Here is a 72,089-nt window from a genome sequence, read left to right as displayed (position 1 = left end):
CGAGCTACCGGTTCTATCCTTCCCATCTCCTTATTTGCAGTTGGTCCCTGTGAAGTCATTGCCTGTTTGCACAGTGGCGGAGCCAGCCAGTTGAAGGAGCCGGGGCAAAGTCTTTACATAGCGATGTTGCCCAGCATTTTCCCAAGTAATTAGTAATGCTAATCATTGTTTCTTTGTATTGTTTAGTGAAGAATGGCTGGAGCAGCCCGGGTAGCTGCCCTAGGTCACCGGGAGCTAGCTCCGCCGCTGTGTTTGCATTATCCTTTTGTCTTCACTGAGTAACTGCTTGTTTTGATTGGCTTCATACTATCTTCCGTCCTGATCCATACTGCCTAGCTGCTATTAGTCTTTGTGCTTTCACTTCATTGAATACTTGACTATGGCTTGCCTAGTGTAGTCTACTTTCCACTGCATGGTAATAGGTTTATTTCTATCGTTTGTCTTAGAAACTCCCATGTTTTGAAGACTTTCTTAAAAATCGCCTATTCACCCCCCCTCTAGTTGATCACTAGCACTTTCAACTTGGAACATAGCTTATGCTTCACATTTTATTAGAAAATGACAATACATTAAGTACAACCCAAATGTTTTTCGCTTTGCTACAACTTTTTTGTTGCATGTTTCACATGTTTTGTGTAAAAATGTAAACCAAGAAAACTTTTACATTTGTTTTTTCCATTAGTTTTAGTTATGTTTTTAGCACATGTATACACTTTGCTTTAACAAGGTTCCCACGACAATGCGCATTGTATGCTCTCTAGTCGCAAATGGGTTAATTTGCCTTCCCACGCATCATTTATCCACAGACGGGAGGCGGTTGGGCCCCATTTATCCACCCAGACAACAACTCTCCCCATTCCCCCCTCCCCAGTTCCCTGGCCCGTTATTTTTGCCATTTTTACCGAGTTTGTCCAAACTAGAATGATATAGACTGAACATAGAAATAAATAGTTCAAATTAAATGTCCATAATTCTAACGTAAATATTATTCGGAGTACATAGTTCAAACGACATCACAGGTCTAATGGTTTTTGTGATGAATAGACATATGCTTCAGAGGGTCATTGAGTAGTTGTACGTGCGCTTGTCGATCTCAAAGTTTTTGGTGCATCAATAGAAGATCGACAACATGTTGTGGCTCTTGTTCGAGGTAAACATGTACTCCAACCTTCTCAAAATATGCAGTATTGCGAACCCCATTGCCCTCATCCTCCACAATCACGTTGTGCTTGATCACACATGCAATCATCACCTCCCACAATGTCTCAGGGTCCCATATATTTACAGTTCCATGAACAATACTCCAACGAGTTTGGAGCACTCCAAATTCCTCCTGGACATCCTTCCTAGCACCTTCTCACATTTGGACAAAGAGAGATCTTTTTTTGCGAGAAAACTTATGATCTATTCATCATCAATCAAAATAGTACAACAAACACAAGAAGTAAAAAAATACATCTAGGTCCACAGACCACCTAGCGACGACTACAAGCGCTGGAGCGAGCCAAAGGCACGCCGCCGTCATCGTCCCTCCCTCATCGGAGCCGGGAAAACCTTGTTGTAACAGACAGTCGGGAACTCGTCGTGCTAAGGCCCCATAGGACCAGCGCATCAGAACAACAACCATCATCAATGAAGGAAAAAGTATCAGAAGGATCCAACCCGCAGACACATGGACACAGTCACACAGACGAACGAAGATCGGATCCAATTGGACCCACCAACGACAAACGCCAACCGAATCCCACAAGATTCGTCGGGGACGAACCCCCACACGCCCTCCAACGATACTAGAAGCATCATTGGAATGGGGCTAGGCGGGGAGAACCTTATTCTGTCTTCAAGAAACCGCCTCCACATCGTCTTCCTGAGCTTGACACTGATACGTCCATTTTGTATCATGCTTTTATATCGATATTTATTGCATTATGGGTTGTTATTACACATTATGTCACAATACTTATACCTATTCTCTCTTATTTTACAAGTTTACATGAAGAGGGAGAATGCCGGCAGCTGGAATTCTGGGCTGGAAAGGAGCAAATATTAGAGACCTATTCTGCACAACTCCAAAAGTCCTGAAACTCCATGGAAGTCAGTTTTAGAATATATAAAAAAATATTGGGCGAAGGAAGCACCAGAGGGGGGCCACCCACCATCCACGAGGGTGGGGGCGCGCCCTACCCCCCTAGGCGCGCCTCCCTGCCTCGTGGGCCCCCTGGCAGGCCTCCGGTGCCCATCTTTGGCTATATGAAGTCTTTTGCCCTAGAAAAAATCATAAGCAAGCTCTCGGGATGAAACTCCGCCGCCACGAGGCGGAACCTTGGCGGAACCAATCTAAGGCTCCGACAGAGTTGTTCTGCCGGGGAAACATCCCTCCGGGAGGGGGAAATCATCACCAGCGTCATCACCATCGATCCTCTCATCGGGAGGGGGTCAATCTCCATCAACATCTTCACCAGAACCATCTCATCTCAAACCCTAGTTCATCTCTTGTACCCAATATTTGTCTCCAAACCTCAGATTGGTACCTGTGGGTTGCTAGTAGTGTTGATTACTCCTTGTAGTTGATGCTAGTTGGTTTATTTGGTGGAAGATCATATGTTCAGATCCTTTATGCATATTAATACCTCTCTGATTATGAACATGAATATGATTTGTGAGTAGTTACGTTTGTTCCTGAGGACATGGGAGAAGTCTTGCTATAAGTAGTTGTTGGGGAACGTAGTAATTTCAAAAAAATTCCTACGCACACGCAAGATCATGGTGATGCACAGCAACGAGAGGGGAGAGTGTTGTCTACGTACCCTCATAGACCAAAAGCGGAAGCGTTAGCACAACGCGGTTGATGTAGTCGTACGTCTTCACGATCCGACCGATCAAGTACCGAACGCACGGCACCTCCGAGTTCTACACACGTTCAACTCGATGACGTCCCTCGAACTCCGATCCAGCCGAGTGTTGAGGGAGAGTTTCGTCGGCACGACGGCGTGGTACGATGATGATGTTCTACCGACGCAGGGCTTTGCCTAAGCACCGCTACGATATGATCGAGGTGGATTATGGTGGAGGGGGGCACCGCACATGGCTAAGAGATCAAGAGATCAATTGTTGTGTCTTTGGGGTGCCCCTCCCCCGTATATAAAGGAGTGGAGGAGGGGGAGGGCCGGACCTCTCTATGGCGTGCCCTAGGGGAGTCCTACTCCCATCGGGAGTAGGATTCCCCCTTTCCTAGTAGAACTAGGAGCCCTTCCAAGTATTAGGAGTAGGAGGGAGGGAAAGGGAAGGGAAAAGGAGAAGGAAGGAAGGGGGTGCCCCCCCTCCCTAGTCCAATTCGGACCAGCCCATGGGGAGGGGTGCGGCCACCCTTTGAGGCCTTTCTCTCCTTTCCCGTATGGCCCATTAAGGCCCAATAGGAATTCCCGTAACTCCCTGGTACTCCTAAAAATACCCAAATCACTCGGAACCTTTCCAATGTCCGAATATAGTCGTCCAATATATCGATCTTTACGTCTCGACCATTTTGAGACTCCTTGTCATGTCCCCGATCTCATCCGGGACTCCGAACTCCTTCGGTACATCAAAACACATAAACTCATAATATAACCATCATCGAACTTTAAGCATGCGGACCCTACGGGTTCGAGAACTATGTAGACATGACCGAGACACGTCTCCGGTCAATAACCAATAGCGGAACCTAGATGCTCATATGGGCTCCTACATATTCTACGAAGATCTTTATTGGTCAAACCGCATAACAATATACGTTGTTCCCTTTGTCATCGGTATGTTACTTGCCCGAGATTCAATCGTCGGTATCTCAATACCTAGTTCAATCTCGTTACCGGCAAGTCTCTTTACTCGTTCCGTAATACATCATCCTGCAACTAACTCATTAGTTGCAATGCTTGCAAGGCTTAAGTGATGTGCATTACCGAGAGGGCCCAGAGATACCTCTCCGACAATCGGAGTGACAAATCCTAATCTCGAAATACGCCAACCCAACCAGTACCTTCGGAGACACCTGTAGAGCACCTTTATAATCACCCAGTTACGCTGTGACGTTTGGTAGCACACAAAGTGTTCCTCCGGTAAACGGGAGTTGCATAATCTCATAGTCATAGGAACATGTATAAGTCATGAAGAAAGCAATAGCAACAAACTAAACGATCAAGTGCTATGCTAACGGAATGGGTCAAGTCAATCACATCATTCTCCTAATGATGTGATCCCGTTAATCAAATGACAACTCATGTCTATGGTTAGGAAACATAACCATCTTTGATCAACGAGCTAGTCAAGTAGAGGCATACTAGTGACACTCTATTTGTCTATGTATTCACACATGTATTATGTTTCCGGTTAATACAATTCCAGCATGAATAATAAACATTTATCATGATATATAAGGAAATAAATAATAACTTTATTATTGCCTCTAGGGCATATTTCCTTCAGTCTCCCACTTGCACTAGAGTCAATAATCTAGTTCACATCGCCATGTGATTTAATACCAATAGTTCACATCACCATGTGATTAACACCCATAGTTCACATCGACATGTGACCAACACCCAAAGGGTTTACTAGAGTCAATAATCTAGTTCACATCGCTATGCAATTAACACCCAAAGAGTACTAAGGTGTGATCACGTTTTGCTTGTGAGAGAAGTTTAGTCAACGGGTCTGCCACATTCAGATTCGTAAGTATTTTGCAAATTTCTATGTCAACAATGCTCTGCACAGAGCTACTCTAACTAATTGCTCCCACTTTCAATATGTATCCAGATTGAGACTTAGAGTCATCTGGATCAGTGTCAAAACTTGTATCGACGTAACCCTTTACGACAAACCTTTTGTCACCTCCATAATCGAGAAACATATCCTTATTCCACTAAGGATAATTTTGACCAATGTCCAGTGATCTACTCCTAGATCACTATTGTACTCCCTTGCCAAAAACAGTGTAGGGTATACAATAGAGCTGGTACACAGCATGGCATATTTTATAGAACCTATAGCCAAGGCATAGGGAATGACTTTCATTCTCTTTCTATCTTCTGTCGTGGTCGGGCTTTGAGTCTTACTTAGTTTCACACCTTGTAACACAGGCAAGAACTCTTTCTTTGACTATTCCATTTTGAACTACTTCAAAATCTTGTCAAGGTATGTACTCATTGAAAAACTTATCAAGCGTCTTGATCTATCTCTATAGATCTTGATGCTCAATATGTAAGCAGCTTCACCGAGGTCTTTCTTTGAAAAACTCCTTTCAAACATTCCTTTATGCTTTGCAGAATAATTCTACATTATCTCCGATCAACAATATGTCATTCACATATACTTATCAGAAATGTTATAGTGCTCCCACTCACTTTCTTGTAAATACAGGCTTCACCGCAAGTCTGTATAAAACTATATGCTTTGATCAACTTATCAAAGCGTATATTCCAACTCCGAGATGCTTGCACCAGTCCATAGATGGATCGCTGGAGCTTGCATATTTTGTTAGCACCTTTAGGATTGACAAAACCTTCTGGTTGCATCATATACAACTTTTCTTTAATAAATCCTATTAAGGAATGCAGTTTTGTTTATCCATTTGCCAGATTTCATAAAATGCGGCAATAGCTAACATGATTCGGACAGACTTAAGCATAGATACGAGTGAGAAACTCTCATCGTAGGCAACACCTTGAACTTGTCGAAAACCTTTTTGCGACAATTCTAGCTTTGTAGATAGTAACACTACTATCAGCGTCCATCTTCCTCTTGAAGATCCATTTAATCTCAATGGCTTGCCGATCAATGGGCAAGTCAATCAAAGTCCATACTTTGTTCTCATACATGAATCTCATCTCAGATTTCATGGCCTCAAGCCATTTCGCGGAATCTGGGCTCACCATCGCTTCTTCATAGTTCGTAGGTTCATCATGATCTAGTAGCATGACTTCCAGAACAGGATTACCGTACCACTCTGGTGCGGATCTCACTCTGGTTTACCTACAAGGTTCGGTAGTAACTTGATCTGAAGTTACATGATCATCATCATTACCTTCCTCACTAATTGGTGTAGTAGTCACAGGAACATATCTCTATGATGAACTACTTTCCAATAAGGGAGCAGGTATAGTTACCTCATCAAGTTCTACTTTCCTCCCACTCACTTCTTTCAAGAGAAACTCCTTCTCCAGAAAGGATCCATTCTCAGAAACAAATGTCTTGCCTTCGGATCTGTGATAGAAGGTGTACCCAACAGTTACTTTTGGGTATCCTACGAAGACGCACTTCTCCGACTTGGGTTTGAGCTTATCAAGATGAAACTTTTTCACATAAGCATCGCAACTCCAAACTTTAAGAAACGACAACTTTGGTTTCTTGCCAAACCATAGTTCATACTGTGTCGTCTCAACGGATTTAGATGGTGCCCTATTTAACGTGAATGCAACTGTCTCTAATGCATAACCCCAAAACGATAGTGGTAAATCGGTAAGAGACATCATAGATCGCACCATATCTAATAAAGTATGGTTACGACGTTCGGATACACCATTACACTATGGTGTTCCAGGTGGCGTGAGTAGTGAAACTATTTCACATTGTTTTAACTGAAGGCCAAACTCGTAACTCAAATATTCTCCTCCACGATCAGATCGTAGAAACTTTATTTTCTTATTACGATGATCTTCCACTTCACTCTGAAATTATATGAACTTTTCAAATATTTCAGACTTTTGTTTCATCAAGTAGATATACTCATATCTGCTCAAATCATCTGTGAAGATCAGAAAATAATGATACCTGTCGTGAGCTTCAATATTCATCGGACCACATACATCAGTATGTATGATTTCCAACAAATCTGTTGCTCGCTCCATTGTTCCAGAGAACGGAGTCTTAGTCATCTTGCCCATGAGGCATGGTTCGCAAGCATCAACTGATTCATAATCAAGTGATTCCAAAAGCCCATCAGCATGGATTTTCTTCATGCGCTTTACACCAATATGACCTAAACGGCAGTGCCACAAATAAGTTGCACTATCATCATTAACTTTGCATCTTTTTGGCTTGAATATTATGAATATGTGTATCACTACGATCGAGATCCAACAAACCATTTTTGTTGGTGTGTATGAACATCGAAGGTTCTATTCATGTAAACAGAACAACAATTGTTCTCTAACTTAAATGAATAACCGTATTGCAATAAACATGATCAAATTATATTTATGCTCAACGTAAACACCAAATAACACTTATTTAGGTTCAACACTAATCCCGAAAGTATAGGGAGTGTGCGATGATGATCATATCAATCTTGAAACCAATTCCAACACACATCGTCACTTCACCCTTAACTAGTCTCTGTTCAGTCTGTAACTCCTGTTTCGAGTTGCTAATTTTAGCAACCGAACAAGTATCAAATACTCAGGGGCTACTATAAACACTAGTAAGGCACACATCAATAACTTGTATATCAAATATACCCTTTGTTCACTTTGCCATCTTTCTTATCCACCAAATATTCAGGGAATTTCCGCTTCCAGTGATCATTTCCTTTGCAGTAGAAGCACTCAGTTTCAGGCTTTGGTCCAGCTTTGGGCTTCTTCACGGGAGTGACAACTTGCTTGTCATTCTACTTGAAGTTCCCTTTCTTTCCCTTTGCCCTTTTCTTGAAACTAGTGTTCTTGTCAATCATCAACACTTGATGCTCTTTCTTTATTTCTACCTTCATCGATTTCAGCATCACGAAGAGCTCGGGAATCATTTTCGTCATCCCTTGCATACTATAGTTCATCACGAAGTTCTAGTAACTTGGTGATGGTGACTAGAGAACTCTGTCAATCACTATCTTATCTGTAAGATTAACTCCCACTTGATTCAAGCGATTGTAGTACCCAGACAATCTGAGCATATGCTCACTGCTTGAGCTATTCTCCTCCATCTTTTAGCTATAGAACTTGTTGGAAACTTCATATCTCACAACTCGGGTATTTGCTTGAAATATTTAACTTCAAGTCTTCAACTCCTAGAACATCTCATATGGTCCATGACGTTCAAAACGTCTTTGAAGTCCCGATTCTAAGCCGTTAAGCATGGTGCACTAAACTATCAAGTGGTCATCATATTGAGCTAGCCAAACGTTCATAACGTTTGCATCTGCTCCTGCAATAGGTCTGTCACCTAGCGGTGCATCAAGGACATAATTCTTCTGTGCAGCAATGAGGTGAATCCTCAGATCATGGATCTAATCCGCATCATTGCTACTATTTTCCAACATAGTTTTCTCTAGGAATATATAAAAAATTAAAACAGTGGAGCTAAACGCGAGCTTTTGATCTACAACATAGATATGCAAATACTACCAGGACTAAGTTCATGATAAATTAAAGTTCAATTAATCATATTACTTAAGAACTCCCACTTAGATAGACATCCCTCTAATCATCTAAGTGATCACATGATCCAAATCAACTAAACCATAAACGATCATCACGTGAAATGGAGTAGCTTTCAATGGTGAACATCACTATGTTGATCATATCTACTATATGATTCACGCTCGACCTTTCGGTCTCAGTGTTCCGAGGCCATATCTGCATATGCTAGGCTCGTCAAGTTTAACCTGAGTATTCTGCGTGTGCAAAACTGGCTTGCACCCGTTGTAGATGGATGTAGAGCTTATCACACCCGATCATCACGTGGTGTCTGGGCACGACGAACTTTGGCAACAGTGCATACTCAGGGAGAACACTTTTATCTTGAAATTTAGTGAGAGGTCATCTTATAATGCTACCGTCAATCAAAGCAAGATAAGATGCATAAAAGATAAACACCACATGCAATCAATATAAGTGATATGATATGGCCATCATCATCTTGTGCTTATGATCTCCATCTCCGAAGCACCGTCATGATCACCATCGTCACCGGCGCGACACCTTGATCACCATCGTAGCATCGTTGTCGTCTCGCCAATCTTATGCTTCCACGACTATCGCTACCGCTTAGTGATAAAGGAAAGCATTACAGCACAATTGCATTGCATACAATAAAGCGACAACCATATGGCTCCTGCCAGTTGCCGATAACTTGGTTACAAAACATGATCATCTCATACAATAAAATTTATATCTCATCACGTCTTGACCATATCACATCACAACATGCCCTGCAAAACCAAGTTAGACGTCCTCTACTTAGTTGTTGCAAGTTTTACGTGGCTGCTACGGGCTTAGCAAGAACCGTTCTTACCTACGCATCAAAACCACAACGATAGTTTGTCAAGTTGGTGTTGTTTTAACCTTCGCAAGGACCGGGCGTAGCCACACTCGGTTCAACTAAAGTTGGAGAAACTGACACCCGCCAGCCACCTGTGTGCAAAGCACGTCGGTAGAACCAGTCTCGCGTAAGTGTACGCGTAATTTTGGTCCGGGCCGCTTCATCCAACAATACCGCCGAACCAAAGTATGACATGCTGGTAAGCAGTATGACTTATATCGCGCACAACTCACCTGTGTTCTACTCGTGCATATGACATCTACGCATAAAACCTGGCTCGGATGCCACTGTTGGGGAACGTAGTAATTTCAAAAAAAATCCTACGCACATGCAAGATCATGGTGATGCACAGCAACGAGAGGGGAGAGTGTTGTCTACGTACCCTCGTAGACCGAAAGCGGAAGCATTAGCACAACGCGGTTAATGTAGTCGTACGTCTTCACGATCCGACCGATCAAGTACCGAACGCACGACACCTCCGAGTTCTGCACACGTTCAACTCGATGACGTCCCTCGAACTCCGATCCAGCCGAGTGTTGAGGGAGAGTTTCGTCAGCACGACGGCGTGGTGACGATGATGATGTTCTACCGATGCAGGGCTTCGCCTAAGCACCGCTACGATATGATCGAGGTGGATTATGGTGGAGGGGGGCACCGCACACGGCTAAGAGATCAAGAGATCAATTGTTGTGTCTTTGGGGTGCCCCTTCCCCCGTATATAAAGGAGTGGAGGAGGGGGAGGGCCGGCCCTCTCTATGGCGCGCCCTAGGGGATTCCTACTCCCATCGGGAGTAGGATTCCCCCTTTCCTAGTAGAACTAGGAGCTCTTCCAAGTATTAGGAGTAGGAGGGAAGGAAAGGGAAGGGAAAAGGAGAAGGAAGGAAGGGGGCGCCCCCTCCCTAGTCCAATTTGGACCAGCCCATGGGGAGGGGTGCGGCCACCCTTTGAGGCCTTTCTCTCCTTTCCCGTATGGCCCATTAAGGCCCAATACGAATTCCCGTAACTCCCCGGTACTTTTGAAAATACCCGAATCACTCGGAACCTTTCCGATGTCCGAATATAGTCATCCAATATATCGATCTTTATGTCTCGACCATTTAGAGACTCCTCGTCATGTCCCCGATCTCATCCGGGACTCCAAACTCCTTCGGTACAACAAAACACATAAACTCATAATATAACCGTCATCGAACTTTAAGCGTGCGGACCCTACGGGTTCGAGAACTATGTAGACATGACCGAGACACGTCTCCAGTCAATAACCAATAGCGGAACCTGGATGCTCATATTGGCCCCTACATATTCTACGAAGATCTTTATCGGTCAAACCGCATAACAACATACGTTGTTCCCTTTGTCATCGGTATGTTACTTGCCCAAGATTCGATCGTCGGTATCTCAATACCTAGTTCAATCTCGTTACCGGCAAGTCTCTTTACTCGTTCCATAATACATCATCCTGCAACTAACTCATTAGTTGCAATGCTTGCAAGGCTTAAGTGATGTGCATTACCGAGAGGGCCCAGAGATACCTCTCCGACAATCGGAGTGACAAATCCTAATATCGAAATACGCCAACCCAACAAGTACCTTCGGAGACACCTATAGAGCACCTTTCTAATCACCCAGTTACGTTGTGACGTTTGGTAGCACACAAAGTGTTCCTCCGGTAAACGGGAGTTGCATAATCTCATAGTCATAGGAACATGTATAAGTCATGAAGAAAGCAATAGCAACAAACTAAACGATCAAGTGCTATGCTAACGGAAGGGGTTAAGTCAATCACATCATTCTCCTAATGATGTGATCCCGTTAATCAAATGACAACTCATGTCTATGGTTAGGAAACATAACCATCTTTGATCAACGAGCTAGTCAAGTAGAGGCATACTAGTGACACTCTGTTTGTCTATGTATTCACACATGTATTATGTTCCGGTAAATACAATTCTAGCATGAATAATAAACATTTATCATGATATATAAGGAAATAAATAATAACTTTATTATTGCCTATAGGGCATATTTCCTTCAGTAGTCATGTGAATTTGGTATTCATTCGATATTTGGATGAGATGTATGTTGTCTCTCCTCTAGTGGTGTCATGTGAACGTCGACTACATGACACTTCACCATTGTTTGGGCCTAGGGGAAGGCATTGAGAAGTAATAAGTAGATGATGGGTTGCTAGAGTGACAGAAGCTTAAACCCTAGTTTATGTGTTGCTTCATAAGGGGCTGATTTGGATCCATATGTTTCATGCTATGGTTAGGTTTACCTTAATACTTCTTTTTTAGTTGCGGATGCTTGCAAGAGGGGTTAATCATAAGTGGGATGCTTGTCCAAGGAAGGGCAGTACCCGAGCACCGGTCCACCCACATATCAAATTATCAAAGTACCGAATGCGAATCATATGAGCGTGATGAAAACTAGCTTGACCATAATTCCCACGTGTCCTCGGGAGCGTTTTACTTTATATAAGAGTTTGTCCATGCTTGTCCTTTGCTACAAAAAGGATTGGGCCATCTTGCTGCACCTTATTTACTTTTATTACTTGTTACCCGTTACAAATCACCTTATCACAAAACTATCTGTTACCGCTAATTTCAGTGCTTGCAGAGAATACCTTACTGAAAACTGCTTATCATTTCCTTCTGCTCCTCGTTGGGTTCGACACTCTTACTTATCGAAAGGACTATGATAGATCCCCTATACTTGTGCGTCATCAAGACTCTTTTCTGGCACCGTTGCCGGGGAGTGAAGCGCCTTTGGTAGGTGGAATTTGGTAAGGAAAAATTTATATAGTGTGCTAAAATTTACTGTCACTTGTTACTATGGAAAGTAATCGTTTGAGGGCTTGTTCTGGGTATCTTCACCCTGACCAGTAGAGCAAAGAGTTGCTCCTCAACCTACTGAACCTACTAAAAATGTTTGCTTTGAAATTCCTTCGGGTATGATAGAGAAACTGGTAGCTAATCCTTTTACAGGAGATGGAACATTGCATCCCGATTTGCACTTAATCTATGTGGATGAAGTTTGTGGATTATTTAAGCTTGCAGGTATCCCCGAGGATGTTATCAAGAAGAAGGTCTTCCCTTTATCTTTGAAGGGAAAGGCATTGACATGGTTTAGGTTATGTGATGATATTGGATCATTGAACTACAACCGATTGAAATTGGTATTTCATCAGAAGTTTCTATGCATCTGGTTCATCGTGATCGTAATTATATATATAATTTTTGGCCTCGCGAAGGAGAAAGCTTCGCTCAAGCTTGGGGGAGGCTTAAGTCAATGTTATATTCATGCCCCAATCATGAGCTCTCAAGAGAAATTATTATTCAAAATTTTTATGCTCGGCTTTCTCTCAATAATCGCTCCATGCTCGATACTTCTTGTACTGGATCTTTTATGATGAAGACTATTGAATTCAAATGGGATTTATTGAAAAGAATTAAACGCAACTATGAAGATTGGGAACTCGAGGAAGGTAAGGAGTCAGGTATAACACCTAAGTTTGATTGTGTTAAATCTTTTATGGATACCGATGCTTTTCGTGAATTTAGCACTAAATATGGACTTGACTCTGAGATAGTAGCTTATTTTTGTGAATCCTTTGCTACTCATGTTGATCTCCCTAAGGAGAAGTGGATTAAATATCATCCTCCTATTGAAATAAAAGTAGTTGAACCTATTAAAGTTGAAAAAAAGACTATCACTTATAATGTCGATCCTATTGTTCCTACCGCTTATATTGAGAAACAACCTTTCCCTACTAGAATAAAGGATCATGCTAAAGCTTCAACTGTGGTTCGTAAGAGTAATGCTAGAACACCTACACCTCCTGAGCAAATTAAAGTTGAACCTAGTATTGCTATGGTTAAAGATCTCTTGACTGATAATATTGATGGGCATGTTATGTACTTTTGTGATGAAGCTGCTAGAATTGGTAGACCCGATACTAAAAATAAATATAGACCTATTGTAGGCATGCCTGTTATTTCTGTTAAAATAGGAGATCATTGCTATCATGGCTTATGTGATATGGTGCTAGTGCAAGTGCAATACCTCATTCCTTATACAAAGAAATTATGCATGATACTGCATCTGTTGAGATAGATGTAACATCCCAAATTTTCAATTTGGAATGTTATACATTAGGTCATCATGCATATCATATTTTATTTTGCTTTTGGTTTTGATCCTAGAAAATCCTAAGCAACTCAAGGACCCACGGAGAGAGTTGGGGATTTCGTTATTTACATATTTGAGTTTTCTCAAATTGTGTAAACAGGATCATTTGATTTTATTTATTTTATCATCAATTATTTCTATTACAAAAATATGAGAGCGGAAATAAAATGACTTTCCCAAAATATAGAAATATTGAGGATTTAATAAAAAATCAAATAAGTTTTATTTCGGAGTTTTTCGGTATTTTTATTTGAATTTAGGAAAAATGCGCGTTTTTCAAAGTTGTAGTTTGGGCCCAGATAAATGTTCACCTTATCGGGCTTGATTTTAGAAACCCGGCAAAATTTATTTCATGATTTTTGGAGTCCGTTTAGTATTTCTTTTTATTTTTCTTTCGAGCGGAATTTAAAAAAAACGCGAACCGACTACGGGCCGTATTCGGCCTGGACACCGCCGGCCGGGGGGCCTTTATATAGCGCCCGAAGGAGAGAGCCAGCCCACCGAACCGAACCCTAACCCTAGCCCCAGGCCGCCGCCGCCGCCCGCTGCCAGAGTGCGCGCCTTTCGAGGTTCGCCGCCGCCTCGTTTTCCGTGTAGTTTTTTTTAAATTCTGTTCGTCGTTTTTCTTTTTCATCGGATTTTTCCGCGGTTATTTTCTGATCGCGATTTCTGATCCGATTTTCGTTTTAGTATAACTTTTCGCTCGTTTATCGGAATCAGGCGATTCAAGCGCCTGGAGTTTCGTCTCGAAACCCTCTTTCCGAATAATCAACTTAAACAAGTTTTTTCTACTGTAAAATTTTCCCTAGATCCAGATTACTAGAACGAAGTTGTTTTCTTTCGCCGTTTGATTTCTTTTGCTTCGTTCGATTTGATTCTTTTTGCCAACCAGGGTTCTTAAGTTGAACTTTCTGGTTAGATCTTCTATTTGAGTTTTACCTGTGCATTAGATGAGTACTTATTGTATGCTTGTTGTTTGTCTGTGATAGAATACCCGGAGTGCGCCGCTTGTTACTTCGAATCTCTAGGTTTCGCGGATCATCAGTAAGGCAAGTAACACTTTGATCATACCTTTTCTACAACCCAGTTTTATTGCATTAGATCAATCCTCACACATTGCATGGTTAGGATCTAATTAAACTGTGGGATGGGAAGTAGATGAGGTAGTACCTATTACCCGTTTCTTATCAAACCTTTGGGAGTTACTTCTACGTTTGCTTATTATGCCATGCTATGCTAGTAGACGTGGATTGGGTGAGTGATATCCATGATAGATGTGAGATTGATAATTAAGGGTTTATCTAAGGTGGCAACCTAACACACATCTGGGTGGATTGAGGCACCTGGGGTTACCAAGACTTGCCTGTTTTTCTTGGACCGCCACCCAGGCCCAAAGGGATCATGAGATTATTCATACTAGAAACTTCCGTGTGCAGCCACAAGCCATTATGGGCTCTGGCATAGTTGACTAAGTTGTGCGAACTCTGACAGTGGTAGACTAGCAGATGTAGGGGAAAGTAGGTGTACCGGTCTACCCGTCGTAAGGTGCTAGCGCTTCTGAAAGACTGTGTCTCGGTCATCCGTCTTCTCAAACACCCTGCAGTGCGAGAAACCAAACGGAGGCGATCGAGTCTTGTGGGGAAAAGTGCGCAAACCTCTGCAGAGTGTAACAAACTAATCATGGTTAGCCGTGTCCCCGGTTATGGACATCTTGAGTATCTAGTACCTGGATTATCATGTGAATCTCAACATGTTACTCTAAAATTAATATTGATGGGTTTTAATGATGTCACTTAATTGGGATTGAGAATGCTGTCAACCATTCTCAATGTTTAACAACCACCATGATAGTAATTAATTTATTCCTTTGAAGTAGGGAAAAATTGGCTTTACGCAAAAACAGTAACCATAGAGCTTTCCACCAGCCAAATATGCATATAGTATAGCTGTTGCATTCCTTTATTCTCTATGTGTTACCTTGCCAGCATATTCCATGTGCTGACCCGTTTTCGGGCTGCAACGTTAATGTTGCAGACTTTTCAGACGACGATTAAGGAGTTTTAGGTCGTGGTTCTATACTCAGTGATGCCGTTGGAGTTGATGGACTCACTTATCTTCCAAGCCTTCCGCTGTTATCGTCACTAGATGGCCTTAAGCCATGTTTATTGTAATAAGTTCTCTCTTGAGACACTCGATGTAATAAGTGTGTGATTGCTACTCTGCTATAAATCCTCCGAGTACTGTGTGGTGTCAGCATTACTGATCCAGGGATGACACCGGAGCACAGAGATCAGACTGTTTGAGGTCTGGTCGCTACAATAGAAGAGATAGATGTTACAATTAAGCTTGCCAATAGAGATACTATTTCACCTGTTGGGATTGTTAGAGATGTTGAAGTCTTGTGTGGGAAAGTTAAATATCCTGCTTATTTTCTTGTTCTTTGTTCCCCACAAGATGACTTTTGTTCCATTATATTTGGTAGACCCTTCTTGAATACTGTTAATGCTAAGATAGACTGCAAAAAGGATATTGTTTCTGTTGGTTTAGGGGATATGTCTCATGATTTTAATTTTGCTAAATTTTGTAGACAACCCCGTGATAAAGAATTGCCTAGTAAAGATGAAATTATTGGTCTTGCTTCTATTGCCGTGCATCCTAATGATCCTTTAGAACAATATTTGCTAGGCCATGAAAATGATATTTTTATGAATGAAAGAAGGGAAATAGATGACGTATTCTTTAATCAGGGACCTATTTTGAAACACAATTTTCTCGTTGAAATCTTAGGGGGTCCTCCTCCACCCAAGGGTGATCCCATGTTTGAGCTTAAACCATTAGCTGATACTCTTAAATATGCTTATCTTGATGAAAAATAAGATATATCATGTTATTATTAGTGCTAACCTTTCAGAGCAAGAAGAAGAGAGATTATTGAAAACTCTGAAGAAGCACCGTGCAGCTATTGGATATACTCTTGATGATCTTAAGGGCATTAGTCCCACTCTATGCCAGCACAAAATAAAATTGGAGAAAGACGCTAAACCGGTTGTTGATCACCAACGACGGTTAAATCCTAAGATGAAAGAAGTGGTAAGAAAAGAAACACTAAAGCTTCTGGAGGCAGGTATAATTTATCCCGTTGCTGATAGTCAGTGGGTAAGTCATGTCCATTATGTCCCTAAGAAGGGAGGCATTACTGTTGCTCCTAATGATAAAGATGAATTGACCCCACAAAGAATTGTTACAGGCTATAGAATGGTAATTGACTTCCACAAATTAAATAAAGCTACTAAAAAGGATCATTACCCTTTACCTTTTATTGATCAAATGCTAGAAAGATTATCTAAACATACACACTTTTGCTTTCTAGATGGTTATTCTGGTTTCCCTCAAATACCCGTGTCAAAAGAGGATCAGGAAAAGACCACTTTTACTTGTCCTTTCGGTACTTTTGCTTATAGATGTATGGCTTTTGGTTTATGTAATGCACCTGCTACCTTTCAAAGATGTATGACTGCTATATTATCTGATTTTTGTGAAAAGATTGTTGAGGTTTTCATGGATGATTTCTCCGTTTTATGGAACTTCTTTTGATGATTGCTTAAGCAACCTTGATCGAGTTTTGCAGAGATGTGAAGAAACTAATCTTGTCTTGAATTGGGAGAAGTGCCACTTTATGGTTAATGAAGGCATTGTCTTGGGGCATAAAATTTCTGAAAGAGGTATTGAAGTTGATAAAGCTAAAGTTGATGCTATTGAAAAGATGCCGTGTCCAAAGGACATTAAAGGTATAAGAAGTTTCCTTGGTCATGCGGGTTTTTATAGGAGGTTCATTAAAGACTTCTCAAAAATTTCCAGGCCTCTGACTAATCTCTTACAAAAAGATATTCCTTTTGTCTTTGATGATGATTGTGTAGAGGCATTTGAAATACTTAAGAAAGCTTTGATTTCTGCACCTATTGTTCAGCCTCCTGATTGGGATTTACCCTTTGAAATTATGTGTGATGCTAGTGATTATGCTGTAGGTGCTGTTCTAGGACAAAGAGTTGATAAGAAATTAAATGTTATCTAATATGCTAGTAAAACTCTAGACAGTGCCCAGAGAAATTATGCTACTACTGAAAAGGAATTTTTAGCAGTTGTATTTGCTTGTGATAAGTTCAGACCTTATGTTGTTGATTCTAAAGTAACTGTTCACACTGATCATGCTGCTATTAAATATCTTATGGAAAAAAAGATGCTAAACCTAGACTTATTAGACGGGTTCTCCTACTACAAGAATTCGATTTGCATATTATTGATAGAAAGGGAGCTGAGAACCTCGTTGCAGACAACTTGTCTAGGTTAGAAAATATTCTTGATGACCCACTACCTATTGATGATAGCTTTCCTGATGAACAATTAGCTGTCATAAATGCTTCTCGTACTGCTCCATGGTATGTTGATTATGCAAATTACATTGTTGCTAAATTTATACCATGTTTCACATACCGGCAAAAGAAAAAAGTTTTTCTATGATTTAAGACATTACTTCTGGGATGACCCACACCTTTATAAAGAAGGAGTAGATGGGGTTATTAGACGTTGTGTACTTGAGCATGAATAGGAACATATCCTACGCAAGTGTCACTCCGAGGCTTATGGAGGACACCATGCTGGAGATAGAACTGCGCATAAGGTATTGCAATCCGGTTTTTATTGGCTTGCTCTCTTCAAAGATGCCCGTAAGTTTGTCTTATCTTATGATGAATGTCAAAGAATTGGTAATATTAGTAGACGTAAAGAAATGCCTATGAATTATTCACTTGTTATTGAACCATTTGATGTTTGGGGCTTTGATTATATGGGACTGTTTCCTTCCTCTAATGGGTATACACATATTTTAGTTGCTGTTGATTACGTTACTAAGTGGGTAGAAGCTATTCCAGCTAGTAGTGCTGATCATAACACCTCTATTAAGATGCTTAAAGAAGTTATTTTTCCAAGGTTTGGAGTCCCTAGATACTTAATGACTGATGATGGTTCACATTTTATTCATGGTGCTTTTCGTAAAATGCTTGCTAAGTATGATGTTAATCATAGAATTGCATCTCCATATCATCCACAGTCTAGTGGTCAAGTAGAACTGAGTAATAGAGAGCTTAAATTAATTTTGCAAAAGACTGTTAATAGATCTAGAAAGAATTGGTCCAAGAAACTTGATGATGCATTATGGGCCTATAGAACTGCATATAAAAATCCTATGGGTATGTCTCCGTATAAGATGGTTTATGGAAAAGCATGTCACTTACCTCTCAAACTAGAACATAAGGCATATTGGGCCATTAAAGATCTCAATTATGATTTCAAACTTGCCAGTGAGAAGAGACTATTTGACATTAGCTCACTTGATGAATGGAGAACCCATGCCTATGAGAATGCCAAACCGTTTAAAGAAAAAGTTAAAAGATGGCATGACAAAAGGATACAAAAACGTGAGTTTAATGTAGGTGATTATGTATTGTTATACAACTCTCGTTTAAGATTTTTTGCAGGAAAACTCCTCTCTAAATGGGAAGGTCCTTATGTTATCGAGGAGGTCTATCGTTCCGGTGCTATAAAAATCAACAACTTCGAAGGCACAAATCCAAGGGTGGTGAACGGTCAAAGAATCAAACATTATATCTCAGGTAATCCTATAAATGTTGAAACTAATGCTATTGAAACCGTAACCCCGGAGGAGTATATAAGGGACACTTTCTAGAACATTTCAGACTCCTAAAAGGAATAGGTATGTGGTACGGTAAGTAAACCGACTCCAAAATAGTTCTAATAGCAATTTTTCTTCGTTTTGAAATATTTAAGAAAATAGAAAAAATAAGAAGCAGTCCGGGAAGGACACAAGGCATCCACGAGGGTGGAGGGCGCGCCCCTTGCCTTGTGGGCACCTCGTGTGCCCTCCGGACTCTGTTTTCTTACATGATACTTCTTTTGGTCGGTAAAAATTCATTATATAATCTCCCGAAGGTTTTGACCACCGTACCACGCAAATATCCTCTGTTTTTGTTTCGAGTTGTTCTGCTGCAGAGTTAGATCAAGATGTCTTCTCAACAGTCAGTCGGGGAGAGCCGGGTGTCTCATCCGACACCGGGACCAGGAGCAAACAGTGATGCTGACCACTTTGGGCCATCAACAGAGGAAGAGATGGAGGCCGACTTGAAAAGGATAGATGCCATGGAAGAGGATCAAGAAGTTACTTCTCGTTTCCGAGCCAGATTCACGATCGGGGAACTACAGAGCTCAGCTATTCCAAACTCGGTCATCCCTTCCAATGTTAGATTTCTTTCTTATGAAAATATGAAAAAGAGTGTTACTTGTTCTCCCGCAGCTATGCAACATCCATGGGTGAAAGGAGCTTTAGCTGTCACGGGCAAGCTCCGTAAGGAAATAATGGACCTCAAGCAACAAGTTAATAAGCTCGAGGAAGAGAATCACATCCTAGGGGGCATCATCGCCAAGAACATCACATCACCACCTCATAATAAAGAGACATAAGTACATGGGTATGGGCACTCCCCTTGTCAACGGCCGAGCTTGGGGGAGTGCCCCGGTATCGTATCACTATCACACTTTTATCTTTACCATTTTTCTTAGTTCGATCCTTTTGATAATATCTTGATCTAGTAGAATAAAGTTTCAGTATGATTTAGTTTTGAGTTTTGCTTTATGATCCTTCTATGTAATCGAGTCTGTGAGCTATATATAATAAATATTAGTGTTGAGTCAAGGGCTTTGCCATCTTGCCATGATCTGGAGGGAATAAAAATAAAATAAAAGAGAAAGAATAAAAAGAAATAAAGAGATCATATGGATCTTATGGAGAGTAATGACTTCACATATAAAGAGTATGATGAATAGAAGTTGTTGAGAGTTGACAAACATAGTTTTGGTCATCATTGCAATTAATAGGGAGTAATAAAGAAAGAGAGGTTTTCACATATAAATATACTATCTTGGACATCTTTTATGATTGTGAGCACTCATTAAAATATGACATGCTAAAAAGTTGATGTTGGACAAGGAAGACAACGTAATGGGTTATGCTTTCTTACATCCGAAATAAATTATATTGTCATGGATCATCCAACATGGTGAGCTTGCCTTTCCCCCTCATGCTAGCCAAATTCTTTGCACCAAGTAGAGATACTACTTTTGCTTCCAAATATCCTTAAACTCAGTTTTGCCATGAGAGTCCACCATATCTACCTATGGATTGAGTAAGATCCTTCAAGTAAGTTGTCATGTTGCAGGCAATAAAAATTTCTCTCTAAATATGTATGTTTTATTAGTGTGGAGAAAATAAGCTTTATACGATCTTGTGATGTGGAAGCAATAAAAGCAACGGACTGCATAATAAAGGTCCATATCACAAGTGGCAATATAAAGTGACGTTCTTTCGCATTAAGATTTTGTGCATCCAACCATAAAAGCACATGACAACCTCTGCTTCCCTCTGCGAAGGGTCTATCTTTTACTTTTGGCTTATACCCTATACAAGAGTCATGGTGATCTTCACCTTTCCTTTTTACATTTTATCCTTTGGCAAGCACATTGTGTTGGAAAGATCCAGATATATATATCCAATTGGATGTAAGTTATCATGAACTATTATTGTTGACATTACCCTTGAGATAAAAGATTGGGAGGCAAAACTATAAGCCCCTATCTTTCTCTGTGTCCGATTAAAACTTCATACCCATAAATATTGCGTGAGTGTTAGCAATTGTGAAAGACTAAATGATAGTTGAGTATGTGGACTTGCTGAAAAGCTCTTATATTGACTCTTTCTGATGTTATGATAAATTGCAATTGCTTCAATGACTGAGATTATAGTTTGTTAGTTTTCAATGAAGTTTCTGATTCATACTTGAAATTGTGAATGAATTGTTACTTTAGCATAAGAAATCATATGACAATATATATGTTGCTGTTCTAAGAATGATCATGATGCCCTCATGTCTGTATTTTATTTTATCGACACCTCTATCTCTAAACATGTGGACATATTTTTCGTTATCGGCTTTCGCTTGAGGACAAGCGAGGTCTAAGCTTGGGGGAGTTGATACGTGCATTTTGCATCATGATTTTATATCGATATTTATTGCATTATGGGTTGTTATTACACATTATGTCACAATACTTATGCCTATTCTCTCTTATTTTACAAGGTTTACATGAAGAGGGAGAGTGCCGGCAGCTGGAATTCTGGGCTGGAAAGGAGCAAATATTAGAGACCTATTTTGCACAACTCCAAAATTCCTAAAACTCCATGGAAGTCAGTTTCAGAATATATAAAAAATATTGGGCGAAGGAAGCACCAGAGGGGGCCACCCACCATCCACAAGGGTGGGGGCGCGCCCTACCCCCCTAGGCGCGCCCCTGCCTCGTGGGCCCCCCCTGGCAGGCCTCCGGTGCCCATCTTTGGCTATGTGAAGTCTTTTGCCCTGGAAAAAAAATCATAAGCAAGCTCTCAGGACGAAACTCGGCCGCCACGAGGCAGAACCTTGGCGGAACCAATCTAGGGCTCCAGCAGAGCTGTTCTACCGGGGAAACATCCCTCCGGGAGGGGGAAATCATCACCATCGATCCTCTCATCGGGAGGGGGTCAATCTCCATCAACATCTTCACCAGAACCATCTCATCTCAAACCCTAGTTCATCTCTTGTACCCAATCTTTGTCTCCAAACCTCAGATTGGTACCTGTGGGTTGCTAGTAGTGTTGATTACTCCTTGTAGTTGATGCTAGTTGGTTTATTTGGTGGAAGATCATATGTTCAGATCCTTTATGCATATTAATACCTCTCTGATTATGAACATGAATATGATTTGTGAGTAGTTACGTTTGTTCCTGAGGACATGGGAGAAGTCTTGCTATAAGTAGTCATGTGAATTTGGTATTCGTTCGATATTTTGATGAGATGTATGTTGTCTCTCCTCTAGTGGTGTCATGTGAACATCGACTACATGACACTTCACCATTGTTTGGGCCTAGGGGAAGGCATTGGGAAGTAATAAGTAGATGATGGGTTGCTAGAGTGACAGAAGCTTAAACCCTAGTTTATGCGTTGCTTTGTAAGGGGCTGATTTGGATCCATATGTTTCATGCTATGGTTAGGTTTACCTTAATACTTCTTTTGTAGTTGCGGATGCTTGCAAGAGGGGTTAATCATAAGTGGGATGCTTGTCCAAGGAAGGGCAGTACCCAAGCACCGGTCCACCCACATATCAAATTATCAAAGTACCGAACGCGAATCATATGAGCGTGATGAAAACTAGCTTGACGATAATTCCCACGTGTCCTCGGGAGTGTTTTCCTTTTATATAAGAGTTTGTCCAGGCTTGTCCTTTGCTACAAAAAGGATTGGGCCATCTTGCTGCACCTTATTTACTTTTATTACTTGTTACCCGTTAATCACCTTATCACAAAACTATCTGTTACCGCTAATTTCAGTGCTTGCAGAGAATACCTTACTGAAAACTTTTTATCATTTCCTTCTGCTCCTCGTTGGGTTCAACACTCTTACTTATCAAAAGGACTACGATAGATCCCCTATACTTGTGGGTCATCAGACACAAACCCTAACAAAACTAAAAGAAACACCTAAAAACTGAGCCCTCTCGCCGGCAAGGGCCGGGATCCACAGCGCCCCATGGTCCTAAGACCATAGGAGAAGAGGCGGACCGACGACGGCACCGGTTAGAGGTAGAGGAAACCTAGGTGACAACCCATGGGTAGCACATATGAAGAGCCCATGCAACGCGTGTCTCAGAGAGATCTTTTGTTACCTTGGGGGCTTGAAGGTAGTCTTCACAATCGCTGCCTACTAAGGATAGAGACCATCCACAAGGTAGTACCCCATGGTGTAGTCATGCCTATTGACGGTCAGTTGCATGCTGGAGCATGCCCCATCAAAGTCTAGTATACGATGGAGATCGTTGAAGCATGTTGATATCGTTGTGAGACCCTAGCATGCCAAAGAAAGAGTGTCAAATCCATAAGTCCTTTTGATGTCACTGCTTCCAAGTATATTGGCAGGCCCTTTGGCGTGAACTTGGTATTGCCCGGCCAAACCCATGGAGCAGATTTTCCATCAACAATGCATGCAATTGACTATATCGAGCATACCGGGAAAGCCACTTGCTACTCCAATTGCCAAAAGCTTTTATGTATCCTTGGGATTTGGTTCTCTCAAGTACTCCAGTCCAAACACCTTCACTGCAGCAATGTCAAATCTTACTATTACGTTAATCCATCGTGTCCCTACGAATGTGAAAAAAAAACTCAAAAACAGTTCAAACATTTTCCTGAAGACATGGTGGTCGGACTAGGATGTACCGGGGTGGCGTCCGGGGTGGTCACCGTATCCAAGTGGAGGGGGAGGACGAGGGATGGTGCCGAAGCTCTGGGTGGGGGCTGGACAAGGGATGACGCGGGAGGTCTGGGTGAGGGTAGGAAGGGAAGGGCACAACACGGATGCGAAACATAACATGAGAGGAAAAGAACATGTTGGGATGCGGGATGGGGCGATTTTGGAGTATTTGGGATGGGTTGTGAGTGTCGTGTCTGAGAGATGTTTGTATGGCCCCAAATCCGCCCCACTTATGGTTGGGTTTGGGAACTATCGAATAACCCGGACCATTAGGTTGGATATGTGGGCGTCTGTCGAACGGGAGTTTTCTGTCCGTACACTGTCTAGGCTGTCCGCCCGAACATACCGGGAGGAGGGAGGATGTTGTGGGCCTCGACTATGAAATGCTCCTAGATATGGCGGAGAGGTGATAATCTAAGGTGTTTTCTAGAGTTACTTTCACTCCACTATTTTCTCGCCCCCCACCCCCTCCTCTCAACTTTGCCTCGTTGTTCATATATGTTTAACACTTGTATGCCATAAAAAGATAAAAACACATCTTACCTTTTAAAGCAACCTCATAACTTTTTGTCATGATTTCCTAACATCATACCCCCTCTGTCCAGTACTAACTGTGGCTCAAACGAATGTATTTAGCTGTATTTTAGTGCTAGACACATTCATTTGAGCGACAATTAATATCGAACGGAAAGAGTACACAATAATTCCCATCAACAAACGAACTGAGCATAGCTTGGTTAGGTTTCTTGTGGTGGAACCAGCTCATTAGGATTCAAGTCATAGACTTGGCTCTGGTGTTTGTATTTCCCTGGATTTATTTCAGACTCACTGGCGATGTTTGTTATGTGGGAGCAGACATTTTCATGGACTACGAGGCGCCAGTGATGACTTCGTCAATCTCAAGATGTGATGTCGAGCTAGTATCTTGGAGGTGCGGTATAGGATGTGCGTGCGTGCGTTCACAAGGGTGAGCGTACGTGGGAATCTGCACTTGTACTGTGAAATCTCATCGACAAGAAAATTAAAATCCGGGTACCTGTTTGTAATATCAAAAGAGTTCAAGCGCATGAACCGAAAGATTATGTGCAAGTACCAAACAGAGAGCAAAAAGACAGCAGATGAGCCGTGGCACGGGGAGAAGAGTTCCGAGTTCCTCCCCTACCGGCCGCCCTCTTATCATTCCTCCCCCGGCGAGAGGGAATCTTGGGAATCTCCTTCAGCAACCCACCTCACCTCGACTCTTTGAATCCACCGCGGTCCTGCCGCTTCTATAGAACTAGTTTATTCCCTTTCGTGCGCTACAAAAATCTTCTCTTTTTTTATACAGAAAAATAAGTGGCGATGATGGTGACAGGCTTGTGTTGGGGGTTCATGCGCACTCCCGCAGCTACTTAGGTATCGGGTCGCGAGGGTCGAGCGCCAGCGCTCCATTCCCCCCGGATTGGATTCTGGTTTCTTCGTCCAAGAATTACCCGAGGTATGAGGAGACATGACCCACCCGAGAGTTTCTGTTTTGAGCTTGCTTTCCTGAAGAACTGCTGTGCTGCATGAAATTATTCCCTTTTCCCTTCATTTTTCGATGAACTGCACTGTTTGACATCAAGTAGGACTAATTCTTGTACTACTAAGGAGCAGATATATATGATACTGAAATCTCACTTATTTTTGGAAGGGAAATCTTTTTTCTTTGAGGGTTTGGAAGGGAAATCTCACTTCATGTATATCAGTCGTTGCCATATGTGTGCTTTATTGTGCAAAATTGTTCCCTTCTGGGTAGAAGAAAGTGTAAATTCTACACAAAGGAGGATTCAGTGGGATTTCTGTTAGCAATTTATTTCATTAGATGTTGCTAAAAGTAAATGTCTCTGCAGGAATCGAAATTCTTTGTGTTTTGGTTCAGAAAGATTTGATCTTGGGAGGAGAAAGGTCAGGCATGGATGAGAATGGGACACCAGATTACAGCGGTGGGGGCTCGGACATGGACCTGCTCATGCTCTCAGGGTTTGACGACCTTGACAGTTTCCCAGAGCTCGGCGCCGGTCCTTCATTTAGTGACGGTATCTTGTCGTCTTTCAGTGTTTCACCTGCGCAGCAGGTGACACATATCTCACCTTCACCACCTTCTGTGGATGCTGAGGAGCAAGGTGATGTTTCCATTACTGATGGTAGTGATTGCTCTGTCAGTTTAGCCTCTAACGAGGTCATGAATGTGAGCGCTCCCACTGTCCCAAAGACAGTTTATGGCGGCGTCACCCTGACGGAGAAGATGCTCAGGGCATTGGCCATGCTTAAAGAAGCATCAACTGCTGGGCCAGTCCTTGTGCAAGTTTGGATCCCTGTAAGAAATGGAGATCACCAAGTGCTGACCACCTCTGACCAGCCTTTCTTGCTTGATGAGAGGCTCACAGGGTACAGGGAAGTCTCTAGGCAGTTCACATTCTCAGCCACAGAAGGACCTGGTCTGTTTCCTGGATTGCCTGGGCGTGTTTTCATATCCGGTATGCCAGAGTGGACATCGAACGTGATGTACTACAACACTTCAGAGTTCTTGAGGGTAGATTATGCGATTCGCAATGAAGTCCGGGGATCCCTTGCCATGCCGGTTTTCAACTCAAGTGGCGGCTCTTGCTGTGCTGTGTTGGAAGTAGTCATGACACAGGAAAAGGATAACTTTTGCTCAGAGATGGACAACCTTTCTAATGCTCTGCAGGTTGATGATTATTTCTTCCGCTGTTCCTAAAATTCTTCTTCAGAATTGGAATTACTACGCACTACAGTTCTGGAGAAATGCATGATAGTAAAAAAACTGCATGTTGCAAGATTACCTTTTCTTTTTATCTAACTGCTTGCTTCCAGTATAATAACTTCTTTTATTAAAGTATGCTGTTCAATTAAGCTGATACAGATTATCCAGTTGCAAATTTGGTTACTGCTGAAATCATTGCTTCGTCATTGTTTTCTTTGCAGTTCATTACAGATTCATATGTTATACTAAACAGGCACAATATCATGAACTGAAGCAGATAGTATCAAGTTTGTGTAATCAAGAGAGGTGATGTGCTTTTAGTGCACCTGATAAAAAAAATTATGTGCTTAGTGGAACCCCATTATTGGTGTACACCTTGCACTCTTCACTTGCAAACTAGATTACTTAAAAAGTTATTAAAAAATGTTATGTAGTGAAAGAGGTAATCTGCTTAGTGGCACTACTTTCAAACTAGAGAACTGGACAAATATACTTTCTTCAATCTTCTTCTTAGAACTCACAGTAGTGGTAGTGGAAGTGCACTGTAGTACTGTATATGCTCCATAAAAAGCACTTCCTTTAATTATTCATATGGAAGTTTTAGCATAAGATATTTTACGGGTTTTAGCTTTCTTACACATATGTTGATTCTTACCAAAGTATTCCCTCCATTCCATAATGTACTGTATATTGACTCTTTGGAAATCAAACTTTACAAACTTTGACCAAGTTTGTAGAGATAAATATCTACATCTAGAATACCAACTACATAATCATGAGACATATTTTCATATTATATATAGCTGGTATTTTTTACATATAAATAGCTTTCTCTATAAACCTATCCAGTAGTTTGAAACTATCTACAGTTCAAACATGTAAATGAGTCGATGAAATTAGTAGAATTATTATACATGAACCGTATTTCCAAAATGGGTGCTAATTTCTGTTCCAATCCAAGCCTGTACACATATGATCTGTAAGCCCAAAGCATTTCTCATAATATTAATTGTGACATTTGTAATCTTGCAGTCTGTTCAGCTCAGCACTGTGCAAGCAAGGACACATCCTCAGGTACCATTATGCATTACTGTTGCGTCCATTGCACAGAAAAGACGTGTCAACATAATTGTTGAAATAACTCAATACTCTACGTTGCAGAGCCTTACTAGGAATCAGCATTCAGTATTGACGGAAATATTGGATGTTCTCAAAGCTGTTTGCCATACACACATGCTACCTTTGGCACTTGCATGGATTCCAGTTTGTCCCAACAGCAATTTGAATGTGTCAGCAGAGTATGGTGACCAGGCTATAAAATTTGGTCTGAGGAACAAAGATGTCCTTTGCGTACAAGAATCTGCCTGTTACATCAATGACATGAGAATGCATGATTTTCTCCGTGCCTGTGCAGAACACCCCCTTGAGAAAGGACAAGGTGTTGCTGGAAATGCAATTTTATCAAATCACCCCTTCTTCTCATCTGATGTGAGAGAATATGATATGCACGATTATCCGCTGGTACATCATGCCCGTAAGTTCGGTCTTCATGCTGCTGTTGCTATCAGATTGCGTAGCACATACACTGGCAATGATGACTATGTGTTAGAGTTTTTCCTTCCACTGACGTGCAAAGTTTGTGAAGAACAACAGCTCTTACTTGATGACATCTCAATGACCATGCAAAGAGTATGCAGTAGTCTGAGAACAGTTTCAGATGCTGAACTGAAGGAAAACACCATAATAATGCGATCAGCTATAAGATGCTCGTCATCTGATGTTTCTATTAATTCATGTGACCAAATTGATGTATCCAGTGAAGTCAAAAAATATGCTAAGGTTCTTTTTCCATTCTCAATTTTTATCTCCCTCCTTTCTCTCCTCCCTCTCTCTCTTCTGATTGGTCCAGGCTTTCTGTGCTCCAGTCCTTAATATTTTTCTAAAGGCCCAATTTCTTTACAATTGTAAGTTGGAACTCTGCAAGGAAATTTTGGTCAACAAACTACTGGATAGGTTTCCTGCATAACATTTTTTTGTGGCTCATTTCTTGTATTGTGCTGCAATATAGTTGTAGATGTCTTTTCCTGCCGCATCATCTTGTCAGCTCTTTATCTTCTTCTAATATTTCATAAAAGGTGTTCTTAGGTTTTGCAGAGCTTAACTAAAATGCGTCCTAAAAATAGAACATGTATACGATTACTCCATGTCGATTTTGAATCTTATCAAGTCTTTGTAGCTGAGAAGTTCAATATCTTTCCAGTTTATAATGCAGAGCTAGAGATCTGAATGCCGTTATATATTTTCCAGAAACTAATTTGGTGGTCATGTTAAATGAATATTTTTGAAACAGAGACTATATCCTAAACCAATTAGAATTCAAACACATGTGCTATAAGAAATCCTTGAGGAATCCTACTAGAAATGGGAGTCCTCCGTGGCAGGTGGGAACCAATGACGGGGCCGGCCATGGAACACAACCCAAGCAATCAAGTGGATACAAGACTAAAGCGAGAGGATAGGATTGTTCTGAAAAAAAGTAAGAAAGGTGGATGGATAAGAGACTAGGTTTCTTCAGCACTAGATTCTTGTATAGGATAAAGATCCAAGGGTCCTAAAGGGGTGATATGGCTGTGAGAGAGCGACAACCTTTGTACTTTGTGAGGTTGTGTTTAAATAATTCATGGTCAGCCTTGCCAAATCTCTTCTCTTTTGTCGTGATTGTTCGTTTTCATTATAATAGTACTCTCTATGGGGTTCATCTACATCTGTTTTGATAGTGTATACGTTCGTAAAATACCTGACAAACTCTTATCGGATCAAAGTCTCATTGAATCAGGAGGCTGTTGAGTGTAAGGGTATCTCAGTATAAATATGCCCTACAAATTAAAAACTAATGACTAATCTATTTCATTTGTTTTGCAGTTTGAACCTGGCAGCACATCTGAAAATTTTCAAAACTGCAGCTCAACAGGGAAGAATGTTAGCTTGACTGTCCTTCAGGAATCTACATCTGATAGGCTGAAAATACGCAGCTCAACGGAGAAGAATGTTAGCTTGAAAGTCCTTCAGCAATACTTTGCTGGCAGTTTAAAAGATGCTGCAAAGAGCATTGGTGGTAAGTTCTTCATGCTGTCACGGTCACTTGCTGGTATATATTTATACAAATCAATGGTTGTTATTCAGTTAGGTGATGAATCTGAACAAAGCACACCGTCATTTGAAAAATCCAAGTAACCATATGATGCTGTAGGTAAAGGAACTTACAGGAATCTTTTGTTCCTTTGCAGTTTGCCCTACAACGCTGAAAAGGATATGCCGGCAGCATGGAATATCAAGGTGGCCATCTCGTAAGATAAAGAAGGTAAATCGGTCACTACAGAAGATTCAGAATGTCATAAGTACTGTACACGGAGTGGAGGGAGAGATAAAATATGATCCTGCCACTGGATGTATTGTTTCATCTGTTTCCCATACCGAAGAGTCTTCAATGATGATGAATGTAGAACATCAAAGTTCTGATTCCCTGCCCATTGAATGCCATAAGTTCCAACCTGATTATGATGCATACCAAAGAGAACATCTAGGCCAAGCTGTACTCCACAAAGCACAGAATGACAAACGGAGCGAAACTCATATTAACCTGAATCCTGGAGGGTCATGCCGAAATTCAAATTTTGGCAGAACATCAAAAGGGCCACGGTGTCAGGATGCGTCAAACAGTTCGTATCTTACAAAAGAAATGATCTCTGCTGACGGTACGGATATGTGGGTTGAGGGAGCTGAGCAAAAGAACGTAGTGTGGAATTCTATTTCTATGCCACAGCAATGCAAAATTGAGATAGAAACAGACAAGTCTAATACAATTGTTGAGCAAAGCCTGGCATCTTCTTCCAGCATGACAGATTGCTCCAGTGGCGGTACATCCAGTGATGGGACTTTGAAGAAATGTTTTAAGAGTCGGTCAGTTGACGGAAGCAATGCGAGCATAGTTGTGAAGGCCGCTTACAAGGATGATACTGTAAGGTTGAAGTTACTACCATCCATGAAATACGAGAATCTGCTTGAAGAAATTGCGAAGAGGCTGAAGCTATCAGTTGGTGCATTTCAGCTCAAGTACAAGGATGATGAGGATGAATGGGTGATTTTAGCAAGCGATGCTGATCTCCAGGAATGCCTTGATGTATTAGACACCACCGGGTCACGCATCGTGAAAATTCAAGTACGAGATGTTCCATGCGCTACTAGAGCTGCTTCAGGTAGTAGCTCAATATCTCTGGTCGATAGGTCAGGGTGATGCCTCATGGTGCAAAACACTGGTGTTTTACTCATGACACATGGCTTTAGCAAGGCGCCGATCTGTAACATGTACTCGTGACATAGTATGGTAAACATGTTCATGTAAACCATTGCCAGGGGGTTCAACAGTGTTCATATTTTTTTGGAAGGGAGGAAAATGAATTTCTTTCATCCACCTATTCAAGATTTTGTCTATCTGGGACAATAGTCTACTCTGGGTCTTAGGTTTTGGCCGTGGTAGTTTTAGTTTGTCTCCTTCTTTTCTACCTTTGTACATATTTTGCGATGTACCATTAGTCTACCAGTGAACTGTGGTAGTACACCTGCAAACTTCAAAAAGGAAGGGAAAAGGGATCCTAAGTGTAGGGACACCTTTTATTTCTGAAATCATTAGGCCATCACGCTCTAATTATAAATTGATAGTATGTTTTATGTGGCAATTTCATGAGTGTTGCTGATTTTGAGTTATGGTGATCAGTATTTGACTTTATACAATTCTGGTCAGGATTTTTTTAGTTCTTATGTATTTACCTACATAAAAATGAAGTCTGGTTACAAAACATTGGTGTCACGCCAGAGCACAGTTATCGCATTAAACTTTCAAGGGTTTCGAGAATGAAAACTTTCAAGGGTTTCAAAGTAAGACAACAGATTTAGCTATCAAATTTCATGAGAACACTTCACAGCCATAAGGCAGAGCCGGGACATGCAGATAACGATAGCACCAAACTGACTTCTTACAGTTCATTTGTATAGTTATGGTTCTATCGGCAACATCCTTTACATCATCAACCAAATAAGTATGAACCGGAACAAATAGAATGCACACAGTGACGGCAAAGAACCAATCACTTGCTGTAATGACAAACACAACGGTGGCAACAAGGGCTGGCACCTTGTTCAAGTCAAAACTTTGAAATTCTAACTAAAATTTCCAAGTTCCCGGTCACTGCAACCGGAATAAATCCTCGATTGAGGGGCCAATGGACATGGCTTCGTCCACCATTTGCTTCACACTGGGCCTAGCAATGCTAAATAGTGCCAGGCCATTATTTGTAATCTTGCCACAACCATGTATATGCAGGACCTCAAGGCGCACACATCCATCCTTGAGAGCATGCAATCCTTGGTCACATATGTTTCGGCAACGGTTCACATGAAGAATTCTTAGCTTGTTGCAGTTCAATCCAATCGCCGACCAACCAGGTAAGCGGACGCCATGACAGACAGCAAGGCTCCACTCCTCGATCAACGGACACCCACTAGCTATTGCCACCACAGAATCATCAGTAAGATAGCGGCACATCCTCAGATTCAGAACTCGGAGTTTCTTCATACTGCCAACTCCACCTAGGCAATCCAGCCCAGCTGAACTCCTTAGATTATACAAATTTATGTACTGGAGTCCACCACCACTCGATATGTCTAGCATTCCCTCTGAAGAAAGCATGCAGGACTCGGCTTCTAGGTAAGAAAGTGTACTTGGGCAACCTCTAAATCCAACACCAGATACACCTCTGCAATATGATATGATGAGTGCACAAATGTTCCGGCAATTCCTAAAGATTGAACTAATCCCTCGATCTGAAATGGCTGTGCAGTAACCAAGGTTAAGACTCTTCAAAGAATGACAGCCCTGGGAAAGACTTTCCAAACCAAGATCTGTGATATTTAAGCAGCGGTAAAGTTCCACTATAACCAAATTAGGACATCCGATTGACACTTGTGCTAGACCATCATCTGTTATACCAGAACAGGAGTACAATGAGAAGGACTGCAAAGATGTTCCAGAAACTCCCACTTCGTACAGAGCTGAATCAGATAGCTCATTAAGCCCCGCAAGGGATATCAACTGAAGATATGGAGAACGAGCCAACATCTCTGGAAGGCACTGGGCATGCTCCTTGTATGCTTTAGCATTAAACGAGAAATGAAATATTAGCGATTTTCGAGCAATGTTTCGAACCTTGAACCAATTCTTACAAGTTAACCCAAAAGCATTCCTGTCCGATTCACTTTCAAGCTTGTTAAATATAGAAAGCAGGCAATCATCAGAAAGGCAACTGATACAGCCTTCTATGCTGTCATCCATCATCTCCTTTTCCATATTCTGACTACACTTGACCAATTATTGAGTACCGTCTGAAAGTCGGAGAGCCTGGATCTTTATTAAATAGTTTTGGGATGTACCAGAGGAAGAACTTGCTGGATCAAAGCTACACAATACAGGTGGCTCACCGTATCCATAGCCAATAGATGATCCACATTTTCGGCACAGAAGCTTAGTTTTCGGCCGGTAGCTACGCCAGGTAAGGAAAGGAAAACAAGATATCTCGTCAACCTGAGTAAAACGGCTGAGATCAATAGAAGTGAATGAAATCAGACCCTTCTTCAGAGATTTTTGGTACGAGGATCCTACGTCAGATGTGCTTCTGTTAGAAGATGAAAGATTTAGAGCATATCCACAGGATCCACAGCTGCCAATAGACATGTAATTATTGTCAAAAAATCATGCAGAAAAAAAAAAGGAAAAACCATACAGTACCAAAAATGTTTTGTACAGAAGGGGCATAGTAGCCCAAAAAAACTGGTGAAACAATCAAGCTGGTACTCCCTCCATCCGAAAAAGCTTGTCCCTCCTTGGTGCTAGATACATCCATTTGAGGGACAAGCTTTTTCGGACGGAGGAAGTACTTAGGTGTTATTAGCGATAAGAGTCATGTAACATTATGTCACCAGAAAGGTAAAATATACTCCCTCTGTTCACTTTTATAAGGCGTTGTAGACATTTCAGACAACGTGCAAAACAGCTCAATTTCAGTTGTCTGAAACGACTTATAAAAGTGAACGGAGGGAGTAGTACTTGGGTACAAAAAATGGCGAAACAATCAAGCTGATACTTAGCTGTTAGTAATAAGAATTATGTACATTATGTCAACAAAAAAGATCCATATATGTCAATACTTATCAATAACAGGTTCTGTTTATCCAATGTGTATCAACCCTAAATCCTTCCCAAGATTCCTTTATAATTTATTTTTATTGCATCATTGATAAAGAACAATCACAGAAATGCAATTACTGTGCAGCGATAGTCAAGAGAGTGTTCACTGCTGTAAATATACAAGTACTTAGTATCAAACATCACGATTCTGCTATTGAAGAAAACAAAAACAAGTCAAACCAAAGAAAAAGCCTGAATTGAGAAAATAAAAATAAAATAAGAATATTCTTTACAAGAAAAAGGAATCTTTGGTGATGCCTCGTACGATCCACTTTTACAACATGGCAAATCCCCAGTTACTAATTGTAATGCCTAGTGGTGCGAGGTTAAATGCTAGATGGTTGCAAGATTGTGGATGGTGCAGGTGCTTAAAGGACAAACTCCGTGGCAACACAAACGTTTCAAGTTTCATACGTTCACGTCAGCATGTCCACGTGTAACACGGTGTATTAACGTTATCATGCAAGGAGAATCCCCAAGAAAGCACGCGCCAAATAGATGGATCTCTACTTATACGTTGCAATTAATTAATTGCGCGCCAAAACCTCCAGCACCATGAATATTCCTGATATCATAAAGTCGACTACCACCAAGCTACAAAATAAGACATTCTATTCTTATTCGCAAAAAATAATAATCAGAATTGTTGTACATGGAGGTCATGGATGGGGGTAGCCCAATTCGCAGAACCGGCATGCAAACCAAGAATTCTGTTTACATCAGACAACAAAAGGCATCAATTATCCCGAGTAGAGATATCCCGAGTGAAGTACTGTAGGAGTAAATTCTACACCAAATAATTATGCAGTAGGCAACAGATTCTTTATCCTAGGTTCTTGATTCGTAAACTAAGACACCAAAATATACTCATCCGAAAAGCTAAGAACCTAGCAGAGCCACCTACGTAGAACAGCTCAGTACCCGAGAGCCTGACCCATACCCAATCCGCCCGAGACTCCAAGAACTCGCCCCTAATTCCCGCCCGAACAACCCAAGACGCCTAACCGGACAAATTGGGACGAGTAGATGGTATGAGGGCAATCACCTGTACACGACGTCGGGCAGGGACATCCTGGGGCGGCAAGATCGGATTGTGGCGCGGGGGTTCTCATGGATTGGGGCGTCAGATGGAAGGGATGACGGCCATTGTTTCGGTCGCGGAGGGGAGGGGACGGGAGCGGCGGAGGTGGGGGAAAGGAAACGGTGCGGATGATGATTTGGCAATTTTGGCAGCTGCGCACGAACTGTCCGTCGAACCGACGTGTGTACGACTCGGCCGGCTGTTGACTATTTGCTTTGCGATTCCGTCCGAGATAAAACTGACGCGTATTTCGTGTAAAGAAAAAAAAATGACGCGTTTTTGAATTGGGAGGATAACACTATTGTATGTTGCCATAGCATTTAAGCCGGACTTGGCAAATCCAGCACTCTAAACGTTCAAGAAGTCCGATGCGTTCGTGGACAGTGACCGATCACCCCTTAAGTTTTCGGGAGCCGGCTCCTCTGACTTGCAGGAGCAAAGATAGGAAATCTAAAGTGGTTCAATGTGTAAAATAACTGAGGTAAGTCAGGGAGTATAGTAGGCACTATATGTTGTACTCCCTCTGTAAACTAATATAAAAGCGTTTAGATCACTATTTTAGTAATCTAAACATTTTTATATTAGTTTACGGAGGAAATACATGATTACTGTAATGAATAACTATGGATAATCATGTGTTTGAATCACTGTTCATGCGTACGTGGTGAAGCAATGTCATGAAATATTGTTTCCTCTGACTTCCTTTGGAATGTTAGAGGATCTTGTTCCAAGTTTTCAATGCCACAATCAGGTACCTCATTTAGCAAACCCAAATCCACACAACCACATGCATTGTAATTAACTCTACAATCATGCATGGCTACTACATTAAGACATGCCATCGTACTACCAAAAATTGGCATGTTCAGACTAAGTATCCGAGGGGCAAGCCTTTCCTTGCCTGTTTGCATGCATATGGATCCCGGTTTTGGAAGTCCATTCAGTGGATTAAGCAGAAAATCCAGCCTAGGTTATCCTTCTCTATCGGCAATTATGAGGGCCCTATTTTTTTTTCAAACTGGGCTTTCCCCTTCCATTACAATTTGTTGAGAGTATGCCAATGTCATATCATATTTTTATAGAAGGGAGCAAATATGATACAAGAATCATTCGATCAATGCAAACATCAATCATCGGAACACCCAGACCAACCAAGACACAATACACCTAACTTTCAATAACGAAAATAAAAATTTCTTCGTACTAGAGAATAAGTAACGCGGGGGTAGGGAAAGAGAAGAAGCGAGCTCGGGGCAACACCAGGAAACACACTGCCCGTGCCTGCCATCACGACACATGCCATGGGGGCAAAAACCTGATGTCACCCAAACTACCAAAACCTAGAGAAAACACAATAGTTATGATTTATCTTTTACAGGGGACCATAGATGAACCAAACCAACTACACAGTTCTCGAACCAAAAGCCAAACCAAACTAAGACGAAACACCAGGCAAAAAGGAGACGTTGGACTGCTTCTCGATGACCTGCAAATCCGAGGCTTAGGGCTCCTTTGATTCAAAGGATTTGCATAGGAATTTTGGAGGATTGGAATCCTTAGGATTTTTCCTATGTTGGTTGTTTGATTCATAGGATTGAATCCTATGCGGATTTTTCCTAAGGCCTCCTTTGGTTTTGAGAAATTTTGTAGAAATTTCATAGGATAAAAATTCCTTTAGATCCTTTTGTTTGTATATGGAGGAATTCTTCCTATCCTCATAGTTCATAGGAAACTGAACATTAGCCTAGATTCAATGGAAAAGATCATGTAATGTGAATCAAAGGACATCTCTTTTCCTATTCATACTCATAACATTTGAGATACATGTCATCTCAATTCCTATGGATTTTCTATTCTTATGATTTTCCTAACCCTATGAACCAAAGAAGGCCTAAGGATTTCTTTGTACTACTTCCCACAAGATTTCTAGCATCCACTCAAACTTCTTTGTAAGGATCCTTTATTTTTCCTATGATGTCATCAAACAACCCAAAATCCTGTAGGATTGAGATGACCATGACATTCTAATCCTATGCTTTTCCTATTCCCGTGTTTTAGAATCCCATGAATCAAAGAGGTCTTTAAGTCTTTTTTTTAATTGAAGGCAGGAGCGCTTCCCATTCTATTAGCAGGAGCTGCCCATTCTATTAGCATGAGGAAAACATGTTCCTTTTAGTACAGATACATACCTGAAGGCCATACAAACAGTTGTAGCAAAATGCTCAGCCTAAGAGCATCTACAAACGGAGTTGGCAAAATCGGTGCCTCAAATGCCCGCGTATGCTCCCGTCCACGAACATTGACCGGTCACGTCTCAAAACCGAACACCTCAATTAACAAACCTTAAATCCATACAAACTCATGCAACTATGAACTACCAAAAATTGACATGTTTAACCTACAAACTAGCTATGGAGAAGATCATCCACGGCTACCCTTGCCCTTCCCGGTGCCCTTGTCGTCCTTCTTGTGGAAGTACCGGTCGAAGAAGCAGTATGGATCGTGTTGGGTTCAGTCCCACATCAGTTGTGGGAGGAGACAGAACACAACTTATAAGGGTGGGGGTGTCCCCTCTTAATAGGCTAGTCTTTTGAGGGGAGAGGGCCCAATGCCTCGGTGTTGCTCTTCGGTTGGGCCTGGTTGGCGCACGTGGGTCGAAAACACTGGTGTTAGCGGACCCATGATTACGTAACTATTGGTATCAGAGCCTAGGTGCTCGGAATAAATCTCGATGGACTAACGGATGGTCGGTCATTGTTGATGGCCTGGAAACGCTAGTGTTAGCGGACCCATGGTGTCATGTTTTGTCACGGCTGATGCCCTAGTGAAATGACTTAGATGTGGAGCCATCGCAACATGGGTTAGCTTGAAGGGGTTGAACGGGACAAAGGACACAATGGATTTACCCAGGTTCGCCCCTCACAATGAGGTAAAAGCCTACGTCCTGCTTCTAGTTGTATTGCTTGAGTTTCGATTACAAGGGAGCGAATACGCTTGACCTAGCTATCGATCAATTGTTTCTTGAGTTAACCCGCCGTCGGGTCTCGCCTTTATATACATAGGTCGAGGTCCGGCGGTTTACAAGAGTCCAGGTCGGGTCACACAACGTAACCGACTCTGGTTCTAATTCCCTTGCCTTACAGAGCAAGTCATCATCGGGCGATTCACACCTTTGGGTCTTGAGTCGCCTCCAGGTCTTGGGCCTCCAATAAGCCTGTTTATGAACCACCGTCTTTACATCTTGTCTTCTTGGGCCTTCTTGGACCCCTTGATATAAGTCAACAGCTGTGTAACTTGGTCCTTCCAGGGTGGGTCACACCGCGGGGTTATATCCCCAACATTAGCCTCCAGATTGATTTGAACCTGTTCATGTCAATCTTCATCCTTTGGCTGGCGAATCTCTCAAATCTTTTAATATTTAACTTAACAAACTTTCTTAACCCGCCATGATGAAAGATGATGTCATGTCATTAATCTTAGAAAAATACTATGACATCACAATGGATCTTTGCTTTAACCGGCCATCCCAAGAATCGAGGCGTCTCTATCATTGAGATAATGATCACGCCTCCTCGATTTCCATGCCTACCATTTTACTGTTCACCTTTTCCCTTATAAATAGGCAAGGGGGTCCTTTTTCACTTTTACCCTCGTCCCTCTCTCTTCTTCGTCTTCCTCGCGCTGACCACTACCGCACGGGCTCTGCCGCCGTCGTCAACCTTCTCCAACAGCTCCAACCCGGCCGCTGCATCAGCCTGACTTTGACCAGAAATCACGGCGCCCCTCCGCTGTTCGTCAGCACCACCATGTACTCACTTCTCCTCATTTCCAATCTGCATTAGGCCACCCTAGTTCCTCAGGGGACGCCATGTCCATCCAAGTTTCATCGGATCTTTTCCATCTATGCTTAGTCCAATCCAAAAGCAGTACTAAAGTTGTGCGGTAGCGGTTCTAGCATCTTCTTCCAATCGTAGATGTATCCCCTTTTCCTGAGATTCATTCCCAGCTCACATGTTTTTCCACTGCCATATTTAGGTTTAGTAATTATTCATCCTTTTCTGAACTGTTGTAGGTCCATAAATATAGTTGCAAGCTTGTGAAATCTGTTTGTTCCACACTTTAGCAAAAATTCAACAACCTTGGACTCCACATACAATCGTTAGATGATTGACCCGCCGTTCATTGTTTAGGCATCTTAAACAATAACCTTTGTAACCCGCCAGAACTTAACCGGCTTAGTAATAATGTACATTTTGCTAAAAAATCCAACACCTTGCATGGCCTGTCAGCAATGTCGACCGGTTCAACTTAACCATGATCTTGTAATCCACCGAGGAATAGTCGGCTTAACATGAATTCTTTAATTACTGGGCGGTTCTTTATCGCAATATTGACCCGCCACACTTTATTCTCAGGCTTCCACTGTCAAAAATGACTAAGTCCGTCACCTCTTGCGATTGGGTTGTTTCAAGTGTCACCGAACAATCTCTCAATGATTGTGTTGAGATGGGTGTTTTACCAGCAAAGAACATCATCCAGTGGCGAGTCCCAGGAGCTAGAGTTCTGACTCAACCCAAGGAAGGCGAGGTCATAGTCTTTGCAGATCATCTTCTCCGTGGGTTCTCTCCACCTGGGTCCAAATTCTTTCGTGATGTTCTGAACTTCTACCAACTGCATCCCAAGACATTGGTCCCAACTTTGTGTCAAACATATGCAACTTCCAAGTCTTCTGTGAGGTATACCTTCAAGAGGATCCCAACGTTGATCTATTTAGAGAGTATTATTATTTGAACCGCCAAACTGATATGACTGATGGGCCTAGCCTTGAACTCGGCGGGATTTCAATCCAGAGGCGGAGGTACGTCGTCTTCCCTGCAGCTATACTACCTAGTCACCCCAAGCACTGGAATCAGACTTGGTTATATTGCCAAGACACCTCTCCGGCGGGTGAAAATCCTCTGCCAGGTTTTTCAAACCTGCCGGTTCAGCCCTAGACATCCGCTTCCTGACCGGATCTCTGTTGTAGAACGAGCCAAATATGCGCCTACCTTCTCAAGGATAAGGGCCTTAGCCAATGGCTTTACTGGAGTCGATCTGGTCCAATGCTGGGTTGCCTGGAGAGTCTTGCCTTTGAGCCGCCGCACCAGCTTAATGTGCAAATACACATGTGATGTAAAGGACCCTCAGAGATACAATCCAACATGTCTTGAAGGTCAAGAAATTAATGAAATGACCAAGTCATTACTCGGGGAGAGACTCGAAAGCTGCAGCAAGACGGGTCTAAACCCCTTTTGCACTCTCAACCCAGCTCCCGACGTAAGTATTTCAATCCATTTTTACTTCACCTATCATTTTTTCAAAAATTGCACAACTTCTTATTGTCATTTGTGTTTTCCGACCGACTCTCCCTTCTAGAGTAAGAAACTGTAGGATAAGCCGACAAAAAAGGCTAAAGAAAAATCCAAGGCTCCAAAAAAGACCAAGGAAAAGAAACATGATGTTGAAGATTTGTTTGCCCTTGACCACGAGTCGGAGGTAGAACTTGATTCTCTTGGCTTTCTTTTTATGCAACTTATTGATGCTCACTCCTCTCAGGACGATGTGGAGACCAGCCATACAGACGCGCAGAGGTAATTATAACTTCTTCCGTCTCAGAGCCCTTACCAAGACAGAAAACTCGGCGGGTGACCCGGAAAGTAAGATTTTCTCACCCTTTAGCTTACTTGGATCCCGACTTTATTTTGAAGAAACAACAACATGAAGCTACGCGTAAGACCCGGAGTGATGGTAATGAAGAGTTGGTTTCCGGCTTACCAAATACTCCAGTTCCTCGCAAACGCCATTACGAGGTGCCTCTAAGTTAAATTTTTTCATTTCCAAAGGTGGGTCTCATTCATCAACCGCTTAACTCTTCTGACTCAAATTACCAGGGAACATCTCATTCATCATCCGGCGACTCTACTGGGACCCAGATGCCTGCCATCAAAATTGCCCAGGGGTAAGAATTTGCATCTGTTTGGTCAATATTTATGATGACATGCTCATACTCTTTATATTTTCCTTTCAGAGGTATAGCCAAGGCAGGCAAGAAATTGAAGATGGGCGGGCCTTCAAAAGACCCCAAAGTTAATGAGCTGGAGAAACAAGCACTAATAGTCTCAGAGGCTTCCATTGAAAATCCTGAAGATCTTGCTGATGATCTGCCACCACAGGCCGACGCCACAACTGTTGACGCAATGAACACTGACGCTAACCCTCCAAGCCCTAAGCCGCCCAGCCCTGCCAAGCTTGCTGAAGAAATTCCTCTTGACAATACTGTTGAGGACATCCTCATTACTGGCACAAGCTACATGGAGCCAGGGAATCCTACAGTCTTGGCCAAACATAGCGCCAAGGAAGAATCTCATTCTTTGGATATGGGCAAGACCAGGCTAGATTTGAAGAGCTATGCTGGTTTCAGTGCAAGCGACATCCGCGCAAGGTACCTGAGCCGCCTTCACACCAGCCGTGAGTTTGACGCCGGCTTAGTGAACCTCATTGTCGGTGTAAAAACCGGCGGATCTCGGGTAGGGGGCCCGAATTGTGCGTCTAAGGTGGATGGTAACAGGAGGTAGGGGACACGATGTTTACCCAGGTTCGGGCCCTCTTGATGGAGGTAATACCCTACGTCCTGCTTAATTGTTCTTGATGATATGAGTATTACAGGAGTTGATCTACCACCAGATTAGAGTGGCTAAACCCTAGAAGCTAGCCTATGTTATGATTGTATCTTGTCCTACGGACTAAACCCTCCAGTTTATATAGACACCGGAGGGGGCTAGGGTTACACAAGGTCGGTTACAAAGGAGGAGATATACATATCCGTATTGCCTAGCTTGCCTTCCACGCCAAGTAGAGTCCCATCCAGACACGGGACGAAGTCTTCAATCTCGTATCTTCATAGTCCAACAGTCCGGCCAAAGGATATAGTCCGGCTGTCTGGAGACCCCCTAATCCAGGACTCCCTCAGTAGCCCCTGAACCAGGCTTCAATGACGATGAGTCCGGCGCGCAGTGTTGTCTTCGGCATTGCAAGGCGGGTTCCTCCTCCGAATACACCATGGAAGAGTTTGAATACAAGGATAGTGTCCGACCCTGCAAAATAAGTTCCACATACCACCGTAGAGAGAATAATATTTCCACAAATCTAATCTACTGACACGTTTTGATAGCACGACATCACGCCATGGCCTGGTCATTATTTGAAACGTTTTTCTCAACCAGCTCTGCACATAATGCGAGGCGGTTTTCTTGACACTTCTTGTCAAAGCAGAGATCGTGTTCCCCTTATCACGGGATTCTCATCAATACGGACGTGGGTAACCCAACCGCGCCATCAATTATGACGCCTGGGGAATAAGCGGTTTTACCAGGCAAGTGGGGAGAGACATCGCCTCTTCCGCCCTTATAAAGGGACAAGGATTTACTTTTTTCACCCACGCTTTCTTCCTCCTCGCTTACCCATTCCTGCACACTCGAGCTCTAGCGCCCAAGCTCGCGTTCTTCTTCTCAAACCACTCCAAGCATGTCCGGAGCAGGAGGCAAGTGGATGGTCTCCTCCGTCACGGCGGAGAACATCAAAAAGTCACGGGAAGCCGGATATCTGGCCGTGGATATCGCGCACCGGCTGCCAAACGCGGGGCAGATCATCCCAACGCCCGAACCCCATGAGAGGATAGTTTTTCTTACCCATTTTGTCCGCAGACTGGGATTTCCCCTCCACCCGTTTGTCCGCGGGCTCATGTTCTACTATGGGCTGGATTTTCATGATTTGGCCCCCAATTTCATCCTCAACATCTCGGCGTTTATCGTCGTGTGCGAGGCCTTCCTCCGCATCAGGCCCCACTTCAGCCTATGGCTGAAAACCTTCAATGTTAAACCGAAGGTGGTGGGTGGCCAGCAAGCAGAGTGCGGAGGCGCCATGGTGGGCAAGATGCCTAATGTCACCTGGCTCGAGGGCACCTATGTGGATACCATAAAGGGGTGGCAATCGGGGTGGTTCTACATCACTGAGCCGCGCGACTCCAACTGGGTGGCGGCCCCCAAATTTCGATCCGGAATCCCCACGCGGCTCACCACCTGGAAAGAGAAGGGCCTGTCCTGGGGTTCTTTGGTTGAGTTGACCGGACTCCAAACCTGTATCCGGAACATGACGAGCAAGAAAATCAAGCTCGTTAACGTGGTCTGGGTCATGCTCTTCCGCCGGATCCTCCCGTGTCAACGACGGGCATTCGATTTGTGGGAGTTCGACTCGGCCAAGCACCAGACGCTGCGAGCTCTATGACACGACGCACGAGGACGTTTGGAGGGTGCTGTTCAAGGGCGCCGAGATTCCTCCTTCCCTCACCAAGGACCGCGGACTCAGCGCAAAACACCGCACCAATCCGGTAAGTTTTTATATCTCTCAGGGTATTTGTTTGCCCCGGTTTAGTCATATACAGGATCTAAGCTTCTATGCCATTAACAGGACTGGATAAAGACAGCGGAGCAGCTTGATTGCCCAGCCCCCCTGCACGAAGATCATGCAGGCGCTCTCCTAATAGAGATGCTGACTCCGGCACATTACGAGGTGCCGGTGAAGAAGACCAAGAAGAAGGCCGCGGGGACCCGAAAGGGTCTCCGGCGCAAGGTTGTATCGGACTCATCGTCCGATGACTCCGACGCGCACTCCTCCCACGAAGACGAGGAGGAGGAAGAGGAAAGTTCTCCCCCCCAGCCGGGGGAGACAAGAAAAGGAAGGCCGACCCAACCGGGGAGGCCGAAGGGTCCAAGAAGGGAAGGACCCTCCCTCCTGACTGCGCCACGACGGCCGCCGACTGCGACGATGAGTGGCTACCTAGGGTCAAGCCCCTGGCGAAATCGTAACTGTCCGGGCGCCATAGTACTTCATGGTATGCTTTATTACACTGCTTCTCCTCATGCCGAACATGATTATGCAGTCCGTCCCGAGCTCATCTCAACGTATCCTCGTCGAGCAGCTCTCTGGACTCGTTAGATATGAACAACGGTTCTCTCCCTACGGACAACGCTGAGGTGTTGTCTCAAAAGGCACCGAGCTAAGGGGAGGTGGTCTTGGGGCGCCTCGAGGCGACTTCCCAGACCCTGGGTACCAAGGGAGCGAGGCTCCTACGGGCTCTGACTTCTGCCCTCAGCCGTACACTGCGCTGGAACCTTCGATGGTTCCGGACTCCGGCAGGCGGTCCCCCGTTAAGGGGGGCCAACCATCCCTGCCAGTGTCCTCTGTCCAACCAGAGGCACTAGGCAACTTGCTAGAAGCGCTTCGCAGTGCTTCCATCGATGAAGAGCACCACACTATCATGAGTGCGGTGGTCGAGAAGGTTCAGTCCACCAAAAACGGACTGACCGAAGCTTTCGCCAGCCTCCTAACAGGCTTTGAGGTAAGCAATCAAAATATAAGAAAATATTACCGCATAGATAGTAGCACCTGATGCTCTATTCGGCATTCGCGAAGAAAAGCCGAATAGAGGATCAAATGATAACTCAGGAGTCTAATTAGAGTATTTCTATGTGTATGTGCAGGCTTCACTGCTGGCCGCTGCCACACGTACTGCGGAGGTCTTTGCACTGAAGCAGGACCTGAAGTGGTCCGAGGACGAGCTCGGCCTTACTAAGAGGCAGCTTTAAGAGAGCAAAGGTAAGAAATACCCCTGTCTATATAGTTAAAAAGAGATTCAGTTATAAAATAATAGGATCATCATGGGTTTGCCAGGGGCCACGACCGAAGTGACGACCCTGAGGAAAGCGCTGTCCGAGGCCGAAGACAAAGCGACCAAGGAGCGTATTGAGCAGGAGAAGCAAGAAGCCCGAGTAGGCGAGGTGCAGCAAGAGCTCGAGGCTCTCGCAAAAAAGCACGAGTCCTTGGAGCTTGACTCTAAGACGCGAGAGTCCGAGCTCGCGAAGACGCTTGAAAGCGTCTGGAGCGCCAAGGCCGAAGCACACAAGGCCCTCCAGGAGATTGACGCGGTGAAGAAGATAGCAGCGGGTAAGGCATTCATTATGCAAAGCAAGCATGTGAAGGAGACTTTCCTTTTTCTTACTCGAGTTCGGAGCTCTCTAGGAGCGTTTGCAGATCTTCCCCGCAGTGTACTGGATGCCGTGGAGTTTTACCAGACTGAGGAGGGGAGCTCGACGGAGAAGTTGTTATGGTCTCAGTATACTGGGACCGAACACCCCGTGCCCTTGAGCGACCAGCTGAAGCAGTTGGTCGAGCTTCACAAGGCGGCCGAACAGGCCATGAGGGGCCTTATAGTCCGGATGTGGCCTGGCGAGCCCCTGTCTGGTAGCTACTTCGGTCTGGTGAGGCGGCTTGTGGAAGCCTTCCCACGGCTTGAAGTCATCAAGCGGTCCGTCTGCATCGAGGGTGCACGCAGGGATTTTGCCCGGGCGAAGGTGCACTGGGCGAAGCTGGACGCCGTGAAGCTGGTGAAGGAGGGGCCGTCGGAGGGCAAGGAGCATCGTTGCCCCAAGAATTATTATGAGAGTGTCCTGAAGGGTTCCCGTCTAGTGGCATATGAGTGTGCCAAGGATGTAATTTTTGAATGAACATGCTCATGTGACCCTGTAATATGAAACGAGTTCGTTTGCGCCATGCGACGCTTTCTTAATTTAAAATATTACCTTCTGTGCGGCCGTTTTATAAAATCTGAGAGTTGGTCAGTCGTCGGCTTCTATCCCCATGTAACTAGTACTGGGGTGTTCGGGATAAACCTGAACACTCTTTACCCCAATTTTGGGTCCTTCAATGGAGGTGTTTAGCGCAACGAACCAGACAATCGGACTATAATGCTTTATCACTCTCACTTAGCCATAGAAGTCTATGATTTTAAATTTTGGCGAAGCCCCTGGTATTCGGAGGGCCGAATTTGGGGCGCTATACACACCTAAGCCGGACAAGGCCGACTCCTCGCCCAAAGCGGAAAAAGTCTTTGAGGACTTGAGACCTCTCGAACAACGACCAGTCTCTCGCCTTATCATGATAGTCAGTTTTTGGCTTTCTCTACAGAGGTGCTCGTCCGGAAGAACCGGGACACAATCGCAGTAGTTCTCCCACCGCTACCTTAGCCAATATAGTGGAACTTAAGGTACCAAAGCATGGGAGCCGGGAAACCCAACATTTGACCAAAGACATGATTCGGAGTTGATGCATATAATGCTATAAGTTCGGGGTGCCGCACTGTCGAAAGTGTTCGGACTTCTTGCACCGTATTATGGGGTAAACGAGAACCCCTGGCGAACTTACCGTACCCAAACATGTGGGTGCGGATTGTCGTAAATGGACATATAAGAGAAAGAGAAAAACTTAAATAATGCAATGACAGATTAATGATATGCATTGTTATTTAAATAATACGTCGAAGCGTACTTGGTACAAGTAGTGCAATAAGCATAAAGTAGGACAATTCGAAATGTCCTATCCTAGGGCAAGCTACGCATAAATAATGAAAAGTGGGTATATCAATTATTACTAGAGACCACCTGGCGGTTCCCATGTTCATCTTAGCTTCTTGCCGCCTTGGTTGTTGCTTCCGGAATGTGTCCGGCAATCGTATTGCCGGAAAGGGCTTCCAGAGAGTTAGGCCCTGAAAGAGAAAAGGAATAACAAAGGTATACAGCCCCTAGTGCGGTTAAGCCACAATGCGGGGCGTGTCCTGATCGTGCCCCCGCCTGTGTCCATGGTATTTTCAATGCATAGTTATGTACGCGCGACATGGATTTTGTCGCTTCACTGGGACTGGGACGGGGGCCGAATTGCTAGGCGAGCTCTGATCATGCCAGGCGATCCTGTTGCAGCTTGTTCCGGACTCGCTTGAAGGTGTCTGGGGGCTGTGTCGCCGAATGAGTGGTCTGCCTGAATAGGCTGCTTTGTGCTTCTGCTGTAAGGGCCGCAGTGTGCTCTTCCGTACGGAGCGAGTGTTCTATGTTTCCATTTACTGTTATGACCCCGCGAGGTCCTGGCATCTTGAGCTTGAGGTATGCGTAATGCGGCACTGTATTGAATTTTGCAAATGTTGTCCGTCCAAGCAGTGCATGATAGCCACTGCGAAAGGAGACGACGTCGAAGATTAACTCTTCGCTTCGGAAGTTGTCCGGTGATCCGAAGACCACTTCTAGTGTGATTGAGCCTGTGCAATGGGCCTCTACACCTGGGATGACGCCTTTAAAGGTGGTTTTGCTGGGTTTGATCCTCGAGGGATCGATACCCATTTTTCGCACTGTATCCTGATAAAGCAGGTTCAGGCTGCTGCCGCCGTCCATAAGGACTCGAGTGAGGTGAAATCCGTCAATGATGGGGTCTAGGACCAATGCGGAGGATCCGCCATGACAGATGTTAGTGGGGTGGTCCCTGCGATTGAAGGTGATCGGGCAAGCAGACCATGGGTTGAACTTTGGGGCGACGGGCTCCATCGCATAGACGTCCCTTAGTGCACGCTTCTGCTCCTTCTTGGGAATGTGGGTTGCGTATACCATGTTCACCGTTTTCACTTGTGGGGGAAACCCCTTCTGTCCTCCTGTGTTCAACGGCTGGGGCTCCTCCTCGTCATCGCTATGCAGCCCTTTGTCCTTGTTTTCAGTATTTAACTTGTCGGCCTGCTTGAACACCCAGCATTCTCTGTTGGTGTGATTGGCTGGCTTGTCGGGGGTGCCGTGGATTTGACACGAGCGATCCAGTATGCGACCATACTGGATGGAGCCGTAGTATTTCTTTTAAATGGCTTTTTCTGCTGACTGGATCTAGAGCCCCTGAATCCGGCATTGACTGACGTATCTTCGGTGTTATCACCGTTATTGCGGCGCTTTGGTCTGTTACGACGCTGCCTACTGTTAACATCTTTGGTATCCGAGGTAACCGGATTCCTCGATGTGTTGTTGCTACGAGCCAGCCAGCTGTCCTCGCCCGCGCAAAAGCGGGTCATGAGTGTTGTGAGGGCTGCCATAGATTTCGGCTTCTCCTGGCCGAGGTGGCGGGCGAGCCACTCATCACGGATGTTATGCTTGAATGCCGCTAGGGCCTCTACATCCAGATAGTCTACAATTTGGTTTTTCTTAGTCAGGAACAGTGTCCAGAATTGTATGGCCGATTCCCCTGGCTACTGGGTTATGTGGCTCAAGTCATCAACATCCGGTGGCCGCACATAAGTGCCCTGGAAGTTTTCAAGAAATGCGTCTTCCAGATCCTCCCAACTGCCGACGAAATCTGCTGGCAAGCTGTTCAGCCAATGCCGAGCTGGTTCTTTGAGTTTTAGTGGGAGGTACTTGATGGCATGTAGATCATCACCGCGAGCCATGTGGATGTGAAGGAGGAAATCCTCAATCCATATAGCGGGATCTGTTGTGCCATCGTATGATTCGATATTTACGGGTTTGAAACCCTCCAGGAATTCATGATTCATAACTTCATCAGTGAAGCATAGGGAGTGTGCGGCGCCTCTGTGCCGGGCTATATCCCGACGTAGTTCGTATGAGTCTTGTCTGCTGTATTCGGCCCGACCGGATTTACTCTTGGTGTATCCGACGTGACGATCATCATCCCATGTTGGCGCGCGTGCCCGTGTCCCATATATTGACCTTGCAATTTTTGCCTTACTGTCCAATATGTCTCGCAGGTCCTCTGTGTTACCTCGGGCCTTAGTATTTTTGATTGAGTGGCGACGGGGTGCGGGCTGAACTTCAGGCTGAAACACCTCTCTGGCTCGGCCGCGTAGTGGCCGGTCAGCCGCATCGTACACTGGTGAAGGAGGTTTCAATGCTTCCTCCTCGAGGTGAGGTAGCAACCTGCATTTTGGATAACTCTTGGACGGGCGCTCGAGTTTGTGCTCCTCGGCCGCAAGGACTTCGGTCCACCTGTCTGCTAGCAAGTCTTGATCAGCTTGAAGCTGTTGCTGCTTTTTCTTCAGGCTATTTGCCGTGGCCATAAGCCGGTGCTTGAAGCGCTCTTGCTCGACGGGGTCCTCAGGCATGATAAATTCGTCGTCGCCAAGGCTCACCTCGTCTTCGGAGAGAGGCATGTAATTGTCCTCCTCCGGTTCTCCATCTGCTGCCTGCTCTGGAGGGCTAGCTTGTTCGTCCTCCCGCTCTACATCGTGCCGGAGGGGATTGTTGTCTTCGGCGCTATCCGGAGTGTTATTATCTCATGTGACAGTATCACTACTCTTGCTGTGGCGGGACTTAGAGCGGCGCCGCTGACGTCGGCGCTTGGGTTGCTTCTTGGAGGGGTCATCCTCCGCTGTCTCGTCGCCATTGCCTTCTATGGGGGTGTCCACCATGTATATATCATATGATGAGGTGGCGGTCGAGCGCCCTGAGGGCGGTGGTTCCTGTTCGTCTCCGACTTTGTCACCCATACCGTCGAAGTCTTCAGAGTCGAAGTCGAGCATGTCGGTTAAGTCGTCGACAATGGCTACTAAGTGGGTGGTGGGTTGGCAGCGAATTTCTTTGTCGTCCGCATCCCATTCTAGCCGGACATAGTTCGGCCAAGGTTCTCCTGACAGGGAGAGAGACCTTAATGAATTTAGCACATCGCCGAAGGGCGAGTGCTGAAAGATATCCGCGGAGGTGAACTCCATGATCGGTTCCCAGTCGGATTCGACGGGCATGGATGTGAGCGGCTCGGAGTCCGTGGTCAGAGATGAACCCTGTGGTTCGGCGATACGGCTCTCGTAAGGGGTGAAGTCAGTATCTGGCTCTATTTCCACTGAGAGGGCGGCCTCCATGGCGGGGTCTATCCTTCCGCTCTCGGACGGCGCGATTTGCTCCGGATTAACGGCCGGAGTAGTTGCGGATGCGATCTCCCGAACACTGTCCGACGGCAGAGTTACATCATGCTCGTCATGACTGTGCGGCGTATCCGACATGGGCTCGAATCCGTCGAAGATCAAGTCTCCACGGATGTCGGCAATGTAGTTTAAGTTTCCGAACCTGACCTGATGGCCAGGGGCGTGGCTCTCGATCTGCTCCAGATGCCCAAGCGAATTGGCCCGCAGTGCGAAGCCGCCGAATACGAAGATCTGTCCGGGGAGGAAAGCCTCACCCTGGACCGCATTGCTAGCGATGATCGAAGGAGCCATCAAGCCTTACGGTGACGACACAGTGGGACTCTCAATGAAAGCACCAATGTCGGTGTCAAAACCGGCGGATCTCGGGTAGGGGGTCTTGAACTGTGCGTCTAAAGCGGATGGTAACAGGAGGCAGGGGACACGATGTTTACCCAGGTTCGGGCCCTCTTGATGGAGGTAATACCCTATGTCCTGCTTGATTGTTCTTGATGATATGAGTATTACAAGAGTTGATCTACCACCAGATCAGAGAGGCTAAACCCTAGAAGGTAGCCTATGGTATGATTGTATCTTGTCCTACGGACTAAACCCTCCGGTTTATATAGACACCGGAGGGGGCTAGGGTTACACAAGGTCGGTTACAAAGGAGGAGATATACATATCCGTATTTCCTAGCTTGCCTTCCACGCCAAGTAGAGTCCCATCCGGACACGGGACAAAGTCTTCAATCTCGTATCTTCATAGTCCAACAGTCCGGCCAAAGGATATAGTCCGGCTGTCCGGAGACCCCCTAATCCAGGACTCCCTCACTCATGAAAGAGCGTTACAAGGTATGATATTACTCTCCTTCCATATATACTTATGTAGCCGCCGAGTCTTAAGTATAAGTAAAGATATTGACTATGCTTGAGACTCCATGATTACTTGCCATCCATAACCTCTTAGGGCCGGCTTATAATTGCTTGTAAAATCCAAATACGTAGCCCCCAAGGGCCGGCTTAAGCTCTCAAGTTGAGCCGGTGCTTATAATCACTTGTAGAAATTCAAACATGTAGCCCCCAAGGGCCGGCTTAAACTGACAAGTTGAGCCGGGACTGTAGAATATTGTAAAAAAAAATCCAAACATGTAGCCCCCAAGGGCCGGCTTAAACTGTCAAGTTGAGCCAGGTCATTGAGAACTTTGAAATGACCTACATTAGCCCCCAAGTGCCAAGTATAGTACTTGTAATGTGCTTGGGACTTCAAAAGAATAACTTCACCAGTAGTTAAACCCTGATTTATAACCATTGCTTCCTCACTGTATTCCAGGCTGAGCTAAACATGAAGGAATCTCAAGTGGGCGACTTAAGGAAGAACATCAAGACCCAGCAAGCAGAAACATCCAAAGCCAAGTTGGAATTGAAGGCCTCACTAGAAGCAACTGAAAAGTTGAAAGCAAACTTTGACGCGGAGAGAGCCGTCTAGGAGACTGAGAAGGCTACGCTAGTGAAAAGGGACGAAGATGCTGAGGCTGCTCTTAAATCGGTGACTCAAGAGTTATCCGGTTTAAAGCAACATATTACTCAAATGACAGCCGCCATCTTTGGTAAGTATAACATGTCAATCTACTTCTTGAACCCCCTGACATCTCTTGTGTGAATGAGAAGTCTAACCTGCCAGCAACTCTTGTTTTTAATAGGCGCCAGGAGTGTCAACCTTGGCCAAGATATGCTTCTGAAGCTGAAGGCCATTTATTCTTTAACTGAACAGCTCTACAGCGGCACGCTTCGTAGTCTTGTGGCTTTGGGGGCAACAGAAAACTGCCAAGTCAGATCAAGGTTGTGCTGGATCACTTATCAATTGTCCCAGGCCAAATTGATGAACAAAGACTGTTAGCCACCAGAGCCTGAGCAATCCTTGCACTCAGCTGGGCCAAAGCCTGGCAATCAGAGCTTGACCCGGAGGAGATAGCCACTGGGTGTCAGGAATTCAAAGATGACCAATCATCGTTTGAAGAGAAGGACTTCAATCGTTGCATTCGAGAAATGCGACCTGTGGCCTGCAAACTTGTGGAAGAGCTGAACCTGAATAATTAGACAGCGGCTTACGATAGCAACAATCAGAAGATTAAGCCGCTGGCCCATAATTTTGTCAGTCTCATCCCTCCTCATTGTAAGCACATCTTTGCTCCTGAAGTCGATCCTTCTGTTATTTTCAATGATGAAGTCACTTTCGAAGCTTTAACCGACATCGATTAGACCACGACTGATCTCCAGATGATCGATGAAGAAGAGCCGGAGCGGGATGACCCGAAGTCATCAACTCGTCAAGGAGAAAACGGAGGACAACCCAGGCGGCTCTTACGCCAGAGCATAAGAACTCCTTTCCCGAAAAACACTTGGCTCCAAATTTGTGGGCTTATGATAGCCTTGTAATAGAGTAGACTTTTGCAACAATGAGCCGCCTTGCCATGCCATCGTGCATGTTATCCATTGAAATGCCAGGCTGAATTACTTATGATAGGCTTGATTTAATTGTTCGGACGAGCCATAACAGCATTCTCACTTGTGTAAAACTCCGCATATCCTGCCAAAAGAAGTTAAATACATACCCTGGCGACTTAACGTCAAATACCAGGGCGGGTGACTATCCCAAATAATAGTAGCCTTTCATGACTTCAAAATTATTACCTTAATTTTGTCAAGTCAAAATTAACTGGCAACTCAACGTCCAAAACCAGGTCGGGTTATAACCCGAAAATATTCAAATATGAGGCGCGACCCACTAGCGACTTAAAATCAAAGCCAGGGCGGGTTATGACCTGAAATATTCAATCATGACTGTCATAACCCAAAACCAGGCGACTCAAGGATCTCAACATAAAATCCAAACAGAAAATATGCAAGTCTCGAAAATTCACTAAGCCAGCTTTCAAAACATGGCTGAAAAAGAGGTGGCTTATAAGCCGTATATTTGTTGTGAAGGCCGCAATAGCCATTTTGCACTCAGGCCTTATGTTTGCTTTCAAGGCCACAACAGCCGTTTGGTACTTAGACCACATGATTGCTTTAAAGGCAACAACAACCATTTGGCACTCAGGCTACATGATTGCTTTCAAGGCCGCAACAGCCGTTTGGCACTTAGGCCACATGATTGCTTTAAAGGCAACAACAGTCGTTTGGCACTTAGGCCACATGATTTCTTTCAAGGCCGCAACAGCCGTTTGGCACTTAGGCCACATGATTGCTTTAAAGGCAGCAACAACCGTAGTTTTACCTAGCTCACTGTAAGCCAGCTCTCACATGACATAGGCCACCGTTTGAACCTTAACAAGTGCAGGGTCTTTAAAAAGATTGATTGTTAAGAGTTTGGCGGGTCATCAGTGGAGTAGCCAGTTGCAAACAGGCAGGAAAAAACCCTATAAGAAGTGGCATTCAAGCCGGCCAAGAGGGTATGAACGCTAAACCAAGCGGTTGGAAGCCCCCAAGCGACCTTATGATCAATCAATAAAGGCTCAGATACTCAGAAGTAAAACGAAAGAGGCCCCGTAATTCGGGGATGCCGACTTTATTATATTGATCATAAAAAGTATATATAGTGACAAGAGTATGTACAAAGGTAAGAGCTAGCGGCTCAAGTACAATACGACTGAAGATGTGTGATATTCCAAGGACGGCGGGTCTCCTCCTATGAGTTGTGAGAATCCTTGTGCTCTCGTACATCAATGAGGTAATATGACCCGTTGTTCAGGTTCTTGCTGACCACAAAGGGTCCTTCCCAAGTGATACGTCTCCAACATATCTATAATTTTTTATTGTTCCATGCTATTATATTATCAACCTTGGATGTTTTATATGCATTTATATGCTATTTTATATGATTTTTGGGACTAACCTATTAACCCAGAGCACAGTGCCAGTTTCTGTTTTTCCCTTGTTTTAGAGTATTGCAGAAAAGGAAAATCAAACGGAGTCCAATTGACCTGAAACTTCACGGAACTTATTTTTGGACCAGAAGAAGCCCACGGAGTATCGGAGTTGGACCAGGAGATTCCCGGGCTGCCCATGAGGGTGGGGGGTGTGCCCACCCCCCTGGGCGCGCCCCCTGCCTCATGGACAGCCCGGAGGTCCACCGACGTACTTCTTCCTCCCATATATACCCATATACCCTAAAAACTTCGGGGAGCACAATAGATCGGGAGTTCCGCCGCCAGAAGCCTCCGTAGCCACCGAAAACCAATCTAGACCCGTTCCGGCACCCTTCCAGAGGGGGAATCCCTCTCCGGTGGCCATCTTCATCATCCTGGTGCTCTCCATGACGAGGAGGGAGTAGTTCTCCCTCGGGGCTGAGGGTATGTACCAGTAGCTATGTGTTTGATCTCTCTCTCTCTCATGTTCTTGAGATGGTATGATCTTGATGTATCGCGAGCTTTGCTATTATAGTTGGATCTTATGATGTTTCTCCCCCCTCTACTCTCTTGTAATGGATTGAGTTTTCCCTTTGAAGTTATCTTATCAGATTGAGTCTTTAAGGATTTGAGAACACTTGATGTATGTCTTGCGTGGGATAACCGTGGTGACAATGGGTTATTCTATTGATTCACTTGATGTATGTTTTGGTGATCAACTTGCGGGTTCCCCCCATGAACCTATGCATAGAGGTTGGCACACATTTTCGTCTTGACTCTCCGGTAGAAACTTTGGGGCACTCTTTGAGGTTCTATGTGTTGGTTGAATAGATGAATATGAGATTGTGTGATGCATACCGTATAATCATACCCACAGATACTTGAGGTGACATTGGAGTATCTAGGTGACATTAGGGTTTTGCTTGATTTGTGTCTTAAGGTGTTATTCTAGTACGAACTCTAAGGCTGTTTGTGACACTTATAGGAATAGCCCAACGGATTGATTGGACAGAATAACTTTGAGGTGGTTTCGTACCCTACCATAATCTCTTCATTTGTTCTCCGCTATTAATGACTTTGGAGTGACTCTTTGTTGCATGTTGAGGGATAGTTATATGATCCAATTATGTTATTATTGTTGAGAGAACTTGCACTAGTGAAGGTATGAACCCTAGGCCTTGTTTCAATGCATTGCAATACCGTTTGTGCTCACTTTTATCATTAGTTACCTTGCTGTTTTTATATTTTCAGATTACAAAAACCTTTATCTACCACTCATATACCACTTGTATCACCATCTCTTCGCCGAACTAGTGCACCTATACAATTTACCATTGTATTGGGTGTGTTGGGGACACAAGAGACTCTTTGTTATTTGGTTGCAGGGTTGCTTGAGAGAGACCATCTTCATCCTACGCCTCCTACGGATTGATAAACCTTAGGTCATCCACTTGAGGGAAATTTGCTATTGTCCTACAAACCTCTGCACTTGGAGGCCCAACAACGTCTACAAGAAGAAGGTTGTGTAGTAGAAATCAAGCTCTTTTCTGGCGCCGTTGCCGGGGAGGTTAGCGCTTGAAGGTATATCTTTAGATCTTGCAATCGAATCTTTTTGTTTCTTGTTTTAGCACTAGTTTAGTTTATAAACGAAAACTACAAAAAAATATGGAATTAAGTTTGCCTCATACGCTTCATCTTTTTAATATCTTTCGTGAGTATGATGGAAAGGAAAATTGTGCCAAAGTGTTAGAAGAAGAATGCATTAAATTTTTTGGCACTAAATCTTTGAATGATGAGCATGATTGCAATGTTGTTAGTATGAACTCCTTGAATATCCATAGTACTAATGATGATTGCACTAGTTATGATGAAAATGTCTCCTATAAACATGTCAATTTTTGTGGAGTGCATTGGGTTTGCAAGTACACACCAAATAGGGAAGATAGATATTGCAAGAGGCATAAGCATTTAGAAACTAAATTGTTGCAAGAAAGGCTAGATGTTTGTGCTGAAAGATTCAATATTTATCGCCATCCTTGTGAACTTTGCAATGAACATGGTCATTTAAAGCTCCAATGCTATTTGTTTCATGATCAAGTCGTGTCCAAAAATCGTGATAACTTGATTACCCTTGAGCATCATAAAGAGCTTAGTCTTCTTTTGGGTTATGAAGAAATGAAACATATAACTGAGGGTATTCCAAAATTTAATCTCAATAAATTTCTTGATTTTGATCTAGAGGAAATTTATATGTATTGTGCGGTGAATTGCATTGAAAACCCTTATATTGCCAATTACATAAAGAAAAGAAAACAAATAGAGGATGAAGAGAATACTAATGAAAGGGAAGAGACTTCCCAATATCCTCCTATTATTTCTTATGATGAATCAGGTAACGAGGAGGAGCCTTCTATTCAACCAATCTCATTAATAAGGAGATCCAAAAAGAGGATTGAACCCACACATGATGTAATGAAGAAGAAGAAAAGAAAAAGGAAGAGAGGTAAAAAGATATCTATCCCAAATAATGCTGCTCCTATTACTGTTGTGCCTCATGAAAATATAATTGTGGAAGATGATGCACTTGATGATGATCTCGTTATGCCTATTGCTTGTTGTGATGATTATGATTGGGAAGATAATGATACTTCTTATGAGCTTGAAAATCTTTTTGGCACTTTCTTGGAAGAATATGATAATTGCTACACTATTGGTGCTATCCATACTATTAATGATGAGAGTGATTATGCTTATGATATGAAAAGGCCCAAGCTTGGGGATGCTATGTTTGATGAAGATGATGTTTTTGAGAATATATTTGCTGCAATTAATGTTTGTGCCAAGCTTGGGGATGCTACGTTTAATGAAGATGATATTTTTAGTCTCCCAAGTTTTGGTATGCAAATTTATAATGATGATAGAATGCCTCCTACTTATGATGATTATATTGATGAAAGTGGGTTTGGAAGAGTGTCAACTTTATTAAGTAATGATCCCACTATTTTGGAGGATGTTGAATCTTATTATGATAATTATGAAAGTGGATTTGGGGAGGTCATGACTTTTTTAGTAATGATTCCACTATCTTGGAAGAGGTTTCAATCGATTATGATGAGAACAAAGTTGCTACTTATGATAATTATTGTGATGATACATATGCTATAAAAAGTAGTGATGATTATATTTATAAAACTTGTCATGATTATGATTACCCTTTTTCTGAATATTTGTAACATCCCAAAATTCTAACTTTTGGAATGTTATATTAAATAGATAGATTTGACTGATTGTTTGATTGATTGTCTGAAAGTGAGTGAATTCGAAACTTTTGAAAGTTAAATGAGAGGGAATAAAAGGACTTTCCCAAAATTTCATATTTGCTTTCTGATCTCCATGAATTCAAATTCTTTTCAACACAAAACCCTAGAGAGAAGATGACATGACTTCTTCCATTTAAAATGAAAAGGGGTGTTTGAAAAATATTTGAATTCCATTGGGAAATATTTTCCACTTCTGAAACTTTATGCAATTCAATGATTTTCACGAGAGAAGATAAAATGACTTCTTCAAATTATATGAAATATGAGTTGGGAGTTTCAAAGAATTAAATTCAAAGTTCTTTTGAATTTATTTTCAATTTGGAATGTTATACATTAGATCATCATGCATATCTTATTTTCTTGCATTTGGCCGATCCTAGAAATTTCACGCAACTCAAGGACCTTCGGAGAGAGTTGGAGATTTCGTTATTTTCATATTTGAGAGTTTTCTCGAATTTGAAAAGAGGGTCATTTGATTTATTTATTTCATCTTCAATAAATTCTTCCGTTATCAAAAATATAAGAGAGGGAATAATATGACTTTCCCAAAATATAGGAAAAATGAAGATTTAATAAATAGATCAAATTTCGTTTTCCGGTGTTTGTTTGTTTTTCTTTGGATAGGGAAAAATGCACGTTTTTGAAAATTGCTTTTTAGGCCCGGAGAAAAGTTCATTTTGTTCGGCTCATTTTTAGGAGTCGGGGAAAATTTACTTTAGGTTTTTCGGAGTTCGTTTAGTTTCTTTTTCTTTTGTTTTCTGCGCGCGAAAACCAGTTAAAAAAAAGAGGAGCCTCCCGCCAGGCCAGCCGGGCCTAAGGCCCAGCCAGCCGGTCGCCTCCCCAGCCCCTGCGCGCGTGCGCCAGCGCCAGCGCCAGGCAAGGCAGGCGCCAGCCGCCGCCGCCTCTTGCTCTGGCCGAATCCTATTAGGATTCTAGGCCGACCTCTTTCCTTTGTTTCGTTTTTCCTTTTCCTACTCTATTTCTTGTCCCCTACCCCAAGTAATCTCTCCCCTCTCCTATATAAATACCCCCATAGACCCCCCCTCTCCTCACACCAAAAAAAAACCCAAACCCCTCTCCTCCCCAAGCCGCGCCCCACCCCGCGCCCCTCACCCGCCGCCGCCCCTATAGCGCCGCCGCCGCCGCCCTAGCACGCCGCAGTCGCCACCGTTCGCCCCGCCCCGCCGGAGGTAGCCCCGCGCCTCTCTTTTTCTTCCCCGCGGTTCGGTTCTTTTAAAAGAAACCGTTCCGGTTTTCTTTTCCAGATTTTCTCTCCGATTCTTCGTTTCGGTTTCTTTTCCGAAACCCTAGATCGGTTTTCCGTTTTCTTTTTCGGTTTCTTTTCCGAAAACCCTAGATCGGTTTTCATTCTTCTTTCGGACCATTCGTCTCAACGAACATGATCACCGATTATTCCCGGTTAACGACGCCCGTTCGTTTAACCGTTCGTCTTTTTCTTCTCGTCGGATTTATTCCGTGATCGCGATCTCAGATCTGATCTTCGTTCTAGTTTATCTTCTCGCTCGTTTATCGGAATCAGGTGATTCAAGCGCCTGGAGTTTTTTCTCGAAACCGCCGTTCCGTCTAATCAACTTGAACAAGTTTTGCCCTGGTAAAATTTGACCTAGTTCCACTTGCTAGAACCGAGTTGTTTTCTTCCGCCGTTTGTTTTTCGTTTCTTGTTCGGTTCGTTCTTTCTTTGCAATCGGAGTTCTTAAGTTGAACTATCTGGTTCGTTCTCTCGTCTGAGTTTTACTTGTGCATTAGATGAGTACTTATTGTGTGGTTACTATTGCTTGCTTACGATAGATTGACCGGAGTGTGACGAGTAGATCTATCAAGAGTTTTGAGTGCGAATCATCTTCGCCAACATTGCAGGCAAGTTCACACCTTGATCATACCTTTTCTACAACCCAGTTTTATTGCATTAGATCAATCCTCTCGCATTGCATGATTAGGATCTAATTAAATTGTGGGATGGGAAGTAGATGAGGTAGTACCTATTACCTGTATTATTATGAAACCTTTGGGAGTTACTTCTACGTTTGCTTATTATGCCATGCTATGCTAGTAGACGTGGATTGGGTGAGTGATATCCATGACAGATGTGAGTTTGTTAATTCTAATGGTTTATCTAAGGTGGCAACTTAAACACACATCTGGGTGGATTGAGGCACCTGATGTCTATCAGGACTTGCCTTTTTTTTTCGGACCGCCACCCAGGCTCAAAGGGATCATAAGATCTTTCATGCTAGAAACTTCCGTGTGCAGCCACATGCTACTATGGGCTTTGGCATAGTTGACTAAGTTGTGCGAACTCTTACGGGGTGGACTAGCAGATGTAGGGGTTGTAGGTGGTACGGTCTACCCCACATGTAAGGTGCTAGCGCTTCTGAAAGACTATGTCTCGGTCATCCGTTTCTCAAACACCATGTAGTGCGAGAAAACAAACGGAGGCGATCGAGTCATGTGGGGAAAAGTGCGCAAACCTCTGCAGAGTGTACAAACTAATCATGATTAGCCGTGTCCCCGGTCATGGACAACTTGAGTATCTAGTACTTGAATATCATGTGAATCTCAACATGTTACTTCTAATTAATGTTGTTGGGTTTTAATTACTTTTAATTGGGATTGAGGATGCTGTCAACCATTCTCAATGTTTAACAACCACCATGTTAGTTAAATAAATTTATTCCTTTGCAGTAGGGAAAAATTGGCTTTACGCAAAAACCTTATAACCATAGAGCTTTTCCACCAGCCATATATGCATATAGTGATAGCCATTGTTCATCATTTTCTCTATGGTGTGAATTTGCCAGTACATTCAATGTACTGATCCGTTTCGGGCTGCAACGTCTCATGTTGCAGGTTTCTTACGACGAGTAAGTGATACGTTAGGGTTACGATTTCTACACTCAACTTTGCCGTTGGTGTTGATGGGAATCCACAACCTTGTTGCTTCCGCTATTTTGGATTGAGGTAATAGTATTTACGTTACTTTATACATGTGATTTACCTCTGTTATAAATCCTTCGAGTACTGTGTGTGTTAGCATACCGATCCAGGGATGACACGTAAGCACAGAGACTTGACCCATTCGGGTCAGGTCGCTACAAGATGGTATCAGAGCACATGTTGACTGTAGGACGTGACCCTAGGAACTGGCAAGCCCATAGCAAAGATGTTTTCTCTACAAATTTTCCCTTTCAAAAAGATCTTTTACCTCTCTTCTCTTCTGAGCTTATTCAAAAATTCCCTTTAGTGAGACCATACCCCTTTCCCCTTTTGACCACACGAAGATTCGACTGATGGGACCACCCCAAGAAGTACGAGATATCGGACAACTAAGGCCACTTCAGAATGAAGAGTATTTTCCGTGCATCTGAAAAATGGAAACTACAACGGTTGAAGGCCGAAGACAAGTAGAATTTGAAGGCTCTGAAGAATCCCCAGATTTGTATGACCTAGGACTGCTACCCTTATGGAACTTGGCAGACTATGGAAGTTGTCAATACCCGAGATCAAGGTGTGTTGGAGAAAGACTGAAACAAGGAGCATGAGAACTCAAAGTTTTGTCAAAGAAAACCCTAAGGCAGGAGATATCAACTATGCAGAGATAGCTCATGGAAATGACAAGAGCTGAAACACGGCTATCCATGAGGTTATCGCCCGCTTATGCTATTGTCACCGTGCGGAGTTAAGCATGCATATGCATGGAAGGATTTGATGAAAGAAGGCTGATGGAGCACCTGTCATAAGATGAATTTTAGCCCTAGCCAGTGTATCACCAGGATCTGGAGTAGTACATCAAGAAGTTTAAAATGGAGCTCCAGGAAGTCGTATTAGACAAGGAGCATTTCGTGAAGAACTTAGGTCCAAGAAGCGAAAGTAGCCAAGCTGGAGGAGCTACAACCTCGAGATACCGGAGAATTGTCAAGAACTGAAGGACAGTATGACCATGGTTCATGTGAAGGATGTTGAAACCTAGAAGTTTGAAATACAACTCCAAAATATTAAAGGATGTCACGAGAGATTTCACGTCAACAGAGATGATCTAGCAAAAGAACTTGAGAAAGACAAGCATGATCGGAAGAAGCCATTGGAGGCATGAACAAGGTTTGAAGAATTTGGAGACGTTGAAGATTTATTGACCTTAGAAGACCAAACCCCTGTTATATACCTACGTTAGATGTGGCGTTTGTGAGCTGTCATTTGTTTGATGTTTTTCGACAGCCACAACAAAAATCTAGCTTTCCAAAACTTTTGTTTGTATTGTGTGCATCCCTCTCTATCTCTCTTATCTCACCCCAAACCCATGGACCCAATAGAGGATGAATGGAGATGAGCTTGTATTTTCGGGACCGATGAGTCAATTGGAGACAGACCGATGGATTCAGAACATGGAGGATCATATGGAGAACAACCCTATAGTCATAAAGGATATGGCCCAGCATGCTCTTCAATGCTTTGAAAGAGGTGCTGCTACTTGGTGGAGGATGTACCAAACCATGAATGGATGGCAAGGAGTAACCACTTGGAAAGAATTTAAGTTGACTTTGCCAAAGTCTCGGTTTGTGTCCCAGAAGTTGAAGCCTTATGGAAAGGATATGAAGAAACCCTGTGCATGCAAGATTTGTGGAGAAATCGGACACACCCATAAAGAACACAAGGATGAGTTACCTAATGGTGAAGGAAGTCACCCAGTTGAAGAATACCCAACTAGGTAGATTACTTGTTTCTTGTGTGAAGGGACTACCCACTACCCTGCTCAGTGTCACATTTACCCCTTGGTAGAAAGAACCATCCAGCAGAAGGAAGAAGCAATGAAAGGAGCTCTTATGGAAAGTTTAGAAGAACCTGTGATGAAGAAAGAGTTGGAGGACACACCCAAAGAAGAACCAATTAAACCCTACACCAAGTCTTGCTATTCATGTGGAGAAGAAGGACACATCTCCCAGAATTGTATGAATGGGGATCTAGTAGAATTCCCGGTTGAGGAAGTAGAGTATGACCCACAGGAAATAGAAGCCCTGATTGGAATGGAAAAGTCCAGAAAGAGAAGTAGATTGGATTCCAGGAAGGATCTGAGTCATGTTACCTGTTATGGGTGCAAGGAGTCAGGGCACTACCTCAACAAATGCCCAAAAAGGAAACCTCGAGACTTGTCAGAAATAATATGTTTTCGTTGCAATGAAGCAGGGCAATTTGCCAGAGATTGTCCGAAGGAGAAGGAGACTTGTGATAAATAGTTGAGTTTATAACAGAAGAAATATAGTAGTAGTAGTGAGAACATTTTCTTTATATTGAGGTGTTGAATTGAGACTTGTAATGGAAAAGCAAGAGATTGTAATCATTGGAGAATGAATAAAGTTAGCATCGTTGGTACTGATATGGATTTTATGAGTTGTTACTCTATGAAGAAGAATTTTGGCCATTCCGAGGATAAGAGAAATATGGTCTATGGGAGATTTGTGCATTTTAAGGGTGGTAGTACCCTATAAGAACCCTTGACTCTTGGAAAAGATAAGGATACTCCACTGAGTGGATTTCGGACAAAATGAATATGTCGATGTGTGTGATTCCCAAGAGTATGTGGGATGAAGTTGGAGACCGTCAGTTGTTTGGACCTAATGTGAACAAGGAGTCAGACGAGAATGTTAAGTTGATTCGAGATAGACTAAAGGTAGCTCAGTCCAGGCAGAAGAGTTATGTAGACTCAAAAACTCAAGGAGGTAGTCTATGAAATTGGAGACCGAGCATGTCTTCATGTGTCCCCTCTGCGAGGAGTTAAACGATTTGGAGTTAAGGGACAGTTAGCCCCGAGATTTGTAGGACCATACCGAATTTTGGAGCGTATGAGAGAAGTGGACTACTAGTTTGAGTTACCCGAAGGACTGTCAGGAGTTCAAGATGTGTTTCACGTTTCCCTGTTGAAGAAGTGCCATGCAGAGATGGCCAATATTCCCCTGTAAGGACGCTTGACCGCGGAAAGGATAATGATGTTCCACGAAGTGGAATATGGACTTCATAAGTATAAGTTTTATCTCGGTATGTGGAATAACCCACGAGGATGAAGAGATGAAGTACTATTGGATATAAAGGAGGTATGATGTTGGAAATATGGATCAATGGAAAACTCCATGATGAGTCTGAGTAAACATGTCCTAGTTTGGAGCCAATAGAAGGAAGGAAGACAGTACACTTGGATGGATTTAAGTATACTGGGAAAGCTGGAAGTTGGATGTTGGATTAGAGATCCGCTGCCCCGATGAAGAGTTCAAGGTTTGCAAGTGATGAGATGTGCCATAACCCACAGGCCCCAGGACCTGCCAAGAAGCAAGCACATTCTTACTGAAGGAAAAACCCTGGAAGTGGATATACCTTTGTCGACAGACGATTTTATAGGAGTTTACGCAAAACCTGAGAGTTGTAAAGGAACGATAGATGTTTGTCTGGCTTGCAGAATCAATGGATTATTCCGAACTTGGTTCGTCGACGAGAGAAATTCTGCAATGCTTGTGAGGATGACCGAGTGTTACAATGCGAGATTCGCTAAACCGTATACAAGGTAATGATTTGGGTGCGGGATGGATTGATCACCATACCGACTTACTCTTATTATTCGCCTTGCTATATGGGATGGTAAATCTGAGTGACTTGCCTATAGTGGAGAGACGACGATCAAAACCTTGTTAAACCTTAAAATGGTATAGGTATTTTTCCCTTGTACAAGGCAGCTTTTGCCAACCGTAGGTTGTACGGTGAGGATCAACCCAGACCCATTTCCTGCAGGAGAAACCATAAATTGTTGACCACCATGAGATATCGATAGTTGTTTAGTCTTGGCGCCAGACCGTCAGCTAAGAAGACCCAATCTCGGAATAACCTTACCAAGAGGAAAGGACAGAAGAATTGAGGAAAAGGTTATGCCACTACCGGAAGAGCCAGAGAAGGAATTTTCCGAGGATTTGAGAAGACCGACACTATTAACAATATGGATGAAGTATATGAGTTTCGATGGGACCGTAACAATGATTCTAAGGGTGGTAGCACCCCAGACACCGTGTGATGATCGATGGATTTTGAGAAGACCCCCAAACCCTAACCTATTTCTTGCTAGCCTCTCCGAATCTCGAGGACGAGATTCATTTAAGGGTGGTAGGTTTGTAACATCCCAAAATTCTAAATTTTGGAATGTTATATTAAATAGATAGATTTGACTGATTTTTTGATTGATTGTTTGAAAGTGAGTGAATTCGAAACTTTTGAAAGTTAAATGAGAGGGAATAAAAGGACTTTCCCAAACTTTCATATTTGCTTTCTGATCTCCATGAATTCAAATTCTTTTTAACACAAAACCCTAGAGAGAAGATGACATGACTTCTTCCATTTAAAATGAAAAGGGGTGTTTGAAAAATATTTGAATTCCATTGGGAAATATTTTCCACTTCTGAAACTTTATGCAACTCAATGATTTTCACGAGAGAAGATAAAATGACTTCTTCAAATTATATGAAATATGAGTTGGGAGTTTCAAAGAATTAAATTCAAAGTTCTTTTGAATTTATTTTCAATTTGGAATGTTATACATTAGATCATCATGCATATCTTATTTTCTTGCATTTGGCCGATCCTAGAAATTTCACGCAACTCAAGGACCTTCGGAGAGAGTTGGAGATTTCGTTATTTTCATATTTGAGAGTTTTCTCGAATTTGAAAAGAGGGTCATTTGATTTATTTATTTCATCTTCAATAAATTCTTCCGTTATCAAAAATATAAGAGAGGGAATAATATGACTTTCCCAAAATATAGGAAAAATGAAGATTTAATAAATAGATCAAATTTCGTTTTCCGGTGTTTGTTTGTTTTTCTTTGGATAGGGAAAAATGCCACGTTTTTGAAAATTGCTTTTTAGACCCGGAGAAAAGTTCATTTTGTTCGGCTCATTTTTAGGAGTCGGGGAAAATTTACTTTAGGTTTTTCGGAGTTCGTTTAGTTTCTTTTTCTTTTGTTTTCTGCGCGCGAAAACCAGTTAAAAAAAAGAGAGCCTCCCGCAGGCCAGCCGGGCTAAGGCCCAGCCAGCCGGTCGCCTCCCCAGCCCCTGCGCGCGTGCGCCAGCGCCAGCGCCAGGCAAGGCAGGCGCCAGCCGCCGCCGCCTCTTGCTCTGGCCGAATCCTATTAGGATTCTAGGCCGGCCTCTTTCCTTTGTTTCGTTTTTCCTTTTCCTACTCTATTTCTTGTCCCCTACCCCAAGTAATCTCTCCCCTCTCCTATATAAATACCCCCATAGACCCCCCCTCTCCTCACACCAAAAAAAAACCCAAACCCCTCTCCTCCCCAAGCCGCGCCCCACCCCGCGCCCCTCACCCGCCGCCGCCCCTATAGCGCCGCCGCCGCCGCCCTAGCACGCCGCCGTCGCCACCGTTCGCCCCGCCCGCCGGAGGTAGCCCCGCGCCTCTCTTTTTCTTCCCCGCGGTTGGTTCTTTTAAAATAAACCGTTCCGGTTTTCTTTTCCGGTTTTTCTCTCTGATTCTTCGTTTCGGTTTCTTTTCCGAAACCCTAGATCGGTTTTCTGTTTTCTTTTTCGGTTTCTTATCTGAAAACCCTAGATCGGTTTTCGTTCTTCTTTCGGACCGTTCGTCTCAACAAACGTGATCACCGATTATTCCCGGTTAACGACGCCCGTTCGTTTAACCGTTCGTCTTTTTCTTCTCGTCGGATTTATTCCGTGATCGCGATCTCAGATCCGATCTTCGTTCTAGTTTATCTTCTCGCTCGTTTATCGGAATCAGGTGATTCAAGCGCCTGGAGTTTCGTATTGAAACCGCCGTTCCGTCTAATCAACTTGAACAAGTTTTGCCCCGGTAAAATTTTACCTAGTTCCACTTGCTAGAACCGAGTTGTTTTCTTCCGCCGTTCGTTTTCCGTTTCTTGTTCGGTTCGTTCTTTCTTTGCAACCGGAGTTCTTAAGTTGAACCATCTGGTTCGTTCTCTCGTCTGAGTTTTACTTGTGCATTAGATGAGTACTTATTGTGTGGTTACTATTGCTTGCTTACGATAGATTGACCGGAGTGTGACGAGTAGATCTATCAAGAGTTTTGAGTGCGAATCATCTTCGCCAACATTGCAGGCAAGTTCACACCTTGATCATACCTTTTCTACAACCCAGTTTTATTGCATTAAATCAATCCTCTCACATTGCATGATTAGGATCTAATTAAATTGTGGGATGGGAAGTAGATGAGGTAGTACCTATTACCTGTATTATTATGAAACCTTTGGGAGTTACTTCTACGTTTGCTTATTATGCCATGCTATGCTAGTAGACGTGGATTGGGTGAGTGATATCCATGACAGATGTGAGTTTGTTAATTCTAATGGTTTATCTAAGGTGGCAACTTAAACACACATCTGGGTGGATTGAGGCACCTGATGTCTATCAGGACTTGCCTGTTTTTTTTCGGACCGCCACCCAGGCTCAAAGGGATCATAAGATCTTTCATGCTAGAAACTTCCGTGTGCAGCCACATGCTACTATGGGCTCTGGCATAGTTGACTAAGTTGTGCGAACTCTTACGGGGTGGACTAGCAGATGTAGGGGTTGTAGGTGGTACGGTCTACCCCACATGTAAGGTGCTAGCGCTTCTGAAAGACTATGTCTCGGTCATCCGTTTCTCAAACACCATGTAGTGCGAGAAAACAAACGGAGGCGATCGAGTCATGTGGGGAAAAGTGCGCAAACCTCTGCAGAGTGTACAAACTAATCATGATTAGCCGTGTCCCCGGTCATGGACAACTTGAGTATCTAGTACTTGAATATCATGTGAATCTCAACATGTTACTTCTAATTAATGTTGTTGGGTTTTAATTACTTTTAATTGGGATTGAGGATGCTGTCAACCATTCTCAATGTTTAACAACCACCATGTTAGTTAAATAAATTTATTCCTTTGCAGTAGGGAAAAATTGGCTTTACGCAAAAACCTTATAACCATAAAGCTTTTCCACCAGCCATATATGCATATAGTGATAGCCATTGTTCATCATTTTCTCTATGGTGTGAATTTGCCAGTACATTCAATGTACCGACCCGTTTCGGGCTGCAACGTCTCATGTTGCAGGTTTCTTACGACGAGTAAGTGATACGTTAGGGTTACGATTTCTACACTCAACTTTGCCGTTGGTGTTGATGGGAATCCACAACCTTGTTGCTTCCGCTATTTTGGATTGAGGTAATAGTATTTACGTTACTTTATACATGTGATTTACCTCTGTTATAAATCCTTCGAGTACTGTGTGTGTCAGCATACCGATCCAGGGATGACACGTAAGCACAGAGACTTGACCCATTCGGGTCGGGTCGCTACAATATTACTCTTTTAATGTGGAAACAATTTACAGTATTCGAGTCTCTTATGATACTCCCACTATTCTGAGTGAGAAGAATTTTGCTTATGTGGAGAGTAGTAAATTTTCTATGCTTGTAGATCATGAAAAGAATGTTTTATGTGATAGTTATGTTGTTGAATTCATTCATGATGCTACTGAAAATTATTATGAAGGAGGAATATATGCTTGTAGGAATTGCAATAATATCAAGTTTCCTCTCTATGTGCTTAAAGTTTTGAAGTTATGCTTGTTTTGCCTTCCTATGCTAGTTGATTATTGTTCCTATAAGTTGTTTGCTCACAAAATACCTATGCATATGAAGTGGGTTAGACTTAAATGTGCTAGTCATATTCTTCTTGATGCTCTCTTTATGTTTCAATTCTTATCTTTTATGTGAGCATCATTGAAATCATCATGCCTAGCTAGGGGCGTTAAACGATAGCGCTTGTTGGGAGGCAACCCAATTTTATTCTTGTTCCTTGCTTTTTGCTCCTGTTTAGTAAAAAGTAATTAATCTAGCCTCTGTTTAGATGTGGTTTTATGTTTTAATTAGTGTTTGTTCCAAGTAGAACCTTTGGAAAGACTTGGGGAAAGTCTTTGCGATCATGCTGTAAAAAACATAAACTTTAGCGCTCACGAGATTTGCTGCCATTTTTTTACTGGAGAGTGCTATTTAGTTAATTATTTTTGAAGATGATTAATAGATAAATTCCTCAGGTCCACAAATTTATTTTAGAATTTTTGGGGTTACAGAAGTATATGTTTGATCCATATTACTACAGACTGTTCTGTTTTTGACAGATTCTGTTTTCTATGTGTTGTTTGCTTATTTTGATGAATCTATGAGTAGTATCGGAGGGTATGTACCATAGAGAAGTTGGAATACAGTAGGTTTAACACCAATATAAATAAATAATGAGTTCACAACAGTACCTAAGTGGTGATTTATTTTCTTATACTAACGGAGCTTACGAGTTTTCTGTTAAGTTTTGTGTTGTGAAGTTTTGGGTAAAGATTCGATGGACTATGGAATAAGGAGTGGCAAGAGCCTAAGCTTGGGGATTCCCAAGGAACCCAAAGGTAATTTTCAAGGACAACCAAAAGCCTAAGCTTGGGGATGCCCCGGAAGGCATCCCCTCTTTCGTCTTCGTTCATCGGTAACTTTACTTGGAGCTATATTTTTATTTACCACACGATATGTGTTTTGCCTGGAGCGTCATTTTATTTTATTTAGTTTTGCTTGTTGCTTGAATAAAATACCAAGATCTGAAATTCTTAAATGTTAGAGAGTCCTCATGTAGTTGCATAATTATTCGACTACTCATTGATCTTCACTTATATCTTTCGGAGTAGTTTGTTGTTGCTCTAGTGCTTCACTTATATCTTTTAGAGCACGGTGGTGGTTTTATTCTATAGAAATAATTGATCTCTCATGATTCACTTATATTATTTTGACAATCCTAAACAGCATGGTAATTTGTTTTGGTTATGAATTTAGTCCTAATATGATGGGCATCAAAGAGGGATATAATAAAAACTTTCATATAAAGTGCATTGAATACTATGAGAAGTTTGATACTTGATGATTGTTTTGAGATATGAGGATGGTAATATTAGAGTCATGCTAGTGAGTAGTTGTGAATTTGAGAGATACTTGTGTTAAAGTTTGTGATTCCCGTAGCATGCACGTATGGTGAACTGTTATGTGATGAAGTCGGAGCATGATTTATTTATTGATTGTCTTCCTTATGAGTGGCGGTCGGGGACGAGCGATGGTCTTTTCTTACCAATCTATCCCCTAGGAGCATGCGCATAGTAGTTTGTTTCGATAACTAATATATTTTTGCAATAAGTATGTGAGTTCTTTATGACTAATGTTGAGTCCATGGATTATACACACTCTCACCCTTCCACCATTGCTAGCCTCTCTAGTACCGCGCAACTTTCGCCGGTACCATAAACCCACCATATATCTTCCTCAAAACAGCCACCATACCTACCTATTATGGCATTTCCATAGCCATTCCGAGATATATTGCCATGCAACTTTCCACCGTTCCGTTATTATGACACGCTTCATCATTGTCATATTGCTTTGCATGATCATGTAGTTGACATCGTATTTGTGGCAAAGCCACCGTTCATAATTCTTCCATACATGTCACTCTTGAGTCATTGCACATCCCGGTACACCGCCGGAGGCATTCATATAGAGTAATATTTTGTTCTAAGTATCGAGTTGTAATTCTTGAGTTGTAATTAAATAAAAGTGTGATGATCATCATTATTAGAGCATTTTCCCGGTGAGGAAAGGATGATGGAGACTATGATTCCCCCATAAGTCGGGATGAGACTCCAGACGAAAAATAAAAAAAGAGAGAAAAAAGAGGCCATAAAAAAGAGAAAAGGCCCAAATAAAAAATAAAAAATAAAAATAAAAAAATGAGAGAAAAAGAGAGAAGGGGCAATGCTACTATCCTTTTACCACACTTGTGCTTCAAAGTAGCACCATGATCTTCATGATAGAGAGTCTCCTATGTTGTCACTTTCATATACTAGTGGGAATCTTTTATTATAGAACTTGGCTTGTATATTCCAATGATAGGCTTCCTCAAAATGCCCTAGGTCTTCGTGAGCAAGTGAGTTGGATGCACACCCACTAGTTTCTTTTGTTGAGATTTCATACATTTATAGCTCTAGTGCATCCGTTGCATGGCAATCCCTACTCACTCACATTGATATCTATTGATGGGCATCTCCATAGCCCGTTGATACACCTAGTTGATGTGAGACTATCTTCTCCCTTTTGTCTTCTCCACAACCACCATTCTATTCCACCTATAGTGCTATGTACATGGCTCACGCTCATGTATTGCGTGAAGATTGAAAAAGTTTGAGAACATCAGAAGTATGAAACAATTGCTTGGCTTATCATCGGGGTTGTGCATGATTTAAATACTTTGTGTGGTGAAGATGGAGCATAGCCATACTATATGATTTTGTAGGGATACCTTTCTTTGGCCATGTTATTTTCAGAAGACATAATTGCTTTTTTAGTATGCTTGAAGTATTATTATTTTTATGTCAATATTAAACTTTTTTCTTGAATCTTATGGATCTGAATATTCTTGCCACAATAAATAATTACATAGAGAAATATGTTAGGTAGCATTCCACATAAAAAATTCTGTTTTTATCATTTACCTACTCGAGGACGAGCAAGAATTAAGCTTGGGGATGATGATACGTCTCCAACGTATCTATAATTTTTGATTGTTCCATGCTATTATATTATCAACCTTGGATGTTTTATATGCATTTATATGCTACTTTATATGATTTTTGGGACTAACCTATTAACCCAGAGCCCAGTGCCAGTTTCTGTTTTTTCCTTGTTTTAGAGTATCGCAGAAAAGGAAAATCAAACGGAGTCCAATTGACCTGAAACTTCACGAAACTTATTTTTGGACCAGAAGAAGCCCACGGAGTATCAGAGTTGGACCAGGAGAGTCCTGAGCTGCCCACGAGTGTGGGGGGCGCGCCCACCCCCTGGGCGCGCCCCCCTGCCTCGTGGACAGCCCGAAGGTCCACCGACGTACTTCTTCCTCCCATATATACCCATATACCCTAAAAACTTCGGGGAGCACAATAGATCGGGAGTTCCGCCGCCAGAAGCCTCCGTAGCCACCGAAAACCAATCTAGACCCGTTTCGGCACCTTGCCGGAGGGGGAATCCCTCTCTGGTGGCCATCTTCATCATCCCGGTGCTCTCCATGATGAGGAGGGAGTAGTTCTCCCTCGGGGCTGAGGGTATGTACCAGTAGTTATGTGTTTGATCTCTCTCTCTCTCTCTCGTGTTCTTGAGGTGGTACGATCTTGATGTATCGCGAGCTTTGCTATTATAGTTGGATCTTATGATGTTTCTCCCCCCTCTACTCTCTTGTAATGGATTGAGTTTTCCCTTTGAAGTTATCTTATCGAATTGAGTCTTTAAGGATTTGAGAACACTTGATGTATGTCTCGCGTGGGATAACCGTGGTGACAATGGGTTATTCTATTGATTCACTTGATGTATGTTTTGGTGATCAACTTGCGGGTTCCACCCATGAACCTATGCATAGGGGTTGGCACACGTTTTCGTCTTGACTCTCCGGTAAAAACTTTGGGGCACTCTTTGAGGTTTTATGTGTTGGTTGAATAGATGAATCTGAGATTGTGTGATGCATATCGTGTAATCATACCCACGGATACTTGAGGTGACATTGGAGTACCTAGGTGACATTAGGGTTTTGGTTGATTTGTGTCTTAAGGTGTTATTCTAGTACGAACTCTAGGGCTGTTTGTGACACTTATAGGAATAGCCCAACGGATTGATTGGAAAGAATAACTTTGAGGTGGTTTCGTACCCTACCATAATCTCTTCGTTTGTTCTTCGCTATTAGTGACTTTGGAGTGACTCTTTGTTGCATGTTGAGGGATAGTTATATGATCCAATTATGTTATTATTGTTGAGAGAACTTGAACTAGTGAAAGTATGAACCCTAGGCCTTGTTTCAACGCATTGCAATACCGTTTGTGCTCACTTTTTATCATATTAGTTACCTTGCTGTTTTTATATTTTCAGATTACAAAAACCTTTATCTACCAT

At 43.0% G+C, this 72,089-nt stretch overlaps 2 protein-coding genes across 2 annotated transcripts; one reads left to right on the top strand and one right to left on the bottom strand.

Moving 5' to 3' along the window:
• Positions 1-24,986: 24,986 nt before the first annotated feature.
• LOC125550696 (protein NLP2-like) lies at positions 24,987-31,124 on the top strand. Its single transcript, XM_048713763.1, has 6 exons — positions 24,987-25,362; positions 25,757-26,595; positions 27,664-27,705; positions 27,793-28,470; positions 29,554-29,746; positions 29,919-31,124. Exons 2-6 carry the CDS (start codon positions 25,819-25,821, stop codon positions 30,923-30,925), a joined length of 2,697 nt encoding a protein of 898 aa, XP_048569720.1. The 5' UTR covers positions 24,987-25,362; positions 25,757-25,818; the 3' UTR covers positions 30,926-31,124.
• Positions 31,125-31,640: 516 nt separating this feature from the next.
• Positions 31,641-35,199, bottom strand: LOC125550698 (F-box/LRR-repeat protein 12). The gene is made up of 4 exons (XM_048713764.1): positions 34,977-35,199; positions 33,347-33,404; positions 33,166-33,268; positions 31,641-33,069 (listed from the first exon to the last, which is right to left on the bottom strand). The coding sequence occupies exon 4, from the start codon at positions 33,032-33,034 to the stop codon at positions 31,874-31,876; it is 1,161 nt and encodes a 386-aa protein (XP_048569721.1). The 5' UTR covers positions 33,035-33,069; positions 33,166-33,268; positions 33,347-33,404; positions 34,977-35,199; the 3' UTR covers positions 31,641-31,873.
• Between the last annotated feature and the right edge of the window lie 36,890 nt (positions 35,200-72,089).

Source organism: Triticum urartu, chromosome 4, assembly GCF_003073215.2.
Source record: "Triticum urartu cultivar G1812 chromosome 4, Tu2.1, whole genome shotgun sequence".
Lineage (NCBI taxonomy): Eukaryota > Viridiplantae > Streptophyta > Magnoliopsida > Poales > Poaceae > Triticum > Triticum urartu.
Note: the sequence above shows the minus strand (reverse complement) of the source record. Positions and strands in the feature narration are given on the sequence as shown.

Bases quoted from the DNA above. Each gene is read 5' to 3' on its own strand.
- LOC125550696 (XM_048713763.1), top strand. From the start codon at position 25,819: ATGGATGAGAATGGGACACCAGATTACAGCGGTGGGGGCTCGGACATG. The intron at 26,596-27,663 runs GTTGATGATTAT...GTAATCTTGCAG, and splicing joins ACCTTTCTAATGCTCTGCAG to TCTGTTCAGCTCAGCACTGT. The intron at 29,747-29,918 runs GTAAGTTCTTCA...GTTCCTTTGCAG, and splicing joins TGCTGCAAAGAGCATTGGTG to TTTGCCCTACAACGCTGAAA.
- LOC125550698 (XM_048713764.1), bottom strand. From the start codon at position 33,034: ATGGAAAAGGAGATGATGGATGACAGCATAGAAGGCTGTATCAGTTGC.